This window comes from Calypte anna, chromosome 26, assembly GCF_003957555.1.
Source record: "Calypte anna isolate BGI_N300 chromosome 26, bCalAnn1_v1.p, whole genome shotgun sequence".
Taxonomy (NCBI): domain Eukaryota; kingdom Metazoa; phylum Chordata; class Aves; order Apodiformes; family Trochilidae; genus Calypte; species Calypte anna.
In genome coordinates, this window is record NC_044271.1 from 357,121 (window position 1) to 425,680 (window position 68,560).

Here is a 68,560-nt window from a genome sequence, read left to right on the forward strand (position 1 = left end):
CCAGGAGGGAGCTGGGCTGAAGTCATCCCGGCTGGAAACGGGAGGAAATGCAGCCCTGGGAATGCTGCCCAGGGGTTTTCCAGCCTGCCCAGACCCCTCCGGGTGCAGTGCGGGACGTGGCCATGGGGTGGCAAAACAGGGATGGGGATGGAGGGCAGGGGGCTGGGAGGGACCCCAGGGGATGCTCTGGGACCTCAGGGAGCTGAGAAAGGAAAAATCTTCCCCTGGAAAACCAACCCAACCCAACCCAAAGCAAAACCCCTCCAGAAAAGCCCATTTTGGCACTGAGCCCGTTAAAAAAAATTAAAAAAAAAATGAGATAAAGCCAAGAAAACCAGCCCAGAGTGAGGAGCCAGCAGCTGGGGGAGGGAACTGGTTTCAGAGGCTGCTGTTTGCTCCAGGGGACAGGGGATTTTTCTGCTCTTTTGTGATTTGTCATCAGGAAGTTGTTTGCTCCCCTGGGACACGACTCCTGCCTGCTGGGTTTCTGCCAGGAGATAGTGGGGAACCCAGGAGGAAACCTTGGCTTCTCTCCTACCTGAATGGCTGCTAAAAATAGGGCTTAACTCAGCTCCCAGCCAGCCAGGGTATAAAAAAGGCACCTCCCAGGAGAGGCTGAGATCCCTGAGTGCCCGTGGATGTGGAACTGGTCTTGACATCTGTCCAGAAGGGCAGAAATGGAAAGGTAAAGGTCCAAACAACAAATAAAGAATGATGGGGACAATCCGGGGTAGGATGGGGGGGTTGTAGTTTTGCTGTGATTCAACCTGATGGAGTGATGTGTTCTTGGGTGGGTTGTTGGCTTGGCTGAAGGAAATTTGCCTTCTCAATCCCCCCAAAAAGGCCGGGTTGGGCTGGGTGGGTGATGCTTGTACAGGGTGGGCAGATGTGCCAGGTTTGGGTGTTGGGTTCCCCTGTGCTGCTCAGGGGTGGAGAAAAATCTCCTTCACATCTGGTTCCCTGAAAGGGGAAATTGGTTTACAAAGTGGAGCCAGCAGCAGGCACAGCCATGGGGCTTGGGTTTTTCCATAGCAGCATCTTCTGCTTAATTTTAGGGTCCTTTTAGGGTCCTTTTAACCTAAGCCAGTCTGTGATTTTGCTTCTAAATGGGGTGGGAAAAGGGTGATGGAGAAGGCAGGGACCAGGTGCTCCAAGCTCCTGTCACAGCCCCACACTGGGCAGAGTTCATGGAGTGGCTGGGTGCTCAGCCCAAACTGGCACAAAGTGCTGGGTCCTGCACTTTGGCCACAACAACCCCATGGGGAGCTCCAGGCTGGGCACAGAGTGGCAGAAAGGGAGCTGGGAGTCTGGATTGCCAGGAAGCTGAAGAGGAGCCAGCAGTGTGCCCAGGTGGCCAAGAAGGCCAATGGCATCCTGGGCTGGCTCAGGAACAGCGTGGCCAGCAGGTCCAGGGAAGGGATTCTGCCCCTGTACTCAGCTCTGGGGAGGCCACAGCTTGAGTCCTGTGTCCAGTTCTGGGCCCCTCAGCTCAGGAAGGAGATTGAGGTGCTGGAGCAGGTCCAGAGAAGAGCAAGGAGGCTGTGAAGGGATCCAGCAGAATTGCTGTGAGGAAGGGCTGAGGGAGCTGGGGGTGTTGAGGCTGGAGAAGAGGAGGCTCAGGGGAGACCTCATCACTCTCTGCAACTCCCTGAAAGGAGGTTGGAGCCAGGGGGGGGTTGGGCTCTTTTCCCAGGCAACTCTCAGCAAGACAAGAGGGCAGGGTCTCAAGTTGTGCCAGGGGAGGTTTAGGTTGGAGATGAGAAAGAATTTCTTTCTGGAGAGGGTGATCAGGCATTGGAATGGGCTGCCCAGGGAAGTAGTGGATTCTCCGTGTCTGGAGATCTTTCCAAAGAGCCTGGATGTGGCACTGAGTGCCATGGGCTGGGAACCACGGGGGGAGTGGATCAAGGGTTGGACTTGATGAGCTCTGAGCTCCCTTCCAACCCAGCCAATTCTAGGATTCTATGATTCTATATTCCCAAGATCCCATATTTCCCTTGGTCTCTCCAAGGGCTGGAAGCACCTGGACTTGCTGAGAAATCTTTGGGTTTTTTTTTTAATATTTTTTTTTTTTTTTTGGAGGGGGATGGGGGTGTTTTGCTTTTTGTTGGTTTTTTTTTGGGGGGGGCTTTGAGGGATTTATTTCAGCAGCCAATATTTTAGGGATATGAACATTCTGGGCTGTGTGACTGATGGAGGGGATGGTGCCCTCAGCGGGTAGTTTTTCCCTGCAGTGTGGGACCATGTCACAACAGGACCCTGCTCCCTGGATGACAGCCTGGATTGAGCCCTCTGGATGACAGCCAAGCTCTCCAGCTCTCCCTCCCAGTTATTTCCCAGTTTCACTCCCTTTCCCAGCAGTGTCTCCTGCCCATCATAAACCCCTGGGTGAGGAGCACCCAGCTATAAAAGTAGTTACTCATTTACTGGGAACACAACCATTCCCAGACACCCAAACCAATCCTGGGTGCCAAAGTGATTTCCATCACACCCAACTCGACTGCACGGCCTCTTGGGGGAAGCAAAAAGCAGATAAAAACCCTTTTTTTTTGGTTTTCCTCTGCAGCAACGTGCGGGCTCTGCCCAGCGGGACGTCCCGGTGGGATGCGGGGATGCAGACATCAAGCAAGATCCTCTCCCTGGACAGGCAAGGAGCCAAGAAAGTCCTGGAAATCTATGTCAAACGTTCCCTGAGCTGCTGTGAGAGCTCTCTGGGGGCCAGGAGGAAGCATCAGGAAGGAGCCAGAAGGTCAGGGGGAAAGGCAGAGGGGCCACAACGCTCGAAAAGTGATTTCTACAAATATTCCTGTGCCAGAAGCAGCAGGAGGAAGGACAGGGAGGAAGAACCCAAAGCATTGGACCCAGATGAGGGTTTGGATGATGAGAGCAAAGCTCCCCGGAAGGTCCCTAAAGAGAAGAGGAAGCCCAAGAGGAAAAGCTCTAAAAATGATTCCCAACGCAGCTGGTTCAAAAGTTTCTTAAATTTCCTCTTCAAGAAGAGTCCCGAGGAGCAGAAGGAAAACCCAGGGCAAAAAGCAAAGGGAAAAGATGCCAAAGGTCCTCAGAGCTCGGAACCAGATGGGAATAAAAAACCTGGAGTGGACTCAAACACATGCCCAGCCCTGAGCAGAACCCCAAAGAGGAGACCCAGCCTCAAGAAGGTTTTCTCCTTCAAGAAGAATGCAGAGGAGGAGGGGGGAGACCCAACAGCTGGGACCAGGGCCAAGAGACCCAACTGCCTCCCCCTGCACCATGGGCTGGTACCATCCCATCCAGGTGGGACCCCAAACCCCCTAACCCATCCCTAACCCATCCCATTGCCCAACGGGGCCTCTGCTGGGTTTCTTTTAGGAAAGAACTGCTTGGTGGTGCTGGTTCCCAACCCTCAGCATCACTCTCTTGGTTTTTTTTTTCTGGGGTAGCTTTTGGGGACTCAGATCTCAACCTTCTGCCCCAGGAAAGGGTCTCTCAGCAGGTGACCCCAAGCACCATCCCAGGCACAGGTTCTGCCCTCTCTGGCAAGCAAGGGATGTGGTGGTTTAGTTTGAACAGAGATTAAATCTTAAGCTACTCTAGAGACAAGGTTAAGCTGCTTTTGATTTACTGTGGGGAGGGGTCAGGTGGCTGCCATGGCAATCAGAGCCTGGGGGACACCTCTGTCCCCACCCCAGTGGAAAAACTGGCCAGGGGAACTTCTGTGAAGCTTCAGCTCATTTGGGACAAGTTGTAGCCACTTGCTCACCATTCAGAGGGTGCAAACCCCAGTGGTGTGCACCCAGCCAGGGGGGGAATGAGCATCTCGTGGATGCAGCCCCCCCACTGCCTGGGAAAAATAAAATAAATAAAATAAAAAAAAATCCTCACTTCTGAATATGGTTTTTTTATGTTTGTTTCTTTATTTTTTCATTTTGTTTTGGTTTTTTTCCTCCCAGCAGATGAGGAGCAGCCCTACAGTTACTACACACAAGTCTCAGAAGAGATCGAGCTGATGGTGCAGGGCAGGGAGCACCAGGGGAGCAGAGGATTTGGGGAGCAGTCACAGCCACCCAGCCCCAACGGGGTCGGTGAGTGTTGCCCTTGCAAGTGTTCATCACCTGCACCTACAGAAAACACCAAAGTGAGAGATTTGTCCCCATCAGAGCCTGCACAGAACCCCAACTCCACTTCCATCCTGTCCCTGGGGCTTATTATGACCCAAACAGGGACCCCAACCCCATTCCAATCCATTCCCAGGGGTTTACATGACCCAAAGAGCCATGTGAAGGTTTTGAGGGAGATTTTCAGCATCAGGGGTTGATTCTGGGAGAGAGGAATTCAGACAGGAGGTTTTTTTTTTTTATTTCCTGGCTGAGGACACCAAAGGGGTTGGCAAGAGACTGAGTTGGGTTTTGCAGGGATGGAGGTGGATGCATGGTGATGCTCAGGGAATTATTCAGTGGGCTGCACAGTGCTGTCTCCTTAAGTTGTCCAGGTGTGGGGCTTGGAGAAAGGGCTGAGGATAATGTGAGATCTCTCTCTGCAGATGAAGCCATCAGGAGAATCGTTGCCCTGCTCCAGAGTGCAGGAGATGAGCTGGACAGGCAGGTGAGAAGGGAGCTGTGCTGGGTTCCAGGGGTTTTGGGCCCAGCTCTGTAGTGCTGTAAAAACCCCAAACCCCATCCCTGGGGCTGGGAAACAGTAAAATGAAGGCAACAGCACCTTTTAATTCCCTGGCTGGGTCTGCTGGTGGCTCTGTCCTCCCTCAACTCCAACTCTCCCATGAAAGCACCAAGGTGAGGAGGAGTTCCTCACCTGGAATGTGTGTTTTCCCACCCTTCTTCACCAGGTAAAGGAGGATGCACAGCTATGGAAGTTCTTCAGGGACATGTCCTACAGCTCCTTCAAGGACTTGGCTGATGCCTACGTCCAGAGGGAAGTGACAGCCAGCAGGACCAACGCTGACCCCCAGGAGATCCAGTTTGCCTACGCCGTGCATTTCACAGCCCTGGTAGCAGGAATCTGCAACCAGACACTCAACAGGATCATGGGCTTTGGCACCTGCTACCTGGAAGAGTCATTTGCACCCTTGTCCTACAGCAAAATCCTCCAGGTAGGGAGGAGGAGGCCGGGGTTGAGCTCTCAGCACTAAGTTAGAGCAAGTGGTGTAGTTTTAGGGTGATGGGGATGGGGGTGGGTGGGTGGCAGCTGTGCTGGATTGTACTGGGAGGGGGACTGGGTGCTGGGGTTTGCCCTGGGGTGTTTGGGATGCCTTTGCCTTCCTCCAGGGTGAGCAGAGCCCAGGCACAGGGAAGGAGCAGGAATTGCTTTGCTGGGAGATCTCCATCTCCATTTGTTCCCTGCATCTCCAGGGCTGGGAGATGCCCAGCAGTGCCCCACAACCTGGTGGAATTCCTGTTTTCCTCAGGGAGAATTCCCTCCTAGAGCCATCCAGAAGATCAATAGCTCCAGCTCAGTTTGGGATAAGGACCTCATGGATGTTTCCTTCTGTCTCAACAGAACAGAGAAGTGTTCAGCACAGACAACTCTGAGAGCCCAGACTGATGGTGGCTGTGCCCAAGGATGCAGATTTACTGATGGGGGGGACAACACCCCCAGACCTGGATTTGGGGTGATTTTCTGAGCTTGGAAATCTTCTCAGGAGATCCACAGGAGAATGAGATGCTTCACACCCAGCTGGCTGGGGCCAAAGAGCCTCTCAATTTAAACCAACCCCAGGTATCCCCCTGCCTTTCACATTGTGGAAAGGTAGAACCTGGAGGTTGGTTTGTGTTTGTGGATGTGTATTTATTTACCTGCTTTTCTACACCTGTCTCTGAATGTACATTAAATTATTTTGTCAGCCAAGTCTCCACTTCTGGGAAAGGAAAACCCTAAAACTCAACCAAGCAGCAGCCAGCCCTGCCTGATGGGTGATGTGGATGCCTTGTAGACAGAATAAAGTTCTGCTTTGCTACAGCTGCTGTCAGCTTCCAAGCCAGATGAAAAGTGGCCCAGACACAGGGTCCTGGAGGTTTTTACTCTTTATAGCCATTCCCTTTTCCAGCAGAAGGAGATTTATGAACCAAAGCAGCTTGGTCTGACACCAGGAACAGGGTAAAGCTCATCCTGAGTGGTGCAGGAGCTGCCTTGGGGTCTGAGGGGATTTACAGCTGCTGGGGTCTCACCTAAGAAGATGTGAAATGTCAAAGGGATTAAACTAATTACTGGGAATGTGCCCAGATAAGCTTTGCCCAGCTCCCTAAGTAGGGCCAGGGATTAAGGCAGCTCAGGAGCAGGGGATGTTGCCAGTGCTCAGCATGGTGGCACCAGCAGAAGCATCTCCCTTGCCAGGGTTGGACCCAGCCTGGGGTGAAGGGGACAAAGTTTTGGGGCTGGCAGTGTGCAAGAGAGGGGATGAGAGGGAGATCAAGATGCTGATGGTGGCAATAAACCTGTGGGTCCGTGCCAGGCGTGGGGTGACAGCCCCATGGGACACCAGTGACAGCCCGGGGCTGCCCAGCTCCTTCTGTTCTGGAGGTTCTGATCTCTTCAGTCCTGGTAAAAGCTGAAGGAAAAGAAATAGGGGAAGTAGAGCCCTGGAAGGAGGAAGCAGCCTCTTCCCCACACTGATCAACATCCCCTTTGGCTGCAGAGCCTTTAGGGAAATGTTTGACTGAGAGGCAGAGGTTGAATCCCCAGCAGCCCAAAGCCCCATCTAATTTATCCTGGGCTAATCAGGACCAGGACAAACATCCAATCCCACTCCTGGCTCCTGCCTGGCCATGCCAGCACCAAGCACAGCACCAGCACTGGGTTTGCAGGAACCAACCTTTGAGTGCAGCAGAAACCCAAAGTGCTTTCTCCTGTTTGCAAACTGCCAAGATGTTCCTGGCATCTCCCAGAAAACTGTGGGATCTCAATCCCAGGGCTGTGACCAGTGCAGGGCAAGCTGGGGACATGGTGGAGACTTGGGGAAGGATCCCACAATGTCCCTGTTTGCTCACACAGAGCCAGGTGTGGGTTGGGATTTCCATGGAGCAGAAGAAGGTTTTGTCTCCTCCTGACTTCCCATGGGACATCCCTGTCTTCCCTCAGGATGTGGGATACACCTGCCAGGCAAAACACTACTGAGAAAAACAACTTCCCCATCTCCTTCTCCTGAGGTTTTCCCAGTGCCATGGTTGAACTGAACTGAACATCCTCCTCCTGTGGTCTCTGGACCTTTCCCACCCATTGGGGCTGTGGAAACCAGGAGCCAAACCAGCAGGAGCCCAGAGAACCCAACCCCAAGCAGGGATGTGGATTCCTGAGGATGGGAGCAGCACCCCAGGGCTGTTGGCTCTCAGGCTCCTTCTTCTGAGCCTCTCTGGCATCTTGCCTTCAGCTCTTGGTTACAAAATTGACACCCTGAGCACCCGTGGCCATTGAGGACATTAAGAAGGTATTAAAGTGTGGCACATTATTGCTCCCAGGGTTTTGATCCCTTTCCAACTCTTGGTATTACCTTCCTCCATCCCCAGCTGCCCTGCTGGGCCTTCAAGCAGCTCAGGCAAACAATCTCCTTGTCTGAAAATCCCTGGGATCACAGACACCAACCATCTGGGCATCCAGAGCATCTAGCTTGGGGGGATGTTCTCCTCAAAGCATCTCAGGCTGCTCCTGGGACCTCCAAACCCACCAGTCCTCACTAATCCTCCTTTGCCCAGTGGCAATTAATGCAAAATTTGCTGCTGCTAAGAGGATGATGACAAGGTTTGATCTCATGGAAGTGTGGCACCAGGCCAGGGAGGATGCTGTCCCCTCCTCTGCTGTCCCCAAGCCCTGGTGTTAGCAGAGGGTCAGGGGACAGGGCAGATTCTTCATCCCTCTCCCCATCCCCTCATAATTCATTGCAAGAAGATTTGTAGGAAATGCTCTGATGTCCCTCTTCACCCTCCCAGCTGGTAGAACCCTAAGGTGGTGTCCAAAGCTCCTCTTTGGCTTTGAGGAGCCCAAAAGGAGCCCAGGGGGTCTTAGCATGACCCTCACAGGGCTGAGCTATCAGTTTTGGGGGGTAGGGACCTGCCCTGTGCCCTTCCCTCCAGGACTACTCATTTGTCTCCTTGCAGGCTTCTTCATGGCCACTGCATGGTCCAGGAAACATAAAATCCCATTTAATATGTTGCTTCATGGTAGCTACAAGGGAAGAAATTCTGAGAAGATGCCCAAAGGAGAGGCTGGGGGGCAACATCTGGCTCAGCTTGGTCTGGGTTTACAGTCCAGATGTGCTCCTGGATCACCCCATTTTTATCAAGCCCAGTTCTTGAGGATAAACCTGATCTCCTGCTGTGCTCTGGAGGGAGGAACATGTTCCCACAGGTCCCATGGGATCTCTGACACCTTTCCTAAAGATTAGCAGCTGGGGCTGGGCTCAGGTGAGGAGATGGAAGTGCTGAGTGAAGCAGGAGCATCCCACACCTCTTCCAAGCCTCTCACATCCCCTGGGGGCCTGATGCCTATGGAAGAAAACATGGACACCATTTCTTCCAGCAGGCAAAGACTCCTCTGCTTCCATCTCACTGGCACGTTTGCATCAGGATCAGTGAGAGATGAAACTTTTTGCCCTTCTCCTACCTGCAGCTCTTTGCCAGAGCAGGAGAAAAGGGCTTTAAAACCAGGAATTTGCTTCCTCAAGGGCTGGAGGAGATGGTGGCATCAATCCTGAAGATCCGAGCTCAGATACCAGCAGGAGGTTGGGAGGTGGGAGACTCCCCCAGAGAGGGGATAATGTAAAAACAACAGCAAATACTGGAAAAGCAAGGAAGGACACAACCCAGTCCTGCAAGGCTGTGCCTGCACATCAGGACCTGGTCACACAGAGATGTCCCCATCCAAGGAGCTGTGGAACATCCCCAAACTGAGAACTTGTTCCTCCTGGTCCTTCCTCCAGGCAGCAGCCACCAAGGGCAGCCCCAGCCCAAAGGGAATTTCTCTGCAAAAGCTTCACCCCAGGGACACTTTTGGAGGTTTGGGGTCTCTGAGCTCTGCTCTCACACAGGACACAGCTCCTGGGGTGGCTGGAGAACCACTGATAAATGGATGAAGGATGGGGGTGAAACAGCAGTGGTAAGGATGGATCAGGATGTTGGAAGCATCCTCTGGTCTCTTGTGCTGTCCTGCTCAGGCTGATGGGAACACAGGGACCAGGAGCTCTCTCCTTCCTTCAGCCTGTGCCCAGGTTATGTGTGTAAATACAACCCTGAGTGTAACATATGGAATCTTCATTGTATCCCCTCCATCTAGGAGTATTTGGACAACAGAAGCAACCCACTATTTAGTAATATTTAATAAATACATCTGTTTAAAATGGCAATCTCCATTCTGCGAGTTGGCAGCAGCATTAGGTGATTAAAGCTGAGAAGAGGACAGAAATCTACTGAATTCCTGCCTGTCTTTCAGCTCTCCCCAGCCAAAGAAGACAGCCCAAAGGCAGTTTGGTTTTTTTGTTCAGTAACCCCAGCTCTGAGGAACATGATGTTCCCTGCAGACATCCTTCTGAGAAAGAGAAAAGCAAACTCAGCTCCTTCTTTCCCCCCACGCAAAGGATATCCCAGATTCAGGCAAGGACAAAACCCTTCGAATCAGGAGCAAATAAAAAGGATTTCCAAACCTGCCCCAGTGTAACGCCCTGCATCCACCCCTTGTGTAACACCCTCTGACTTTAAGTGCCTTATACAAGTCTTTACTCACTCACTCCTCAGCTCTGCCTAAGCTGGGACTGATGGGGAATCCTACTTAGGAAAACACCCTGGATGAAGAAAACCCAAAGCAAAGAGGGAATTTTCCATGGATTTTTCCATGGATGGGCACAGCAAGGCAGGGAGCATCTCCTAAAGGGCTCCTGGAGGACTTGGTATAAAAGGGGGAACCTTGATTCAGCCCTGAGCGTCGGAGCTGGTGGAGGTTGAGGATTACCAGAGCTCTTTTGATCACAGGAAAAATTCTGTTTTTAGCACAGGCAGTAATTAAAATAGCTCGTGAATCTTTCTTTCCACCTCGGGGAGCTCTCATAAAAAAAAGGAGGGAGAAAATCCATCTTCTGGGCTCCTCGGCAGCCACGGATGATCCTGGAGGAAGCAGAAGAGCCCTTGAGGTTCAGCTGGTGACAAAGGACAAGAGGAGACATCGAGCCCAATCCACCTCTCGGATCCCGGGATGGCTGAGGAGGATCCCCGGGGTTCCAGCACCCGTTTCTCCCTCTCCTTTTCAGGCAGTGGCTTTCTTGCCCTCTACCAGGTCGGGGTGGTGCAGTCTCTCCTGGAGTTGGCTCCTGAGCTCCTCAAATCTGCCTGCAAGGTCTATGGCTCCTCCGCTGGTTCCCTCATCGCCGCCGCCGTGGTGTGTGGCATCAACATTGGTAAGGCAAAGACTGGCCAATATTCCATGGAATCACGGGTTGGGTTGGGTTGGGTTGGAAGGGACCTTAAAGCACCCCCAGTGCCACCCCTGACATGGGCAGGGACACCTCCCACCAGCTCAGGGTGCTCCAAGCCCCATCCAACCTTCAGCACTGGGATGGGGAATTTGTTTGCTGGAGATTTTTGGATTTCAACATAGAAATAGAGGAGTTGGTGCCTTCAGGAAGCAAAGTGGGGATGTGATGGGTTTCACTCGTATTGCTAACAAGGTATGAAATAAAATCTGCAGCTGTTGCCACCTTTGGCAGCCATTCTAGAAGAATTTTGGGTTGTGTAAGCTGAAGAATCTGGTTATTGCTGTCTGATTGTTGACTCAGATGGTCAGGCAGATAACTGGAGGGGTAAATCTGGTCATACCTGTATTTTACTGGCCCATTTTCCTGCTTCTGCTGTAAGAGCAGATCTTTTCTGCTATAAAACCTAAGGAGTGGGGAGATGTTTCCCAAAGAGTCTGTGTGGCTGCTGAGGGGGGATGTGCTCATGCCAAGCCCTGTGGAGCAGGTCCCTTGGCACCCTGAGCTATGGAAGAGACATGAATACCAGTTCTGGGTCCCTCAGCTCAGGAAGGAGATTGAGGTGCTGGAGCAGGTCCAGAGAAGAGCAAGGAGGCTGTGAAGGGATCCAGCAGAATTGCTGTGAGGAAGGGCTGAGGGAGCTGGGGGTGTTGAGGCTGGAGAAGAGGAGGCTCAGGGGAGACCTCATCACTCTCTCCAACTCCCTGAAAGGAGGTTGGAGCCGGGAGGGGTTGGGCTCTTTTCCCAGGCAACTCTCAGCAAGACAAGAGGGCAGGGTCTCAAGTTGTGCCAGGGGAGGTTTAGGTTGGAGATGAGAAAGAATTTCTTTCTGGAGAGGGTGATCAGGCATTGGAATGGGCTGCCCAGGGAAGGAGTGGATTCTCCGTGTCTGGAGATCTTTCCAAAGAGCCTGGATGTGGCACTGAGTGCCATGGGCTGGGAACCACGGGGGGAGTGGATCAAGGGTTGGACTTGATGAGCTCTGAGCTCCCTTCCAACCCAGCCAATTCCATGATTCTATGAATGGCAGTCACAAATACCTCCAGATTTTACCATGAACCTCTTTAGCCAATGTGGAAACAGGGAACACCAGGATCACAGCATGGTGGGGGGTGGAAGGGACCTCTGGAGCTCATCCTGTCCAACTCCTCTGCTGATGCAGGCTCAGGTTGCACAGCATCACATCCAGGAGGGGTTTGGGATGTCTTGAGAAAAGGAAACTCCACCACCTCTCTGGGCAGGCTGTACCAGTGCTCTGTCATCCTCCAAGTAATCATCTCCATGTAGAATTAATTTGGAGTGGTTAACCCACCTTTAATAATCACATCCTCCCATATTTCCAATTAGTCTCTACGTGTAAACAAGTGTACCCAAGGCTTAAGTCCTCCAAGGGTGATCTAAGCCCTGCTTTGAGCAATTGGGACATTTGGGAGGAGTGGCAGCTTTAGGGTCCAAAGGATGACAGAGGAAGCAGGGAGGAAAGACACAGCTCTGAAACCTCTGGTGGATGCTAAAACTGCTCTGCTGGAGCTCAAAAATCATCCAAAACTTTGTCAGATATATTTAGATACAGCAGAAAGGAAAGTATCTGCTCACATGGGGATGAACTCCTCTACAAGTCAATAAGGGCTCCCAAATTTTCCTTTCTGATTCCTTTTGCTGGTGTAACCAGATGGAGCTGGGGCTGCCCAGCAGGTATGGATCATCCTGGGCACCAGGTATGGATCACCCTGGGACCCAGGTATGGATCACTCTGGGGACCCAGGTATGGATCATCCTGGGACCAAGGTATGGATCACCCTGGGCACCAGGTATGGATCGCTCTGGGGACCATGTATGGATCACTCTGGGACCCAGGTGTGGATCACCCTGGGCACCAGGTATGGATCACCCTGGGACCCAGGTATGGATCACCCTGGGGACCCAGGTATGGATCACCCTGGGCACCAGGTATGGATCACCCTGGGGACCCAGGTATGGATCAACCTGGGCATCAGGTATGGATCACCTTGGGCACCAGGTATGAATCACCCTGCTTCCCCAGGTATGGATCACCCTGGGCACCAGGTATGGATCATCCTGGGCAGCAGGTATGGATCACCCTGGGAACCACTGCTGGCCAGGGGGGCTTCCCCCCTGCTTCCCCAGGGATGGGCTCAGCACCCACTCAGAGCTGCTGGGATGATCTGGTGCCCAAAAATATCTTTGCCAAAATATCTTTGCCAAGACCTTTTGGGTAGTGATGCCTCTGGTCATCACTGATAAAGAATGAATAAAGAATAAAGATAAAGAATGTGGCACAAAGCCTGACAAATTCACACTGGGGAAGAGGAGGCAAAATGAGGGTTAAATTGGGGTGTCCCATGGGGGGGTTGTGTTTGGTGTTCCCAGCCCCCTTCACAACCTCCCAGCCAGGTTGTCCCCTGCCACATGTCACCTCCTGAGCACATGCTTGTCACCAGCAGCCCTGGCATTGCATCCAGGGTCACCCCTCCCTCACCCTGAGCCCAAACCCAGCCCAGAGCCAAAGTCCTCAAAGCTTGGGGCAGCTCTCACCTCCTTGAGGACACTTTTCCCATGTTTTCCCCCATTTTCAGAGCACAGCCAATGCCTGGTGAATCCATTGCCTGCCTGGGGTGTCTCTGGTCCTCTGGCATCCCTGAGGTCCCTGTGTGACCCCACCTGAGCATTAACCACCCCAACACATGGCCTGATCATCCGCTCAATCATTTATAACCCCTCCTAATACCTGTCCTGCTCCAGTTGCCTTCAGGACACCCCATTTAATCCATCATCCTGTGCTTTTAAGGACAGTCCAGAAAACTTTGTGCCAACAAAACCAAGGCAACTCCATGGCCTGGGGCCAGTGCAAGATCCTGGGCAGCCCACTCAGGTTCAAGTTTAGCTCTTTGCAGCCTTTTGCTGCCAGATTTTAAGCACCCAAGGAAGGCTGTTCCCCCAGCTGAGTTCCCCATTTTAGCAAAGGCACCAAACCCCCTCCCTGGGCTCAGGCTGAGCACAGAGTTTGCTGCCCCCCTTTTGCCCCCCTCCTCATCACTCTTCAGCCTCTGAAACCTGCGTTCTCCTGAGCCCTTGGCCAAGGCTCTGCAGTTTTGCTCCTTTTATCCCAGTTTCTGGATGTGTAGTGAAAGTTCAGTGGCTGGGAGGTCACTGGGGGAGCTCCCATGGAAGGGGGGTCCCAGCATGGTGCACCCAAGGTGCTGGGCAGAGGAGGTGGGGGCTGCTCCTCATCCTCACCCTCACCCTCATCCTCATCATCCCAGCTCCCCCAGGAGGCTTGGGGCTGCCCAGCTGGGAATCAGAGCTGGAAGGCAGGGATGTGCTGGGCAAGTCCCATTGGCCCCAGTGTCTGCTCCTCTTCTGCCTCCCCAGAGCCTTTAGAATCATAGAATTGAATCATGGAATTGCTCAGGCTGGAAAAGGCCTTCAGGATCATCTGAGTCCAACGTCATCCTAACCCTATTACCCTATTCCTGATGTCCCACCACTAAACCATGTCCTCAGGCACCACATCCAGGGGATTTTTAAACACATTCAGGGATGGAGATTCAACCACCTCCCTGAGGAGCCTGTGCCAGTGCTTAACCACCCTTTCTGTAAAGAAGTTTCTCCTGAAACTTTCCTAATCCCTGGCCATGCACATTGGGACTTCACCACTGGGGTCACACTCTGAGGACACCCTGGGGTTCATCTCCCCCTGTCCAGCCCCAGCAAGCAGCATCCTGGGCTCATGAAGAGGCCTGGAAGAGTCTTTCTTTGTGAGGAACATTAAAAATGGGATTTAAAATATAACTCCTTGGGCAGCAGGGACATTGACTTTCTCTCTCTCTCTTTCTCCCCTCCCCTCTGTGCCAGATGACCTGAAGGAATTCTTCTTTGCTATTGCAACTGATGTCAAGAAAACCATCCTGGGCCCTCTGTCTCCCAAGTGCAGCTTGCTGGCCAGCATCAGGACTGTTCTGCAGAGGATGCTGCCAGAGGACTCCTACCAGCTGGCTTCAGGAAGGCTCCACATCTCACTGACACGGGTGGTGGATGGCCAGAATGTCATGGCCTCTGAGTTCAGCTCAAAAGAGGAACTCATTCAGGTAAAAGGAGCTTCCTCTGATCTTTACCACTTCCTTAGGGTGGAGGTTCCTAGGTGGATGACTTTAACTGTGCTGTTTTCAACACAGGATGGATGGGGACAGTGTCAGGAAGCTCTGCCAGAGCCATGGTACCTCCATGTGAGCTCCATGAGGCTCAGAGGGAGGAATTTGTTAGGTCTGCAGTCAGGCAGGAGCAAATCATCATTAAAAAGCTGAAAGTTTGTTGCCAGACAACCCTAAACAGAGAGAGGGTAAAACCCTAAACAGAGCTGCCCATGAGACCCTGGGCTTTACTGGGAGACAGTGAAGGATGGCAAAGTCCATGGAGACATTGGAGCTCACCCGAGGTCATCCAGGGAGCCTGGGATGCTCATTCCCAGCTGATGAGACTGGGAGAAAGTGGCTGCAATGGCTCAGTAGTGGTGAATGAATATGCCCAGAGAGGACGTCTGGGTTTTGCCCCTTGATGTTTTCCCCTTCTTGAAACCTTTCTGCTCCATACAGCTGAGTGCAAAGTCCAGGTGGTACCAACAGCCTGGCACAGATGATTTGTCAAGCCTGAATTTGCAAGCACTGAGTAAACAGGTTTTTCCCAGGAGAACTTTGACAGGAATTCTTACTTCTGCCATCCCTCTCCTCCCACAGGCTCTCCTCTGCAGCTGCTTTCTTCCTATCTACTGTGGCTTCATCCCTCCATCCTACAGAGGTGTGGTGAGTGATATTCCCAATAAAACACTTGCTCCCAGCAGTATCACCTGGGGTTTGAACTTCACATTCCCTTGAGCAGAGAGAAGTAAATCTGTCCAGGCTTTTTCTTGGGTTAAGGGAGGATGAGAAAGCTTTTAGTTTGTTCTTCATCCCATGGCCATCCAGAGCCCTCTCCTGCTGTGTCTCTGGGCAGGCTCTGCATGCCTGGGTGTTGCCTTGCAGGGCTTCAAAGGGGGATGAAAAGATCCCCACACTTGGGACCCTGAGACACAAACCCTGGGCAGGCTCTGTCTGCCTCCAACACCTCGGGTGCAGACCTGGATGGCCCAAGTATCAAAAGTTTTGGGAAGATCCTGACCCATGTGCATCCTTGTACTCTGTAAAATGCAGGGGTGAAGATAAAAATAAAACAAAAGGGTTGGTTTGTTGCTAAGCCTCAGGGAAGGAGGAGCAGAGCAGCATGGTGGTGGAGCCTGTGCAGATCATAGAATCCTAGAATTGGCTGGGTTGGAAGGGACCTCAGAGCTCATCAAGTCCAACCCTTGATCCACTCCCCCCGTGGTTCCCAGCCCATGGCACTCAGTGCCACATCCAGGCTCTTTGGAAAGATCTCCAGACACGGAGAATCCACTACTTCCCTGGGCAGCCCATTCCAATGCCTGATCACCCTCTCCAGAAAGAAATTCTTTCTCATCTCCAACCTAAACCTCCCCTGGCACAACTTGAGACCCTGCCCTCTTGTCTTGCTGAGAGTTGCCTGGGAAAAGAGCCCAACCCCCCCCTGGCTCCAACCTCCTTTCAGGGAGTTGCAGAGAGTGATGAGGTCTCCCCTGAGCCTCCTCTTCTTTAGGCTGAACACCCCCAGCTCCCTCAGCCTCTCCTCATAGGGTCTGTATGGATCATGGAGCAGCCTGGCCATGGCTGTGTCAAAGCCCACAAAGCCATGGAACCAGATTTGCAGCTGGGATAGAGGAAGGATCTGTCCTTGACTCCTGTTGCTCTGCTCTGGTTGAGCCTATTTAGTCCTCAGGTGTCTGTCCTGGGCTCTCAGGTTGGATCTCCAGGCTCCTTGGACTGCAGAGTTTGGCCACCAAGTGCATAAAGCTTGGAGGACACAGAGCCTGGCAGTGCTGCTGCACGAAGCTGCTCTGTGCTCTTATTTCCCAAACACTTCATCCCATCAGCTGCAGCCCTTGCAACCTCAAACCCCCCCGAGGCAGGTGGCAAATTCAGATTTCTTTTGGAATCCAGAAAACGACATTTTCCTTGCCCAGTGAGTAACCCTGATGGGATCTGCAGGCAGTAATTACACGTGGGAGCTCTGCTGCTGGAATCCAAGACCTGAGATTTATCCAGCCCTATAAATCCAGTGACGTTTGAATTGGCTGCCGGGTGCCCAGACTGCTTCACAAAGCGTCACAAATTAAAATAATTATATTCCTATTTTAATAACTGCTGCGGATGGCAGCACCTGGTGCAGGAGCTGGCTGGGTGCCACAAGCAGGGCAGCAGAAGGAGCTGCCAAGAGCCAGGATCCTGAGATCCTGAGGAAGGAGTGGGCAGAGGCTCTGTCGCAAGCGAGACGCGCGGGCGAGCCGGGACCGGCAGCAGACGGCACCTCCGAGGCTTTTGGCTTTGCTGGGGCTGCCACAGCCACCCCCAGAGCAAACCCTTCCTCTGTTCTTCCCCCCAGAGGTACGTGGATGGAGGATTCACTGGCCTGCAGCCCGTTTCCAGCTTGGAGGAAGCTGTGATCACCGTGTCCCCGTTCACCGGCGAGCTCGATATCTGCCCCAGGGATTGTCCCGCGATCTTCTTCTGTTTCCAGATCTTCAATGGCAGCATCCAGATCTCCATAGAGAACCTCTGCAGGATTAGCTATGCTCTCTTTCCACCCAGCACCATGGTAAGCCCAGCAGCTCTTCTTCCCAGCTTTGTTTTGCTTAAAACTTGCCTTCCAAGCTCTAAGGCTCAGCTCATCCTTCATCGTCCATTAACCAGATCTGAAGGGGAGTTGTGCAGTGTGGTTTTTTGGGTGGACACTACTGATGGGATCCACACTGGTTTGACAACCTGCAAAGCAGCAGCCTGTTGCTTGCTGCCTTCCCAAACCCATCCCAACCCTTCAAACAACCTCAGATAGATCCTGCCCGTGTCTTTAATGACCTCGAGCGCTTCTCCTTGCAGGTCCTGAACGACATTTTAAGCCAAGGCTACCAGGACACTGCCCTTTTCCTCTACAGGAACAGTAAGTGTCACCACAGGCCCTGATAAACAGCCAAGAAAGGTGACCCAGAGCCACCAGCCCTTTCCTCCATGTCTCACAGATGCTTTTGGCTTCAACTACTTTGATGGCAATTTCCGCTTCGCCAGCATGTGCGGGAAGAACGACTCCAGCCCGGGCAAGAGGACGTTCACTGGGCTGTACAAGAAGGTGCCACAGTGCCTGGCTCCTTGCTTCCTGCCAGGTAAAGGATTTGGGGTATTGATCTTGGGGTTTTGGGTCTTGCCGGGGCCACCAAAGGTTGCTGCAGCCTTTGAGAGGGGTAGGGTTATATTTAAGACATTTCTGAGTTATTTAATTATTATTATTAAATTTTATTAAATCTTGTTATAAAATATTATTTATTATTAAATATTAACTATATCTAGATTATTAAATGTTATTTCTTAATAAATAGGATTAAATAGTATTTTATTAAATTATTAAATTATTAAATTATTATTAAATATTTCTCGATCTGCAGCAACCGTTTGCAAAGAGGATTTGTTAGAGCAGGCTGGATTCTGGCTTCAGTACCTTCAGGCTGAGCTGCAGTAGGAGATGCTGGGCAAGAGGAACTATTGCATTTGTTGGGTTATTTCTAATTCCTGCTCTTTACTGACTTCTCTGTTGTCACCTCTGGGTGCAGGATTGGCTCTGTGGAGGAAGGAGCAGCTGGCTGGACTGCAAGATCCACTGTCAAGATTCCTGTTGCAACCCTACAGGCTGCCAGCTTTCCTCAGGAAGGGGTAAGAACATCCTGACAGAGGCATCAAACTGAGTCACAGAATCATTTGGGTTGGAAAAGAACTTTAAGACCATTAAGCCCAACCCTTCCCCCAGCACTGACCCCTGTCCCTCAGCCCCACATCTCCAAGGCTTTGAATTCCCTCCAGGAATGATGCTTCCCCCCTCCTTTGGGTAGCCTGGTCCAATGTTCGACAGCCTTAGGGGGACAAAATTGTTCCTCATATCCAATCCAGAGTACAAGACCAGCACGAGGCACTCAGACATCCCCCCCAAAACCCAGCCCTGGGGTGTCACAGGGCTGCAGCACCCTTCTGATGGTTCTGATTCCCATTTCTCCATGGATAACACATGGGACAGTGCCTGGGGCAGCCCGGGCTGATGGCAGCTCCCTCCTTTTCTATGGACCAGGACAAGCTGATGCACAACTACTGCATCTACTGGGTTAGGAACTGGCTGGAACGGGCCCAGAGAGTGGTGCTGAACGGGGCTGCATCGAAATGGCGGCTGTGGTGTCCAAAATGGCGGCTGTGGTGTCCCCCAGGGATCAGTGCTGGGCCCAGTGCTGTTCAAGATCTTTATTGATGATTTAGATGAGGGGATTGAGTCCATCATCAGCAAATTGCAGATGACACCAAGCTGGGGGGAGTGTGGATCAGCTGGAAGGCAGGAGGGCTCTGCAGAGGGACCTGGACAGACTGGAGAGTTGGGATGATCCCAAGGGGATGAGGTTCAACATTCCAAGTGCCGGGTCCTGCACTTTGGCCACAACAACCCCATGGGGAGCTCCAGGCTGGGCACAGAGTGGCAGAAAGGGAGCTGGGAGTCTGGATTGCCAGGAAGCTGAAGAGGAGCCAGCAGTGTGCCCAGGTGGCCAAGAAGGCCAATGGCATCCTGGGCTGGCTCAGGAACAGCGTGGCCAGCAGGTCCAGGGAAGGGATTCTGCCCCTGTGCTCAGCTCTGGGGAGGCCACAGCTTGAGTCCTGTGTCCAGTTCTGGGCCCCTCAGCCCCTCAGGAAGGAGCTTGAGGTGCTGGAGCAGGTCCAGAGAAGAGCAAGGAGGCTGTGAAGGGATCCAGCAGAATTGCTGTGAGGAAGGGCTGAGGGAGCTGGGGGTGTTGAGGCTGGAGAAGAGGAGGCTCAGGGGAGACCTCATCACTCTCTCCAACTCCCTGAAATGGTCATGAAAATGAATATTACAGTGTGCATTTACCCTACTAACACCTTCCCTGCTTTTCTGTCTTCACCAGTCATGAAAAAATCTGTCTATTTACTTCCTGCAGGCTGAAGAAGCTGTGGGGGCTGCTGGAAGACATCAGCTCCCTGGCAAAACAGTTCCAGAAAGGCCTCCAAACCATGGTGCCTGCTTTGCTGAAGAGAGCCATGGCCAGGAGGTGAAGAGCTCAGGGGATGCAACCAGGGTGCAGAGCAGGGAAACCTCACCCACGGGTCTCTGATGCTGAGTGTGACTAAAAAGTCCAAATCTGGGATTCCCCACAATAAAAAGTAGTCATTTCTGTCCCTGTAATTTATTTAGAGCCACCTAAAGGAAGCTTTGAACTGGCTTAATGCTGCTTCACTATGGCAACAAGCTCTTTCCAAAGGGCTGGGCTCTGTCCCAGGCGATCAGGCACATCCCCCAAACCCTGAGAAGTGTTTTGGCATTAAACTGCCAAGGATTCAAGGTATTTACCATCCCACAGCTGGCTTTTCAGCCATACCTCCCCCTAAAGCCTGTTTGCAAGTTACTTCACATGCAGCTGGTGAAGACTTGCACAGAATGAGTTCCTGCTGCAGGAGCTCCTCAGTTCCTCAGCCAAGAAAACATCCTTCAGGATTTATGTCCCTGGAGCCACTTGTCCCTGTGGGGTCATCAACCCTGACTCAACTCCCAGCTTCTCTCCTTTAATGCAGATTACAGGGCAGGCATTTTCCAGGAAATGTCCTATTTCAATTCTATGATTCTATGATCCATCAAAACCTGCTCCTCTCTCCCCATCCATCCTGGATAAATTTCCATCTCTCAACCCCTGCACCCAAAGCTGGGCCACTCAAACCCAGCTCAGCCACTGGGACTGTGTTCCTGCTGCAGATCCCAGGGGAGAGGGTGTGGGGACACCCCAGCTCCCCACACACAACCACAGCCCTTCAGCCCACCCTTTCCTTTAGCTCATGCTTTGATTCCCAGGCAGTCATCCCCATTTCAGCCCTCTACCAGGGCCCTGGTCCCTCTAGCAAGCACCACCACCTCCTGGCAGGACAGAGCCATTTCAGACATCCTCAGGCACTCCCATCAGTCCTCCTCAACCAGAATTAAAATCCCTCAAAGAAAATCCTCATATAGGAATTGGATCACCCAAATGCACTGAACTTACCTGCAAAACTCAGCCACAGACAGAAGCACAGTTTGAACATGGAGCTTAGAATTAAAAAAGTTAGTAAAACTTTAAGAACCTTAACCAAAACCAGCCTCCAAGGAACACCAACAATAAAAGAGTCACAACACAGAGCACTCCTGCTCCAAACTTGCAGAGATGTGCCAAGATGTAAGTATTTAATTACTCATCATTCAAATCACCTGCTTTGGGCTTTATTAATCCCCCACCTCTTCAAACAAGCACACCTGATGCTTCTGGAGCTAATGACAAAATGAGGCTCTGCCAGAGACAAAGGGTAGAGGCAAACTTTGGCACCTCCTGGCTCCCTAGGGAGGGGCAAGCTGGGAAGCCCAGCTGCACCCAGTCTAAACCAGTGGCAACAGATCCTGTCTTGAGCCTGAAATGCCTCAGTTAGAGCTGGGTTATGGGAATCACCTGGGGGCTGTGGGGGATAGGAAGGGGGGTTGTGGCCCTGCTTCTGCTGGTGGTGAGATCTTCACTGCATCTTGGTGTCTGTCTGCAGGATGGGTTGCAAGCTGCTTTTTCTCTCTTTAAAACTGGGGCCAAAGCCAGCAGCAGGGTCAGAAATGCTTTTCTGTGGCTGGAATGGACCTAGAGGGAGGAAAACCACATTGGTCAATCTGACAGACACTTCTGGCAGCTCTTGTCAGACAAGCTGGATTCAAAGACCCCATGGGTACTGTCTCCCTCCTTCCTGTGGTCTCCAGGGTAATGGGATAAGGTTTGGAAATCCTTAAAACATTGCCCCCCTCAGACTACTGACCTGTCCTGCCCTGGTCTGCATCAAACCCAGCAGGGACATGAAGCCTGAGTTGGATGGGGTGAGAGCTTGGAGAAATCCCAAGTCAGGAAGAACTCTCTAAAGCCAGATCCCACTGCAGCTCCTGCTACTTCTCCACAGATCCCTTCTGACCTGGCCACAGCCTAAGTCCTCAAATCCTCACCCCAAACAAGTTCAGTGTGAGGCTTCACTCATAACCACTGACACAAGAGGGAACTCTCTCCCCTTGTTGATGTCCTCACCTACTGGAGCCTGCAAGAACCCAACCAACCTCTTCTGGCAGCCAGAGCCCCAGGCAAGAGCCACTTAGCTAATGAAAACTGGTAGGGAAAAGGAAGTGCTTGTCCTCTACCTCTTTGATGGTGGAGAAGGTGGTGTGGGTCTTCAGTTTGCTGCCTGGACATTCACTGGCTTTTCTTCGGTAGCATCCTCAGAGTCTGAGGCTCTGGATTGAAGCTGTCTGGTTTCTGGCTTCCAGTTCAAGCTCCTTTCATCTTTTGGACATGATATATTGGCCACTGAAAGCATAATGTCCTCATCGAAGTGATTGATCCCAAGTTTATCTGGGGGGAAGAGAATCCAGCCCTTTTCAGTTCAGCTCCCAGGTCTCCAGCACTGGGAGGCATGGCCAGGGCTGACTGGGGAACAGGGGGACTGATAACCACAGTTCATGGCTGGGGATTGGGTTTCTGAGTTGGGTTTTGGGGTCAGGGATCACCAAACATTGCTGTTTTGTGCATCAGTGGGTTATTACTCTAGGGCTTGAGGATCTGCAGTCCCTGGAAAGCTCTGCTTGGTGTGGCAGAGAGAAGGGAACCATCTTAAGAGAGGAAGGGCTGAACAGGGAGCTCCAGGGGAGTCCAGAGAGAGGATGGACTCAGGTGATGCCAGGGGTCCAGAGATGTCCCTGCCCTGATCATTTGGGGTGCTCTGGCAGCATCTCTTCCCTTCTGTCAGCAAACCACCTGTGTAAGGAGGAGAACCCAACCTGCCTGCTCCTCGCTCCCCAGCACTTACTCAGACTTTTTAAGTAGGAGATGGTGTCCTGGTAGCCACGGATATAAAACTGGTCCATAACCTGCAGGGGAAAGGTGGCAATCAGGGCTGGGGACCCTGCTGTAGTGGCCTCATGGCTCTGGGTACCTAGAGGAGCAGCTTACCTGGCTTGGGGGAAACTGCAGAAGGCACATAATGCGGCTGAGGTTCCTTTTGGAGATCAGCAAAATGCAGTCAGAGATTTGGAAGTTGAGGAAGGCAGCTGGGCCCTCCTTGGGACAGATGTCATATTCACCAGCAAAGGCAGAGATGGTGATTGTGTTCTGGGACACAAAGTCAGCCTGCCACATGGCCAGCTCCCCATCAACATAACGCTGGGAGAGAAGAGAAGGAACCCCCAGTCAGGCTCTTCTCAGGGAGGAGAGTTCTGCATCACCCCCCCCATGCAACTGGGGTTTCCTCCCTACCCAGTCCCAAACCAGACTGAGGTACTGGGGCTACAGAAATCCCTGTCCAAGGAACAACCCTGACCACTGCTCCAGGTCTACACCCATTCCCTTCTACTTTCCAGTTGAAAAATTACCCTGGAATGAGTTTGGAGGAAAGTGAGGTTGAGAGAACCCCCTGGGCAGGCTGAGGATGCTTTGGGAAAGGGTCAGTTCTGTGAGGTCAGTTTATGGGGCACTGGGGTTCAGTTCTTCCCTGTGTTGGGAAGAACCAAGCAACTTCAGTGGTCAGTATGGGTATAAATATGCTTAATGCCACCACTGGAGAAAGGAAAAAGGGTAAATGGGCCCCTGGCCTGCTGGGGGAGAGGTTCTGCAGACCACAAGGCTACTCACCACCCCACGGTACAGAGGAGGCATCAACCCAAAATACAAAGGGATGAAGCAGCTGCAGATCACTGCCTGTGGATGAGATGGAGAGCATGGAGGTGAGCAAAGAGCCACAAAAAACTGTTCCCTTTGGGAATCCCATCTGTGATTGGCAACATAGGGACCCCCAGCTGGGTTACTGGGCACCAGTGGCTATTGCAGACCAGCCCATGTCTGATATCCACAGCCAGGGCTGGAGAAGTGGGGAGGGAACCTGTGAAATGCCCCATTTTGCTCTGTACATCATTCCACCAGCAATTAAAAAGGCTGAGTGCTTTCCATTCCCACCACCTCATCACCCTGTCTGGCTTCAGAGGGTGGTGGCAAGGACAGAAGTGGCAGTGGGGACAGCTGAGTGGCTTCCCTGGGGCACAGACAGGCAGGAGAGGTCAGGCAGCTCCTTGCTCTCACCTGGATCAGATCCTCCTTGGAGGAAAACTCTGAAACCACTGTGCACCTCCAGTCCCACAGTCGGGTGAGGATGATGTGGAGCTTCCCAGACACCAGCTCATGGGCGTTTGGAGGCAGTTTTTTGTTTAAGATATTCTTTAATAATTTCAGCATTCTTCCACCAGGTACAAACCCCCAGAAACTAGTGGTTACCTTGCTGAAGAAGTACTGTTTCAACTCATCTGAAACAAAGCAGAGCAAAGCAATCATTCCACACCCTGTATATTTTTATTTAGATATTTTCTGGGCTGCACTTTCACCTGAGGCACCTTCCCATGCTGGTAAATGCTCAGAAAGAGCCAATATTTTTGCTGAGATTGAAGCTCTCATGAGTGGGCCCTGCTTTTCCAAAATCTGTAGTCAGGAGTGCAGGAAGCAGAAGCATTTTGCTTTCTTTTCCCTTTTCTCTCCATTTCCTCCACGAAACCTTTAAAAACTTTTTGGAGATGAGGTCAAAAACTGACAGGAAGCTTTTGGGGAACATTTCCTCCCATTGGCTCTGCAGCTCTGCTCCCCAAGATACTTCTCAGCTCTGTGACTAAAACTTTTCATGTCATGCAATAGCAATCCTAATCCTCTCCAAATTCAATATTTTCTTTCCCCTCTGCTCTGGGGATCTACCAACAACCCCAAATGCCTTATTGCAGAGTGAGCTCCTCTTTATTAGATGTGCTTACCATTAATACAAATTAATTAACATGCTATGACATTGAATAACAATATCTCATCAGTTTCCTCTGTGCTTATTAATTTCCCCATATTTTCCACTTCCAAAGAAGGAAAATTCTGAGGAATTAGACACAGATAAAACCACTAAAAAAAAAAAAAATCAATCCTCTGCAACTCCAAAATGTCCACACATTGTCTCTTTGGCTGCAGAATAAATGGAAGTGCAGAGCCCTTACCTGCATCACAGCCACACAGTGTTAATGTAGCTATAATTGATCCTGAAGATGCTCCATAAACCTTGGATGCAGACTGCAGGATGGCAGGTGTCAGTTCCTTCAAAGCAGCAAACACTCCTGCTTCATACATGATCAAGAAACTGCAGCCTCTAACCAGGATAGAGAAAGGTTTTTTCTCATTTATCTTCATCACCCCTGCTAACACCAAGCACTCAAGCCACAAAAAAGCAGCCCCCCAGGACAGGTTTGGAGGTTTTTTCCCCCACTTCCAACACCTCACTGTGGCTCTTCCCAACCTGCTTGCGCTTCTGACCACGTTCTTGCTGTCTTATAGCTCTCCAAGCCATACATCCAGTGGGCAGAAGTAGATGAGGTGATGTCTTAATACCTAAGGCCACACATTGAAATAAAATTATTGCTCTGCAATGTGATCCTAAGGTGTGCACTTACCTGCTGGGCAAAAGCCCCAGGTGATGTGGAGGGCCACAGGTCCCACTGGTTTGGTAGGGAAGCAGCCAAGGGGCTCAGGAGTGAAACCTTCAGAGAAAAAAACCTCTTTTCCCAAGCTGGGAAAGTGCTTGAGTGGTACCCTGGGGTCCTACCTAAGTTTCCAGCCTCTTGGTAGGTAGAAATCAAATATTCCTTGGCATTTGTCTTGTAAGATGCTGCTCAAAACTCTTGCCCCATTTATTAGAGGTTACCAAACCCCAGGGAGTGGAGAAGCTGAAGAAAGTGATTGGATTATTGAAGAAGATCCAATCCAAACTGTTTTCCTTTCACAATTTCAGGGTTTGGGTTTGCTTACAAAAGGGTAGAAATAGAGAGTGCAGGTAACAATTTGTGGCTTAATCTGTCTCCTAAGTGGCTGAGGTTTCAGGAGAGTGACAGATCAATAAAGAGGGGGGGATGTCTGACACATGCAGTGATATATTGATTATCCACCCAGAAATCCAAAGCCTTCTTAGCCCTGCAGCTAGGTGAGGCATTGGGAAAATGCTTTGGGAAAAGCAATGCTGAAAGCTGGGCAGAAGCAACTGTCCAACACAAACAACAAGAGCTTGGATGTTTTTCTGGGAGACTGAAGGAAATCTGCCCCACATTTTCAGGTTAAAAAGGCTCCAAACTCACCTAGGAGATGCTCTCTCCCTTTTGCTGGGTGTTGAGGCACTGCTGGGGGAGTTTTGGGGCTGGATTCAGCTCTGAGCTTTGCAAGGGGCTGCAAAGCCAACCTGATGATCTTGTGATGGTGCTAACAGAGCCTCCCACCAAACCCCAGCCTCTGGTTGTCCAAGCCCCATCAGCAGAGGGTTCAGTCCATCCTGTGTCACCACCCAGGTGCCAAGCCACTAAGCTCCTTGTGCACACACATTGCACAAGTGTTGCAGATCCCACTGGGAAGGGAAGAGAGAAAAGACAAGCTGAAAACTCCAGGAGAGAGGAATAAAAACATCCCAAGTCTATGCAAGAGAATGAGTGCACTGGAAATACATTTCCATCTAATGTTTAGAGCAAGGAACCCCTAAGAAGTAACTGCAATGGGAAAAGCTGCTGGGAGAGTTTTTGGAAGAAAATCCTGACTATTTAGCTTTAGCCAGAGTGAGCTAAGGGCCTTGAGGCCCAGCTGCAAGGTTATTAAAGATCAGCTATGGGCAAAAGACAAGGGAGCTGGCAGAAAAGAAGAATAACAGGATGGGAAAGCATCACATAGCACATAAACAGCTGTATTTAACCAGTGAGATAATGCCCTGTGGCATATGAAGAATGTGTTGTACCAATCAGCAATGTGCTCATATGATGTTATCAGCCTGACTGTGTATAAAAGGGCTCCTGCTGCTCTCAATAAACAGCAATACTTTGATTAAATTGATCTGTGTGTTGTCCATTGAGCTCTTCCTGACAAAAAGCCAACTCCAGAAAGTGCTCTGTGCCATTTATCAAGTACAAGAGGGATGTGTTGAAACCCACTGGTGTGCTAAGCTAATGAAGCTGTTTAATTAACCAAAACTTTGCCACTCAGCTCCAGGACAAGGGAAAAAAAAAACCAAACCAGAGCCAGCCTTGCAGAAGCCACAGTCCCAGTGCCTCGAGCCCTTGGCACCAACCCTGCTCCCCTAAACCAACAGCATGGGCAGGGACCCAGAAATGGGACCCATGATTGCACTGCTCCCCAAACACAGCTGGCTGGTTGGGTTACTCAAATAATAAACCCAAGCCACCCATCAGGCCAGGTTTTAATCTCATCTCTGTGCTGGATAGTCTGTAAATCCAACTCTTCTCAGTTCTCCCCCAGTCTTGCAGCACCAAGAAGTACAAGGAAGTCAAGTCTCCACCTGCTTGCTCCATCACCATGAAGGTGAAGCCATCCCTCCCTGCCTGTGGAAGCCTCAGACTGTCCCTTGGGGTCTTTCAAAAGCAGCAAGAAGTGAGGAAAAAAAAATAATAATAAAAAAAGAAAATGGTAAACCTGCTTCCATAGCCCTGGGTGGGCTTTGTGGCAGGCTGAGAGGTACCCAGACCTCCCTAGGAAGGCTTGGGATGTAGAAAGCGACTCAGTTAGCATGAACAGTGAAAAGCCCTGCTATGGCAAAGAGGTGATGTCCAGGTCCCTCAAAAAGGGGCACCCCAAACCCAGCCCCGGGGCTCAGGGAACCTCAGGGCGCTGAAGCGGTTCCCGCCTTCACCCCTCGCGGTTTTAAAGGGTCCCGCCGGGCGCATGCGCAGTGCCGGTGGGCGCCGTGGCCGCCATGTTGGAGAAGGGCAGAGTTGAGGGCAGGAGGCCCCGCCCCCCCAGGCGGGTATAAAAGGCCGTGCGGGCGGCGCTGCCCCCCTCAGTGAGCGCTGAGGTTGAGAGAGGTGCGGGATGGGTTGTGGAGCCTTCGTGTTGTGCTGTTTCTTTCTGTGAATGTAATATTTTGTTCTTGCGTTTATCGGAGGCGTGGTGAAAAAGGAGGCCTCGAGTACCTTGTAGCAGGAGCTGGGGGGTTCACCTGCTTCTGGAGGGTCCCAGAGGCACCAGGGAGGTGAAGGAAGATTCTCCTGAGTCTTCACTGTATTAAGCTGTGGCTTCCATGTTACAGCTGCTTTCCCTGAAAGCAAATGAGCCTTAAAATAGCCTCTTAATAATTTTCCTGTTTGCAGATATAAATAACAGAGGGGGAAATGGAAGGATGTCATAGGGAGGTCATGGAGTCCAGCTCTGCTCCTCAAAGCTGTGTGAGCCAGGAGTTCAGACAGGGCACTCAAGACCCAGCTTAGGTGTGTAGGGCTGCTGGGTTTAAAACAAAACAAAACCAACCTCAGGTTTTATTTGCAGGAGAAATGAATAAGTTTGAGTAGAGGGCTTTATGTTTCTAGGGTCTCTCCTAAACACTTAAAAGAGTTTTAGTCTCCTGAAACACAGCTGCTTGCCATGCAAGGCCCCAGCATGGAGAAAGAAGCTGTAGGGAGAATTCAAAGTATTTTGGCAATAAGGACTTCAGAAAGCTAAATGGGAAAAAAAAGATGTGATGTTTATCTGATGTTTTTATGCAGTGGGGTATTGTGGCATGATGTTTCAGGGAATGAACAACAGCTTGAAGAAAACCATTGTCCTGTGCTCCTTGCAGGTCCTGGGTGCTTCCCTGTTTCTGCTCTGCCTGCTCAGCTTTGGCACCCAAAATGATTGCAAGCTCCTGGAGACTCGGTAGAACCAAACCAGAAGCAATTATAGGTAAGTCTAAGATCAGCTTTCCAGCCTTTAAATGCTTTGTCCTTAAAGGTGACACTGAGCTCTTGGCAGACAGATGGCTTGGCCTTCCTCTTGTCTCCCTTCTCGGGGTGGGTCGGGCTGTGAGTGTCTGGGTGTTTATCCCGGAGCAGCTTGGGGTGGCCGTGCCATCTGGTGTGTGGCTCTGGATGCTCAGGATCCTGCTGATCATTGCCAGCTCCTGGGATGGGTCTGGTGTCCACACAAGCAGCTCCCTGGCAGCACCCGTGGGGTTTAGAGCCCAAGAGATAAAAAGCAGCTCTGGGAAGGGAAAAGGCAGAGTGAGGTTGTGCTGTCAGACACAGTCAAACCCCTGTGTTTAAGGAACAATCCTGTGATGGTCATGAGAAATGACTGGAGGGATCCAGCAGGATTCCTGTGAGGAAGGGCTGAGGGAGCTGGGGGTGTTGAGGCTGGAGAAGAGGAGGCTCAGGGGAGACCTCATCACTCTCTGCAACTCCCTGAAAGGAGGTTGGAGCCAGGGGGGGGTTGGGCTCTTTTCCCAGGCAACTCTCAGCAAGACAAGAGGGCAGGGTCTCAAGTTGTGCCAGGGGAGGTTTAGGTTGGAGATTGGAAAGAATTTCTTTCTGGAGAGGGTGATCAGGCATTGGAATGGGCTGCCCAGGGAAGTAGTGGATTCTCCGTGTCTGGAGATCTTTCCAAAGAGCCTGGATGTGGCACTGAGTGCCATGGGCTGGGAACCACGGGGGGAGTGGATCAAGGGTTGGACTTGATCCCAGAGGTTCTTTCCAACCCAAATGTTTCTGTGCTTCTGAAGTGACCAAATGGAGTCTCTTCTCCTGTCCATGGCATTTCAAAGCCAGGCAGCAGGTGCTTTGCTTTGTCAGTGATGGGACAGGTAACAAGCTCCTGTCAGAGCATTAAATGCCTTGGGAAGATGAAAGGGACCCCAGGGAGCCTTTGGCATCTGTCACTGACACGTTTGGGAAGGAGGAGAATACTGATTGCTGGGTGGGGTTTGATGGGGTGGCTTCTGTAGCCAGGGTGTGTGGGTGAGTGTTCTGGTCTCTAACAGGGTATTTTTGAGTCATGGCCCTTCTGTGCCTCAGTTTCACTGGTGGAGAGCACTGCAGGGTGTGGGCACAAGGGGAGCTGGCAGCTATGGATTGATGTGCTTGAGCTACACCATTTTCTCTGAAAATGAAATGATTTGTTGCTCAGCTGGCAGGGCAGTGGAGTCTCAGGTGGAGGGGAGGGCAGTGTGCACAGCAAGGCAGCTGAGCTCCCCTTCTGTCCCTGCTCTGTCTTGGGTTCTGGATGAGTGACATCCCTTCTGTCCCTACATGCAGCCAATGGGAAAGATATGGGATTGAAGTGGAAATCTGGTGTGTGCTGGTGTGCCCCAGTCTGGCACCAAATGTGGTTTAGAGCCCAAGGCTCCTTCTGGACAGATGACTTTCATCTTCAGCAGATAGGAACACACCAAGACCCATCCCTGCCCTTTCCCAGCCATATTCCCTAGGATAAACCACCAAATGTTGGCCTCCCACAGAGGCAATACCCAAAAAAAGGTTCTGAAAAGGGGAGAGATGAACCCTGCAACACGCTGGCTGGTGCACCTGGGGAGCTGTTGGTAGGCAGAGCAGGCAGACCTGCTCAGGCTTTCTGTAATCAATAGACTGATCAGCACCTAATCCTGTGGGATCCAGGGAAGCCCTGGGCTAGGCTGGATAGAGAGCAAAAGCTTTGTCTCAGCCAAGGGGAAATCTCCTGGCTCAGGGCTTTAAAAAGTGATCAGTCCCAGGCTAAATGAAGTAGGTTTGAGCCCAGTGCAGGTTGTACCCAAACTGGTACAAATGGAGAGGTGATAATCCCTTCATTCCTGCTCAGGAAATCTTTAGCATCATCTGCTGCTTCATTCCTCTCTTTGCCTGGAAAACAGGGATGGGATTGCAGAGCTCTTGTCCTGGACTTCTGCAGAGCTTCACAAGAGGGCAGAAAACGGCTGTGGAAATGTGTGTGGCTCTGGGAGCCTGACAGGGACTTCCAGCTGGAAAATTCTTAGGGATGCTCTGCTCTGCTGGGAGGCAAGAGCATCTTGTGGGTTTGCCAGGAGAGCTGCCATAAATCTAGTAGAGAGCAAACCCAAGAGAAGAATCCCTGCTGTGAGCAGCTGTGTGTTTTGTATGAGTGGGGTCACAGCTCTCCTCAACTTCCTTTCTCCTGGGAAGGGCACCAAGATCCATCCCCAGTCCCAAAGAGGGATTTATTCCAGATGCAAGTGTGGGGAAAGAGAAATGAAGCTATGACAGGGTGTTTAGTCAGGGTTGTGGGAGGTTGGAGGAGGGATGGATGGAGGTGGTTGTGTGGCTAGCTGCTCCCTTGCTTGGCTAAAGTTGAGCACTTCTTATCCCAAGTGTGGTTCTGCTGTTTTGAGCAGTTCCCAGAAATAAATTGTGGTTTATGCCAATTCCCTGGCCTGGAAATTGGTGGGAGGAAGAGAGAAGATGCATGTTCTCCCTGGGACATACCAACCTTCCCCAGATGCACATGGTGGAGTGTCCAGGAAGAGCCATGTCCTGGAGCTTGCAGTGCTCTTGGCTTTGGTCTGGCCTAGGAAAAACCCTGCCAGCCTTGGCCCTCGGGTGCTCCACACCAAAGCAGTCCCAAGGGGAATATGGATGTGTAGAACTGAAGCCATCACCCCTGTGAGTGGTACCTAGCCCCTGCAGCTCCTGTCAGATGGGGTATCTGGGTTGTTTTGTCAGTTCCACAAGCCTCACTGTGGGGAAACTGAGGCACTGAGCAATGCTGTGGCCTGAGGCTGGAGTAGAGGGAAAAGCAGCAGCAGTCCCAGCTTGTCCTTTCCTCCAGGCCCTGACTGAGTCCTCAACAACTCTTCTACCAGTGCTGGGGTCAAATGACTTTGATTCTTGACAAGGAGAAGGAAGCTGGGATTGGTGACTTTCCACTCCTCTTTTTTCCAAGAAGTCCCTCAGGCTCTCACTACTCACTAATGGGCTTCCCCAGGGCTGGGATGGGTGTTTTGTGTTTTCCTTTTTTCCTCACTTCAGAAGCAGACAGGATGACCCCAGGTGCTGGATATTGTTGCTCCCTTCCATTGCTTTCCTAGGAACAGAGCTCGGGGGTCCTGACTCTCACCCTCCCTCTCACCCCTAACCCCTGGACAACCCCTCTGTGCCAGGAGATGGTGACTGGTGTGGAGCAGACCCAAACCAGTTTATGGTGTAACCCTGCAGGGATGGGAGTGCTCCAGGGTGTAAACCAGGGTACAAGGAGGGATCCAGTGTCCTAAGGATTAATCTTGCCCTGCTGAAGTGCAGCAAGACCTGCATGAGTTGGGTGTGGGGATGGTGTTGGCAGGATGGTTGTAGTGCCACAGCCTGGGTTGTGGGAAAAAGGAGTCTGGGGTGGCCCTGTGGGAGGCAGAATAAGGTTTTTTTTTAGGACCAGACAGTGATGGGGACTTGGATAATCTGCATGGGGCATTTTTGATTTCTTGTGTGATAATTAAATTCAAAAGTGGCAGTGTAACCATCACGTTCTTCATCCTGCAGGGAAGAACCTGGGGAAACACAGCAGGGCTACCAAGTGAAGTCTTATCCCTTAAACCCTCATCTTTTGGGGTATTTGCCTGGGATATCCTGGCAGTCAGGCTGACTCCCAGGGAAGTGCAGAGGCAGATCCAGAGCTGGTGACACCTGGCTCACCAGTTTTCCCCAGTGATGCCTCTGACTTGGAGGTGGGACTTGGTTACACAGCTCTGCATTGGGTAATCAGTGCTGTATATTAAATATACAGTAATTATATATTATTAAAACAATATAGATATTATTAAAATAATACACAAGCCAGTTTTAATATATTTTTAAGGAACTAAAATTAAATCTTCAGTTGTAAAGCAAAATAAAAACACTGCCATCTTTCATTTCAGTTATTGTACAGGAGCTGGCATTCTTTAGACAAAGCTTAAAATAACCATGAACATACCAGTGAAAATAAAGGGGTGAGTCATGTTTGTTAATGCAGGATTAGAAGCTTTGCTCTTGGCTCTCCTCCTCTGTAACAATCGTGTGCTCTCTCAAGCAGATGCAAGGTTTTGGCCAGACTGGTGGAAGAAAACTTGGGATTCCTCAATTCCAGTTCCTCCTGAGTGGGTCCCTGTGTCAGGAGGTTTTAAACAAGGGGCTATTTTTGGTTTATTTGGCCAGGCTCTGGCACTGTGGTGTGGTAAGCACTGTGTGGTGTGAACAGGAGCACTGAGGCTTGTGCCTCACTTGTTGGCCCTGCAAGTCTGATTTTGAGGGGTTAAACTGGGAAACTCATCCAAATATTCACCTGCAAAGCTCCTGTGAGCTGATCTGCCTCCTGCACACTTCTCTGCTCCTTGCTTTCCTCCCAGGGACTGGAGCTGGGAGAGGAGGAGGATGGTACCAGCTTGGCAGTTTCAGAAGTTGCTCATGGGGTCCATCATCTGCTCTTTGGCTACACAGACCCCAAAATTTCCCTGTAGATGAACTCCTAGTGCTGGCACTTGGCTCTTGGCTTCCTGCTTGCAGTTGGACACAGGGCAGGGCCCCTCTCTCTGTTGGTTTTAGGGGTTCTGGAGAGGATGGAGAGAGGAACTGTGGACCTGTGGAGAGCATTGAGCCTTGGGGATGTGCTGGTGAGCATTGGCCCAGCAGCTTGGTGTCTCTCCAAGTCAACTCACTGTGACCCAAGCAGTTGGAATTTGTGTTCTCCCTCTCAGTTGTGCTCATGGAGGTTTCAGGGTGGCTTAGGAGACATCAGTCTGGGGTCCCCAGGGCTTGTGAAGGTTTTGATGATCCAGCTCTGCTGAATCTTGCTGGAAGGAGCTGCCTCTGTCTGCCTGGAGCTGAGTGGCCCTGCAGGAGGGACAGCTTAGTGCTGCCAGCTCTGCATCCTGCTGCCTGTCCCCTTCACACAGCCACAAGTGACAGCAGGGAGGTTCTGGGGACAGAGCTGCCAGTGCAGTGGGAAAGGAGAGATTTGGGCAAGCAGAGAGGACTCCAGGAGGGACAGTCACTAATGTGGATAATGCAGAGCAAGAAGTCAAGCAAGGAACGGGTCAAGAAGCTTTTGGGAAGGACCAGCAGTGAGATGTGAGGCAGAGTCATAGATAAACCAATCCAAATAATCCATCTGCATTCAGGTACAGGCCCTCAACTGTCCCAGACCCATCCCAAAACCACCTCTGTGGGGATCTGGAGTGGTGCAGGGGAGCTGAGCTCTGCCTTAAGGTGTTTTACACTCTGCACTAGGGTGGATTTCAGCATCCTCTAATCACCCACTTGTTGTTTGGCTAAATGAGAAATACAAAGTACATGTTGCCCCCCTTCATCTTTCCTGATATCAGCCTCCTCCCACAAGAGGGTTTCCATCTCTTCCTCTTTTCACATCTTTAAATATCCAAGTCCAAATCTAGACCAGCAAGAGGGATTGCTTGTACTTCTAGTTAAGGGAAAAAACTCAGCAGGGATGGGTAGCACTGCCTGGCACTGCTGATTGCCCCTGTGCTTTTAGTGTGATGCTTTTTCTTAGCTATTGTGGCTACAGGTCCTTAGCTTGTGCTGCTCAGGACACACACAGCTGAGAACTTTCTCCTTGAGAGGAAAATCAGGAAAAAAAAACCCTGAAAAATGAATCTGAGTGCTGCTGCATGTTGCTGACAGAAAGCATTAGTGTTCAGTTCCTGGGACAGAGCTTGACTTCATTAGAGAAGTTAGTAGTGATGCATATTAATTGGGAGGAACACATTTTGGTTATTTATGAAGGCCAGTAATGCTTTTTTCATATGAATATTTAATCAAACATTCCCCCCCTCCCTCCCCTTGATTTTTTTCCTCCTTGTTTCACCAAGCTTTAGTGCTTTCCTGGGCAGAAGGAGCAGATTCAGTGCTGTGCCAGCTGAAGAGCCAGCTCTGGGTTGTCACCTCTCCTGTCTCAGGGGTTTAACACTTCCCTCTGTGGCTCTCTAATGCTTTGGGTTTCACTATTGCTGATGTGCAAAGTGCCTGAGTACCCAGTTTAGGTTCAGCTTTCCCCTCAGCCTGCTGTTCCCTGGGAATGGTGCTCAGGCCCTGCCAGGTTGTCCAGAACCTCTTTATTCCTGTGGAGACTGAAAATCAGAGTTTGGAATGCCATCCCAATCCTGGGTGGATCAGCTGGAGCAGGATCATGGCATTTAAAGCCAGCAAGTGAGTGGGATAAGATGCCTTCCCCAGTAAGGCTCTGGGAGTCTCCCAGAAGAACCAGTCTGCTGGCTGCTCCTCCTTGGTGCCAGAAGAGATTTGAGACAAGAACTCCTGAAGTCACTTTCAGTAGAAATGCCTTGAGGAATGACTCTTCTCTTCCTACCTCCAGACTTTTTTTTTTTTTTAATCCCTTTGCAGTTCTGGGGGTGGGTGGAGGAAGCTGCAAGAAATGGTCAGGGCAAACCCCACTTGGCTGGAGGCACCACTGAACAGTTTGGGATGACCAAGTGGCTTTTTCTCATGTCCCCTGGCAGAGGATTGCTCCTCACCATGCCCTAGCCCCTGGCCACAACCACTTTACCTGCATTTCAGCTTGGCCAGGGTGTCAAATTGGAGCTTTGGCTAAAAGTGAGAGACTCCTTCCTCTGCCTTTGGCTTCAGAAGAGCAGGGAAGGAGCTGGAAGCTGCTGGGGGTTGGAGTCCTTGGGGCTCTTCTGCTGCTTCCTTGACAAATGTGTTAATTGCTTGCCTGGCTGCTGGGCTGCAGGGGCTTTTTTTGGTCCTTTTAAAGAGGAGAAATAAACATCTGCAAGGAGCCTTGTGCTCTTCCCCAGCCCTCCTGGCTTCAGGGATGAATGGGCTGTACTGGAGTTATGCTCCAGCAGCCCAGAGAGCAGGAGAACCTCTGAATCCTCATTGCTTCCTGTCCGTGCACAACTTTGGGGAGCAGAGGAGGCAGATTTTCTCTTTGCCAGAACAGAAGGAACACTTCTCCCTTCCAGACTGGAGCAGTTTGGATCCCTGTGCAAGTTCCCCCTTTTTTAACCCCCTGCAAAGCAAACAGGAGCTGGCACCTTGCCACCAGCAACATCTTGCAGCAGAGCAGTTCCAACCCTCCCCAGCAGCCCTGTCACTGCAATAAACTCCTGGGATTGCATCCCCTCTGCTGATGCAATGGCCCAGAAGTCATCTGAGCTGTCTTGCTCCTCAGCCCTGTGTCTGCCAGCCCTGCACACTCCTCCCTGCCTTGGGTGGCTGTCAGCACACAGCAGGCAGGGTTATTACGGGTGACAGCCTTGTCACCTCTGGGGTAAATCACACCCCAGCACTGTATTGATTGTGCTGAAATTCACTGAAGACAATAAATGACCCCTCTCTCTGCTTAGGGCTTTTTTTTTGTTAATGGAGAGAGTGGTCTTGCTGTTAAAAATCCTGCTTTGGGGCCATCTGGAGCTGAGTGTGTTTGGGGGCAGGTTTTGCTCACCTCATCCAGCAGTGGATTTGCCTCCTGCCCTGGAGCTCTGGTTGGGTGGCTCTGTGCAATGCTGCATGGAGGTAGCAGAGCTCAGCTTTGCCTGCAGGCAGCTCTGATGAGGTTTGGCAGCCCAGAAGAGCAGCCTCTGACTCCTTGCCAAACGTTTTAATTCCTGCTTCATAGAGTTTGGTTTGGTTTGGTAACCCCCAGAGGTGGGGGCAGACTGAGAAGACTTCCAGAGACTGGAGCGTGTGGACTGGGAGAGTGGGACTGTGGACTGGGAGGCTCTGGGTGTCTCTTTACTCTTGTTTCTCTTTCAGGGCTGCACCTAGGGTTTAATTTTTCCCCTGGAGGTGAATTTCTTTCTCCTGACCCCCTTCCCAGAAGGTGCAGGTGCTTGCCATTTACTCATGACATGGGGACTGGGTTTTCCATTCCCATAAAGCATGGAAGACCTTGAAACCTAGGAGAAATTGTGGAGCTGACTTGGCTGGTCTGAGCTGAGAGCTTCTCTGTTGCTTTGACCTCTGTGGAGTTTGCACTGCATGATGAAATCTCAGGAGGCCCATGAGGTAGAAGGCTGAGAGCACAACCAAATCCCACAAAAACCACCAGCACCTTTCCTGCAGGCTCTGCACGGCAGGCTATGAAATTCTGTCCCATTTATAGCAGGGTTGAGCAGTGAAAACACTGTGGCAGGAAGCAGACGTTGGACCCCAGCCCAAGGGTGGTGAAATTCATCTCTACCAAGAAGGGAGAAACTTGCTGGAAGGACCTCATCTAACAGCACCCTCTCCAAGCAGCTGATAGGGTTTCCTGGTGGCTCTTTCAGGTGTAGCTTGTAGAGTTGCTCCTAAAAAGGCTGATGTTTGGGAGCATATGAAAGGCTGGAGGTCTCCTGCTCCTGGATTTGGATGAGTCTGGATATTGGGCTATGAGCTTGAGGATGGATCCTCTGTGCTCTTTGCACCAGGGCTTCCAGCAGCCCCTGGAGCTGGCCATGGGGAGAGGTTGGCTGTACAGAGGCTCCATTCCATGCCCTCCTGGAGTGATGCATTCCTGTGGCTCACGGTGAGGTGACATCAAAGTCACAGAATCCCAGAATCATTTGGGTTGGAAAGAACCTCTGGGATCATCAACTCCACCCCTTGATCCACTCCCCCCGTGGTTCCCAGCCCATGGCACTCAGTGCCACATCCAGGCTCTTTGGAAAGATCTCCAGACACGGAGAATCCACTACTTCCTGGGCAGCCCATTCCAATGCCTGATCACCCTCTCTGGGAAGGATTTTTTCCTAATATATTAGGAAAAAAATTCTTAAGCCCATGGCCTCTTGTCTTACTGGTATCTGTTTAGGAGCAGAGCCCAACCCCCCCCTGGCTCCAACCTCCTTTCAGGGAGTTGGAGAGAGTGATGAGGTCTCCCCTGAGCCTCCTCTTCTCCAGCCTCAACACCCCCAGCTCCCTCAGCCCTTCCTCACAGGAATTCTGCTGGATCCCTTCACAGCCTCCTTGCTCTTCTCTGGACCTGCTCCAGCACCTCCACATCCTTCCCTCAGCACCAGGAGATGCTTTCTGGTCTCATAGCTCCATCACCAGCCTGCTTGGTGCTCCTTGAGTGGTCTGGTTGCCACCAGCTGGGGGGACACAGAACCTCCTCCTCCTTCTGCACCCCTGTGAGTGTGCACTGGGAAGGGTTTTCATGTAGGAAATAGAGCAGAAAGAATTGGGTGTAGCATGTGTTCCTTCTAAAGATAGCAGGCTGGGGCCTGCACCAAGGATCCTGCCAGGCTCAGCATCCCCAGCAGCTCCAGTGCCCTCCTCCCTTCACCATGGCTCTCCTGGTGTGCTGGAAGGATGCCAGGGCCTGGAGTCCCTGGGACTTTTCTGCCCTGCTGCAGTGGACTAGAAAACATCCCTTCAGAGCAGGGGTGGGGATGGGGGTGGGGGTGGGTGCTACCAGTTGCAGCAGGTGTGGTTGGGTGGGGGTGTGGGTGTGTGTGTGCTGCCAGATGCTGCAGGTGTGGGTGGGTGGGTGCTGCAGGTGTGGGGGTGTGGGTGGGTGCTGCCAGGTGCTGCAGGTGTGGTTGGGTGGATGCTGCAGGTGTGGTTGGGTGGGGCCACAGGGTTATTTTAACCCTTTTTGGGCCACCCACCTGCCAGCACAGAGCCACAGCCTCTGCCAGAGCAGCCCAGTCCTGTTTTACAGCCTGGCTGCTGGCCCCACGTGTCACTTCAGGTCACCTCCAAGTCTGTCCCCAAGGTGCTTTGATGGGAATACTTTGGTTTCCCCTCCTGAGCTCTGTTTTCTCTCACTCCCTGGGCTCTGGGTGTCATGCTGGGATTCCCTGTGCACGGGGAACCCCACTGAGCCCTGCTGCAGGGCTGCCAGAGCAGATGTAGGATCTGGGCCCAGGATTTCTCCAGGATTGTTCAGCACATTAAACCCAACCGTGCTTGCTGGCCTGAAGCTCCTCCATCTGGCAGGCAGGGCTGGAGCTGTTGCTGCTGAGAAAGGGAGGTGGCAAAGGGGATGGGAGCTGGGAGAGGTGTTGCTTGTCCAAAGGGAATCTCAAGCCATGCAGATCAGGAGTCTGGGGTTGGGGTGTGTAACCCTGCAGCCCTACAGCTGCAGGTGGGGTCTCTCCAGCTATTCAGCCTCCTACATCTGTAGGGTCTGGCTTTCTGAGGGAACATAGCTGTGGTTTGTGGTGTTCCTGGGCGTGCTGCTGTGGAAATACATAGTCCCTGTGAAGAGCTGACCCTGTAGGAGAGAAGGCAGCAAGGACTGGCACCCCCCCTCTTGCAGGTAAAGGGTAAACCAGCATCTTGTAGCTGTGGAAAACCCCCTGTGTAGCTGATGCTGCAGAGTGCTGCCCTCTCCAAGCAGCTGGCCCAGCCCTTCTGCAGAGCAAGATGAGGCTGACAGCTCTGCAGGGATCAAGAAACCAGAGAGAGAGAAGAAAAGACAGCCAGTGCACCTGGAAAAAAAGTAATATATATATAATCCAATAAGGTAACAGGAAGAGACTCAGTTGCTGAAGGCCTGAAAGGAAAGCACTGTCTGGGCTGAGGTCTCAGGGAGGAGTTGAAATGCTTCCAGCTGTGCCTGCAGAAGGGATTGGGATTCTGCAAGGGCCCTGGGTTCATGGATGGCATCGTGTTCTCTGCCTTCTGAGCTGGGGAGGGAACGTTCCCTCCCTTGGGGTGTGGCAGAGAGCAGGAGGTGTTGGAGCAGGGAAAGGGGACTGGAAAGATCCCTGGGGGGTCTGGTTATTCATATTAATAACCTGGTCCAGGTTACTAATTCATCCTCCCCAGCAGCACTGCTGCCCTGAGGGTACAAAACATTTCTTGCTTTCCCCACCAAAGTTTGCCAGGAAGAGGTGGGGAAGCATTTTGTGTGCAGCAGCCCCATCTGAATGGATTTCTGATGGGCTTTGGGTCCAATCTGAGTTAAAAGGAAGCCCTCAGATCTGTTTCTCTTGCTCTATGAGGGGATCACAGGGTTGGCCATGAAATGCAGAGCCAAGAGTTAAGGCAGCAAGGCTGAAACCATCTCTCAGCTGCCTTTGTCTCTCATCAGTTCTTCCCCAGGCTCAGTTTTTAGTTGATTGTTGGATTTTAGTGTTTACCATCACTTGCCCTCCCAGTCTCTCTCTGTGGGGATCCATATATCCCCACCTCTGCTTTTGGTCCTGGGTTTTGTGCTCTATTGTTTTCTGAATTCAAATGCAGTGCAAGAAAACTGCATTTCCCAGGGATTAGCTGAAGTAATCCCATAAATGGGGTTTCACTTGGTTATCAGAGGCAGGTCAGCAGAGAAGGCTTTCTCCTCTGCTGCACCAGCTCTGCCAAAGGGTTTGTAGGTCCCCCCACAAATGAAAGGATGGGCCACAGGGGAGACAAACAAAGCTTTCCCTTGTTTTTAGGATTATTTTGATAAGGAAAACAGCAGAAGTCCCTGCTTGGGCTCCAAGGTTCAATGTCCCCTTTTCTTACCTTCATGTCTTCACAACCCCTGATCACTGCAGATTTAATGGAAGAATTATTATTAAAAATAAACACAGCTGTGCTTACCAGGGTAATCACTGCTGGGCTGAAGTCCCTGTTGACAGAATTCTTAAAGTTTTCTGAAACAGCCTGTCCTGCTGCTCTAGCACTGTGACTTTATTGTCTGCTGAGTTTTGCTTCTGGATTAATAACCTTCCCAAATGCCAGGAGACAAATTACTGGAGGCCAGGAGGGAGCTGAGCACACTGGGGCTCCTCATGGCTGGGCTGCTGGGGCACAAACCTTTCCCTTCTCTGAGTTCAGCTGCGTGCCCAGGGTGTGTAAACTGGGAGTGGGCAGGAAGGAAAAAGGAGCAGCTGGAGTAGGGATGGGAGCATCTGAGCTGGGCACTGAGATCTCCTCCTGCCCACTGAGTGGGTCTGGGGGGTGGTCTCCAGGTGTCACCCTAGAAACCAAGGGGTGCTGGAGGTTTGTGTGTTACTGGGCACTTGAGTTTTTTCCAACTCAATCTCCTCCCTGTGCTGAGCTGGGCAAGGTGATTTCTGTGTCTGGTTGTGGTGACTCAAGTTGTAAATGTGAGCCTGGTTCCTGTTGCACAGCTAAAGAGATGACTGCTGTCTGGGGAGGGCATCTCCACCTTCTCCCTGATGCAGTGTTCAAGGTGCTGAAGCTTTGAAAAACTCCTCTCCAGCAGTCACACAGCAGCACCTTAAAACAGAGGAGTGCTGGGGTGTCCCCTGGCACCTCTCACCTGGAGGGGTGATGCTGAGCAGGTGCTTGGGTTGGGAACAGATCCTGCTGTAGCCTGGGTGATGGAAATGGGGAGAATTCAAGCACCTTTGTGCACAGGGACCCCAAATGAGCTGCTGCTGAGTGTGTACCCTGCTGAGCTGAGAGGTGCCTCTGGTTTAGTGGCAGGGATGCTGAGGGCAGAGGTGAGAAACCTGCTGGTGGTTCCTGAAATGAGGCTGCTGGTGGAAACCTTGTGCTGCCTCAGTTTCCTATCTCTGCAGCAAGGTCAGCACTTCCAGCTGGAGCTTTTTGGAACAAAAGTGGCCTTTCAGGAGGTGTTTAGGCAAGACCTGACAGAGTGGGCAGTAAAACCTGGCAGGAAGCTGGGAGTATTAAGGTTGGGTACACTCTGCTCTGACTGTTCCACTGAAGAAGAGATTTTCCCACTGTGTGCAGGGTTCTGTAAGGCCCAGAGATGGCTCCTTGGAGTTGTGTTGGCTGCTGGTGCTGCTGCAGTGCTTCCAAGCTCTCCAAGAAAGCTCTTCAGCAGTTATGGGTACATCTTCTGGTCAGGCAAGACCTGGGGTGAGGAGGAACAACATGGGGTCCATGGCAAGAGCTTGGGGCCTCCACTGCAGCCAGTTTGTGCCATTCAGTGTCCCCTCTGCAGCCCAGTGCCAGGCTCACTCCTGAGGTTTGGATGCCCTTTGAACACTGACCTTTGGGAGTCAGGGACCTCCAGCTCTTGCTGGAGATGTTTTATTCATCTGGGAATAGGTTTAGGGGGAGGTCAGGCTTCACCATCATCTTGTGGCTGTGGGGGCCTGGCCCTGGGTCTCTGTGTTGGGGCTGTCCAGCTGGGTGGCTGAGCTTTGCAGAAAGGTGGTTTTTTTTTTTTCCTCAAAGCTGGTGCCTGGATTTCTCAGGCTTTTGGGAGTGTCAGTTCAGGGCAAGCAGGGCTGGCAATCAGTTGTGCCAGCTTTGGTTCATCTTGACTTGCTTAATGGAATTTATAATCAATTTTCTTAACAGCCTTGGGTCTGAATAGGCTCCTAAGGACTTGGATTCTGGGAGTGCCAATTCTCTGAGCACCCTAGGAGGAATAAAAGCTTGTCATTCTCCTAGCAGCTTCCTTTGCAAAGTGAAAAACAAACCTCCTCCTCCCAGCTGTGACTAGTTAAAATGAACAAAAAAAACCCAAAAAACCCAAACCACAACAAACCAAGGTGCAAAACATTGTGTCCCAAATCTTGTTAATGATGTTGGTAGAAATGACAGGCTTTGAACAGATAGAAAAGTGGGTTGTTAGGACCTGGAAGGATGCAGCTGGTGCCTTGTACAATGGGAAATAAAGCTGGCTGGCAGCAGGCTTGCTGTGGGGTTACTGATGAGAAATGAGAGATGCTATCAGCTTCCTTCAGTGTTTCCCTATCAGCTGCTGCAGCTGGACATATGGAGTTTAACCACCTCTAGATAATGTGGAGGTTAAATAAATGTTCATCTGTGAGGAGAGTGCTCCTCTGACTGCAATTATGCCTGGGAAGGAACAAAGGCTCCCATCAGTCAGAGATTTCTGCAGCAGGGAGATTTACATCTAATTTTCATGCATGCAGCTCTCTTAAGAGGGGCTGGTTGGGAGCTGAAGGTGTCTGGGGAAATCTGTCAGGTTTTCTGCTTTCTGGAAAATGGTTTTTCCCCACCCCTCAGGCAGATGCTGAGAGGTGTTGGGGGTCTGTGTGTTACCTTGGAGAAGGAGAGAGCTGGCTGAATATGAAGGCAAAGTGACTAAACTGGGTGTCTTGTGTGTCATCACAGCCTCCCCAAGGACAGATTTCCCAACAGCTGAGGCAGAGGTGAGTCCTGAAGCATCTCTGTTAAAGCAGAACTAATAACCAAGAGCAGCAAGGTTTCTGGATGAGCTCTGCTTGGCTGAGCTTCACTTGCTGGACCCCCAAAGGTCAGTGTTCAACCTTCCCATCTACCCAGCCAGGACTGAAAATAGCTTTTATTTATTTTTTTCTTTCCCTCTCATTGTCTCCCAATATATTTCTGGTTGGGTCAGTGAGAGATGAGGAACAAAAAGGTCACCCTGGGGATCCTCAGTGCTTCATCCCCAGCATCACTCCTGGCTGCCCACCTTTGCAGATGGGGCTGGCAGCTGCTGGGACACTTTGTTCCCCAAATCCCACACCTCACACAAGTTTTCACTGTCACAGAGAGAGGGAAAAAAAACCAAAACCAACCAAAAAAACCCCCAACATGAGATTATGAATCTGAAGCCAGATTTTTTAACACATCACCTGGGTGTGTGCCTACATGGCCAAAAAATTCACAAGCCTAATCCCTGGCTTTCCTAAACAGGGAGAGCAGAGCAGTATAAATAGAACACCCCAGAGATTATTAGGTAAAATGGAGAGAGTGGGGATTTAATGCAAGAAGCAGAAAGGCTTTGGTCAGTGCTGAGCTTGGGGAATGCACAGAAACAGCTCCTGTGAAGAGCAGAGCAGCTTCTTCATGGGATGAATCAAAAGTAATAGGTTCAGCAGCAGCCAAAATTGAAGGAGACAAATAGAAATTAAATGAAGGGCTTTGGCCAACTGCATTTGTTTTGTCCTTCTGCCACCTGGACCCAGCTGAAATAGGATAAGAAACAAACTCTTCGACCTCAGCTGTCTGGGATCGATTGCTGGGTTTGCTCACAGATGGTGCTGAGGGCCATGGTAAAGTCTCTCCCTTGGCTGGTGCATGGAGATTAAGTTTTCTTCTTAAACAAAATTGCATTTTTCATTCAAACTCTGCCTCTCAAAAGGAATTAATGTGAAGTTGGGCTAAGCCCTGTGTCTGATCCAGTAGACTCAAGTGCTAAATACTTGGCAGGGTGCTGCTCCTCCTCTCCTCTCCTCTCCTCTCCTCTCCTCTCCTCTCCTCTCCTCTCCTCTCCTCTCCTCTCCTCTCCTCTCCTCTCCTCTCCTCTCCTCTCCTCTCCTCTCCTCTCCTCTCCTCTCCTCTCCTCTCCTCTCCTCTCCTCTCCTCTCCTCTCCTCTCCTCTCCTCTCCTCTCCTCTCCTCTCCTCTCCTCTCCTCTCCTCTCCTCTCCTCTCCTCTCCTCTCCTCTCCTCTCCTCTCCTCTCCTCTCCTCTCCTCTCCTCTCCTCTCCTCTCCTCTCCTCTCCTCTCCTCTCCTCTCCTCTCCTCTCCTCTCCTCTCCTCTCCTCTCCTCTCCTCTCCTCTCCTCTCCTCTCCTCTCCTCTCCTCTCCTCTCCTCTCCTCTCCTCTCCTCTCCTCTCCTCTCCTCTCCTCTCCTCTCCTCTCCTCTCCTCTCCTCTCCTCTCCTCTCCTCTCCTCTCCTCTCCTCTCCTCTCCTCTCCTCTTTTAAATAATGGTTTCATTTCTATCATGGTTTGATCTGGAGCCTGAGGATTAGCAGTTCAAAGATGATCTTCCCCAGCAGCAAAGGGGCTGCTGATGGGAGTGTCTATAGGATGGAGCTAAGAAACCTCAGCTGTGGAATAAAGAGGGAAAGTAGTAGGAATTTTGCCCTGAGATAAGGTGTGATGTTCAGTATCTCCTTCAGCTCAGCTGCAAACCAGGCTTGAGGTGGGAACTGCAGTGCAAGAAGTTTTATATTTTAAACAGAGAGAAAGACACAAAAAAAAGCTTTCCTGCTGGCCTTTAAATCTGTGTTTTGGACTCAAGGTGAAGCCAGGATTGGGAAGCCCAGATAATTTCCTTACACTCTTTGTCAAACCAGAATGGTTTCAGTGTGTGCTTTGGGGATGCATTTGCAGGATATTTCCCAAGAAATGGCTGAACTTTGGCTGTAGGTATTTTGGAGCTGTCCTTAACCAGGGACAAGCATTTTTACTCCTGGGAATGTCTTTTTGGGAGCTCATAGCAGGAGGCAATGGGTGCCAAAGATGTCCCCCCCTTGCAGTTCAGCATGACTTGCAGGATGCTCTAATGAAGCCCAAGGCACCTGCTGGGGACCTGTGTGCCACAACTGGGGCTGCAAACTCTGTCACCTTCTCATGGCTCTGGAGGAGGCACAGCTGGAAATAAGGTCAGGTCCTTCTCCCAGCAAGGAGGACAGAGGACATCGATTTGTGCAGGTGGGGAGGGATAAGGGGGGAGGTTCTCCTCAGAAGAGGATTTATAATTATTTCTACTTTCAGGCTGAACACATGCAGCTGCTTCTCTTGAGGTCTGGGGAGGAGTCAGGGTAAATGCTCAGTACAACAGACCTGAAATCTGGCTTGATCACCCCATCCTTTAGGTTAAAACAGCCCCCAAATCCACATGCTGGGGAGCTGCTGAGCTGCCATCCCTCTTATCCTTCTGCCTTTCCCAGTGCCTGGCAGGGGGGAAGTGCTGCTTGGCACCCTGAGAGGGATGTCCCTGCCGTGGGTGGCTGTGTCCCCCCCCCTCTTCTACCATCCTTGTGCCTTGCTCTGTGGCCCTGTGCTGGGACAGCTTGCTGGGGACACGAGGGACACGTGGGAGGCTGTTCCAGTGGCTGCTCACAGACCCCAGGGTGACACTGCCTGTGTTGCTTGGTTTAATGAAGTCATCGGGAGATGTGTGGGGTATCCCCGGGTGCAGGATTTGGCCCTGGGTTCCATCTGCCAGGGAGAGCACAAACCTCAATAAATCAGGAATGCTACATCAGCACTGGAGCCTCCCTGGAGGCTACGTGTCCTACATAGCCCCAAAATGGCAGGGAGGGAGGGGGGGAGGTTACGTGACAACCTATAAACCTGTCCTCATTCTGGGTGACATGTGGCAACGTGTGGAACCACAGAAGTTGCACACATCCAGGCTTCTGCACTGTGACCCTGAAACCAGCCCAGCACATCCATGGAGGAGCCATCCTTGGGGCATGGGGAAAGCAGTTCCAGGCTGTTCCTTTGGGTTCTTTTTCTAGGATCAGTCACTGAAGGGTTTGGGTTGGAAGGGACCTTAAAGATGAGTTCCTCAGGGACACATCCCACTCCAAGCCCTGTCCAGTTTGGCTTTGAATACTTTCACTGGTTGTAAATTTACTCAGGTGGGCTTTTTTTTTTTTTTTTTTCCCCCAAGTAACCCTAAATTCAGAGTTTGCAGCCCTCCCAGCTGTGCACAGGACACCCACTTGGCTCTGGGGGGGCATTTGGGACCTGTTCAAAGGAACAGGAGGAAACGGGTGGTCTCAGCCCAGCAAGCTCCCCACAAACTCATCCTTTACCCATGAAATTAGAGCAAACAGCCTGTGTGGACACTCAGAAAAAAAAGAGAGGCTGTAAACTTGAAGCAGCAGGATCCCAGGAACCCCAAATGACCTGGGGATGGAGTAGGATTCCTTTACCTGCATCCTTGCAAGAATTTTTTCTGCACTTCCTTCCAGCACACTCCATTAGTCAGCCCTAATTATTCAGCTCTAGTTGAACAAAGCCTTGTCTTTTGATTTTTATTGTTGTTGTTGTTAGCCTGAAGACCTATATTTAAATATGAAGAGGTGGGAAGCATCTTTTAATCCCAGCTGGATAATTCCTAAAATGCACAGAGATAAAGCCTGAGCAGACATCTGCTCTCAGTGCTGGTTGGTTCCTCTGCTGCCTTGGGTGCTTAAAGCTGGACTTGAGCAGAGCTTGTGCCAGGCTCTGCCTTGCTCCATGACTCTGGGATGGTAGCTGGGTCCTTTTTCCTGACTTCTCCATCATGTGCTGGATTTGGGGATGTTTGTGAAGCCTTTGTGGATTTATGGACTTGGTTTCCACCCAACTCTGTGTGTACCCAGCCTTGCTCACCCTGATGCTGCTTCTGTCTCTTTGAAACCCCTTGAACTGGGTGGTATTTGGGAGGTGGGGAAGTGATGTGGCTCAGCAGAGAGGGATTCCAGAGCTTCAGAAACCTCCTACAGCATGGTGGTAAAAAGGCTTTTCTGGGGGGCAAGGAGAGGAACTTCAGGAGCAGACACTAGTGAAATTTGGGGCTGTTTCTGGAACAGCAAGAGAGGAGAAAGTGTGATACAGGCAGGGACACCCAACAGCAATCACAGAGCATCTCATCTCTGAAAGGAGCCAAACATGAAACAGAAACATCCCAACAGACCCATTTTGCTCTGAGGCTTCAGTTCTTCACCCAAGGCCACCCAGGAGGTGGTGGCAGAGCCTTGGAGCCTTCCTCCAGCCTCCTCCTCACCCTCAACCTCATCTTCCTCCCACAGCTGCTTCTCCATCCCATTAATTTGAGCCTGGGAGGTTTTGTCTTGCCTTGTAATCTTGATTTGGAGTTTCATTATGAATTAGTTGAGTCTCCTGTGCCTTTTTTTAAATGGGTTTGTTATGCTAAGTACTTGCCAAATGCATAATGAGGGGCTAAATCGGTCTGTATGTAACAAGGCAGTGATTTAATTATTCCTAACACTCAGGCTCTGACAAAAGCCTCGATTCTTGCTGTCACTTGCATTTTGGGACCTTCCTGCACACACACACACACACAAACCCCCATTGCAGGCACTTCATGGTTTCCAGCACCCACCCTCTTATTTATTATTCTTCTAAACGTTGCTATTTCCAGCTTCCTCACACCCAAAAATGGGGCTGGGAGTTCATTTGGATTAATGAGAATTGGAGCAGCTTTGGGGAGGGGGTTTGGGGGGAGGTGTTGCTGCTCCATCTCTTCTAAACCATTCACAAACTCTGGGTGGCAGCTCTTAAAAACCCAACAGCAGAAAGGAAAATGAATCAAATGAAGGGGCTGTAAAGCCACAACACATCAAAGGGAGCCTGGAAGTCTTCAGACCAGTGGAAAAAAAAAGCTTTTCTCTCTTTGTAACCAAGGTAGGAATCCAGCAGCAACCCTGCTGGGCTCTAAAATGCAATTGGGGTGGTGTAAATAATTCTAATCACCACCCTAATGGGGTCTTCCCTAAATTTCAGGGCACTTTTCAGGAAAGTTGGCTACCTGCAACCTGTCTGACAGCTGAGGAGGCTGAGGCACTGTTCCCCAAGGACATTACAGGCACGAGGGGTCATGGGGTTTAGTCCTTTTTCCACCAGATTATGTGCCTCACCTTAGGAAATGGTCCCTGGATCATCAGTTTAATGGCCTAATGAGTGATGGGCTAAACCAGACCCAGATCTGGGCACTGGATTGAGCCTCCCAGCTCTTCCCTGACCTTGGGAGCAGAGCCCGAGCTGTTGAGATGGCTTTAAAGGGTGAAGCAGCCTCCTGAGTACCAGTCTGGGACCTCTTCCTCTCCCTGCTCTGTGGCTTTGTCCTTCTCCTTTAGTCAGGCTGGTGAAGGAGGTGACTGCAGTAGCATTCCTACAAACTTTGGAGCTCCAAAAGACCCCTTTTACCTCTTTGCTTTGGAGATTTAGATGAGCAGAAAAGAGCCTAAGGTCCAAACTTCAGTCTCTCCTCCACACTGCAAAAAAACCCCCAACAAACCAACAACCAAACAGGAGCTGCTGGTGGCCTGAAGCTGTTCCTCCAAGCTTTCTGGTGAGGAAATGTGAGTGCAAGGCAGTGCCAGGGCTGACAGGGGGGTTGGGAGCTCCCGTGATTCATCCTCAGGAAGGAGCATTTCCAATCCTGCCTCGTGCTGACTTTGCTCCTGGGATGGATTTATGGAAAGCTTCCATCTAAGGCTGGTGGCAGACAACAAACACAGGCAGGTACAGCCTCCTGGAACCCCATTGCAGAGGGCAGGGGGTGAAAAACCACATTTTCTCACCAGTTTTCCATGTTGGGAGCAGGAGGAGGCCGGACCTGCTGGCAACATCCCCCTGGCATGGAGGCTGGCTGGCTGGGCACAGGGGGATCTGGCTTTGGGGCACAGAGGGGTCTAGGGGAGGCAACTCTCACCTGAATGGGGTTGAACTGGGAAACAAGGGGTGGGTAAGGTGTGTGTGGGGTCCCACATACCCCCAGCCCCCACATCATCCCCTTTGCCCTGGGGTTCTGGCACTGTTGAGTTCCAGCAGTGCCAAGCACAGCTGGAGGTCCAAGGGTTGGACTTGATGATCTCAGAGGTCTCTTCCAACCCAGATGATTCTGTGATTCTATGAATAGGAGGATTTAGCATTTAGCAGCTCCCTGTTAAATTCTGAGCAAGGAGGCATCTTTGGGGTTGATTTTTCTCTTACCAGGCTCTGCCACCCTCGTGCATTTCCCAGCTGTGAGTCACATCTCACCCTCTGCTCTTCCCCCTCCTTGAAGTTGTCAGGCACCTCAGGAGGCTTCTTCAGGATGGGAACAGTGATAACACCTTGGGCAGGGGTTGATGGCTCTGCAGGAAGGCTGGAAATTCACTCTGAACAAAAGGTGAAGGTTTTCCACCACTGCTGGGTGGCTGGAGCTTGAGGTTGGGGGAAGAAGAAATCCAGGCCAGACATCACCACACCTCACAAGATAATCCAGGCAGCTTCCAGGGTCACAAGGAGGGGGACCTCAAGCTTGTGATGGACCCAAAGAGATGAATCAAAAGCAGAAATAAATCCTGGCAAGTGAAAGACATCCCCAAATTCACTCTTCATTAGGATGGGGGTCCCAGAGCTTTGCTTCCAAGGGGGCAGCTGCAGAATTGGGTCCTGGTGGGGACCCCTGTGGTGTTTTGGCTCCCTCCCCATTTCTTCCTTCCCTGGAATGCTGGAAGCTGCCTTTGGGTCCTGCTCTTACCAGGATCTCTGTGCCTGCTTGCACTTGATTTCCATTTCTCTCCAGCCAAAATGAGTTTATGAGGAAGAAAAGCTGTGAGAAAAAAAGTCTTAAGTCATTCCCCCTCTCTTGGCTGTTCTGGGTCTCATTTTGTGCTTCCCCAGGACAAGAAGGGGAACAAAGTAGAGGAGAAAACACAAGATACTCATTTAAAAATAAAGCAAGAAGCAGAGAAATAGGATTAAAGGCAGGGAGAAAAGAGACTTTCAGTCAGATTGGGGAGAATTCTTCTTGTAAGAAAGTCTTTTTAAATTTCATCTCCATTCTTGCCATCTCCAAGCTGTTAATTTATTCTTCCAGGGACTTTTATTTGCAGCTAAACCTTCCATCTTGGGAGTCATGTCTGTCTGTCTGTAATGACCTCAGCCAGTTATGGTGGGCACTGCCTTTGGAATCCAGATGAGTTCTTTTGTGGTATTAAAACTTTTCCTTCCCATTCCCTGATTCTTTTTTTTTTTTTTTTTCCTGTGTGTTTGTTTAGAACAGAGCATTCTTAACGATTTTTTTTTTTTATTTTAAGGGGAAGGTTAGAGGAAAGGAATATCCTGCCTCTTCCAGCAGTGTTTGTTATGAAGGGTGAGCAGCAAAAATGAAGCAGGCAGTGAGTCAGCATCCTCCTTGTCTCTGCTGCTGGCAGCTGAGCTGTTGCTGGGGTTACTGTCACAGGTGACAGAGTGGATCAGCCTTTCTGATGGCCCTAAGCTGAGTGAGAAGCTGTTTTTCCCCAAAAAACAAACAAACAAACAACAAAAAGCCAGGCTACAGGAACCCCCCATCCAAAGAACCCCCCTCCCAATTGGTTATATTGTCAGCTGGGGCTTAGAGAAAAGGAAAAGAGGAACATGGGGGGTTTTACTTTTGCTTTGGAGGTTGTGTAAGAAAAGTCACTTGAGAGGCTCTGGTGTTCAGTGTTAGCAGATCTTGTTGGCTCTCACCAGCCCTTGACAGAAACCATCAATGGTCAGCAAAAACAGGACCCCTGGGGCACCCATTGGTGACGTGGCAGGACTCTGTCTCACCCAGCAGCAGACTTGTGGTCCCAACAAAGGGGCTTAAGACATCTCTTCCCCAGCCCTTTTTTGGTGTTTTTATGATTCTATGAAAAGAGGAACATGGGGGGTTTTACTTTTGCTTTGGAGGTTGTGTAAGAAAAATCACTTGAGAGGCTCTGGTGTTAGCAGATCTTGTTGGCTCTCACCAGCCCTTGACAGAAACCATCAATAGTCAGCAAAAACAGGACCCCTGGGGCACCCATGGGTGACGTGGCAGGACTCTGTCTCACCCAGCAGCAGACTTGTGGTCCAACAAAGGGGCTTAAGACATCTCTTCCCCCTCAGCCCTTTTATGGTGTTTCTCCTTGTAAAGTCTGGGCCATGAGGGGATTTCTGAGAGGGTTCTTCGGGTTCCTCTGAAACTCTCTGTGCAAGGAAGAGGATCCCAGAGGGGAAAGTAGCTGAAAACCAGGAAATCTTGCTTAAAACCAAAGCAGAGGGGTTTGCTGCAGAGCTTGGGTCTTCCACCTCTCCTGCTGAGTCCCTGAGATGTTGTGCAAATTCCTCTGCTCTGAGTTTTTGCTGGTTTGGGTTTCCCAGCTGCAGAGGAAGCCTTTTCCTAACAGCTGGGAAGTGTTAAGGAGCTCCAGCTTTACCTGCAGGCTTTGGAGGTTGATCACCCAGATGTGTCACCTGAATAACAAACACCCAGATGTGACACCTGAATACAGCTCACCAACACCCAGATGACACTGACAGACACACCATACACAATACCAACCAACACCCAGATGTTACACCTGAATACAGCATCACCAACACCCAGTTGACACCTGAATGCAGCTCCACCAACACCCAGATGTGACACCTGAATACAGCATTACCAACCCCAGTTGTGACACCTGAATACTCTACCAACACCCAGATGTGACACCTGAATACAAACAACCCAGATGTTACACCTGAATAGCATCACCAACACCCAGTTGTGACACCTGAATACAGCTCACCAACACCCAGTGTGACACCTGAATACAGCATTACCAACCCCAGATGTTACACCTGAATGCAGCATCACCAACACCCAGATGTGACACCTGAATACAGCATTACCAACCCTCAGATGTTACACCTGAATGCAGCTCTACCAACACCCAGATGTTACACCTGAATAACACCAACACCCAGATGTTACACCTGAATAACAACACCCAGTTTGACACCTGAATACAGCTCACCAACACCCAGTTGACACCTGAATACAGCTCTACCAACACCCAGATGTGACACCTGAATACAACATCACCAACACCCAGTTGTGACACCTGAATACAGCTCTACCAACACCCACATGTGACACCTGAATACAGCATTACCAACCCCCAGATGTTACACCTGAATGCAGCTCTACCAACAAACACCCAGAGTGTTACACCTGAATAACAAACACTGTGTGACACCTGAATGCAGCTCCACCAACACCCAGATGTTACACCTGAATACAGCTCACCAACACCCAGATGTTACACCTGAATGCAGCTCTACCAACACCCAGCTTAGCAGCCAACCCCAGCAAATTCTGCTGTCTCTGAAACCTGTGAGCCCTGCTACTGCCTCTCCCTTCAGAAAATCACCTCCCACATAAATATTACAGCTGAGTGGGGGCTTCCCATAACAAACCAGTTGGAACACCAGTGAGCAAGGGTTAAAATCCCTGGGAAGATGGAGAGGAGGTACAGAAGGGCCTTCAGTCCCTGGATTGCCAGCTAGAAGGGAATGATGACAATATTAGCACTTAATGCAAGGACTGTTTAGGTTTTTTTTTTCTTCTTCAAAGCCCTGTGCAAACAGGAGCTAATTAACTGAGCCAGGAAGCCAGGGCTGCACTAATGTGTTTTGCCTGGTGACCTGGGCAAGTCTGAATTTTCTATTTAGCTGTTTCCTTTGAGACTGAAAGCCCAAGGACTGTGGCACTGGGGATCCATCCTGCTGGAGCATCCCTGGCTCCCATTGAACTCATCACCCTCTCCTTTCCATGGCTTTGTCAAACTGATGGATGTTTGATGGCTTCAGAGTAACTACAGTGAGTTTGCTCCTCTGTTAGAAAGCATAAAGTGATAAGCAAAAAATGCTTTTTCTGTTCCTCCCTGGCTCTTCCCCACCCTCTGTGTTCCCCTTTTCACCCACCAGCAGTTTCAGATCAGACAAATCCTGTCGTGGGATTTTGGGGGAAACCAGAGATCTCCCTCCATCTGGTTTCTTTTGTTTTTTTCCATAGTCTCAGGGGGGCTGTGGCTCCTCAGAGCTGGCTTGGGCTCCCCTAACCCTGCTGGCCCTTAGGGGACTGGGATGCTCTGGAGGATAAGTGTCTCTCCAGGAGCTGGTTTGTCCCCATGCTGAGGGCACTGATGCTGGCATTAAGCTGCATTTCTCCTGCTTGCTCCTTACTGACCCCAAATTTGCTCCCTGCTGGCTCTTGCCCAGTGCTGGCAAAGCTGTGGTTGATGGAAGTCGTGTCCCACTTGAACACAAGGGGATGGCAATGCCTCATCCCTCATTATTTGCTCCAGGGCTGTGTCAATCAAACTCGTGGCAGCTCAGATTTCCTCTCTCTCATCTCTAAGGTGATGTTCACTGAGCTGGCAACTGAAAAGGCAGGAACAAAATTGAGAGGATTGGGGAAAGGCAGAGAAACCCAAGAGAGACAAAACACAGTTTGAAAGTCCTGCTGCCTGCTTTCCAGGCTGCTGTCATGGGATCTGTGCTGAGGTGAGACAGCTCAGTGCCTCAGGAAATCTCCTCCTTGCTCAGCTCCCACTGATATAATTGCTGGGCAGCCCCAGAGCCTGGTGCCAGGGCAGAGGTTCTGTCCCAACCCCCCCCCACGGGAAAATCACTTTATTTCTGTGATGCAATTTATTTTCCTGAAGGTACTTGGCTGCAGAGTAAGGAAAAAGGTGAGGACCCCCCCTATAGGGAAAATCACTTTATTTCTGTGATGCAGTTTATTTTCCTGAAGGTACTTGGCTCCAGAGTGAGGAAAAAGGTGAGGAACTGCATTAGGGTTGCTTTGTGGCATCGTGGTGACTTATAGGTTCTCCACTTTTAAACTGCAAAGCAATATCCTATTCCCAACTTGTGCATCCCAAAGGATTTAGGTACCAGTTCACCCTGGATATCTTGAGCATCCTCTGAAAATTCAACCTAAAATACTGTTGGGAAGAGCCCCATCCTGTGTTTTGGGGCAGACTGCTCCATCCACATCATTTAGACTAAAATCAGTTGTTGGGTTTTGGTTGTAGGGACTGATATCCAGAGTTCTCCCTGCTGGGGGTGGCTCAGTCTGCAGAGCCTGCACCTTGCCTCCTGCTGCCTCACTGTGACTGTCCCCAACCCCAAACAGAAGTGACATCCACATCATAAATGACTGAGTGAGCGAGCAGTTGCTCCTCACCCACACAACCCTTTTTGCTGCCAGAAATGGGGATTTTCACCTCTTTGTGCTGAGGCTGTGTCTGATGCACTCCTGACATCTCCTCAGTCACAGAATCCCAGCAGGAGGGGGGTTGGAAGGGACCTCTGGAGATCACAGACTCATATCCATAACTCTCCTAAGCAGCAAAGGATGTAATTCTAAAGATTTAGGGAAAAATTCTGGCCTTCAGTCCTAAACACTTGATTTGCTCTGTTTCAGGTTTGGAAAACAGTTTAATTTCCTTTAGAAGTCAGTCCTGGCCTGGATGTCCCATCCTGACCACAGAATGAGGACACAGTGACACAGAGGAGATGAGGCACCACGGACACCTGCCCAGGGGTTTGATCCCATCCAAGATCACCCAGTCCAACCCCTGCCAGAGCAAGTTTTCCCAGAGCAGGTTGCACAGGATACATCCAGGTGGGTTTTGAGTGTTTGTAGAGAAGGAGACTCCAGCAGCTCCCTGGGCAGCTTGTGCCAGGGCTCTGTCACCCCAAAGAAGTTCCTCCTGATGTTTTCATGGAACTTCTTGTGCTCAAATGTTTGCCCTCTTGTCCTGTCACTGAGAAAAGACTGATCCCCTCCTCCTGACACCCACCCTTGAAGTATTTACAGGTGGTAACAAGGTCCCTTTCAGTCTTCCCTAAGGACCCAAGTCCCTCAACCACTCCTCCTAAGAGTCCCTTGGATCTCCTTCTCCTCCTTGCTGAAACCAGGTCATCTGCCCCTCCTGGGGACATTTGGACCTTTGGAATGAAAACACAATGCTGTGGCCCTGTTGTCTCCCTGGATTTGTGGCAAAATTGCTTTGTCAGTGTAATCTTAGCTCTTAATGATGGAATAATGGGGTGCAACAGGAGCTGCACAAGAACTCACTGGGTATCATTTTGCTGTCCCTGTGAAGGCCTTGGAACACGATCCCTGTTGCAGTGGGATTGACATTCACATTGTTTGGCCACCATAATCCCACCTAGATAATCACATTTTGAGGTTATTAAAAGAGGTCTGACTGTATCCTGAGTTATAACCCCTGGATCCCCAGAGGCTTGGGTAGGGCTGAGCTCAGGCAGCTCTGTTACCCTGGGAAGTAACCAAGTGATGCAGAGTAACTTGGCTGCTCTCTTCTAGCCACCAAGTTCTGTTCTTGCTAAATCCACAGCATGGCAGGGGAAAAAAAAAAGAAAAAAAAATGGAAAAAAAGAAAAAAAAGAAAGAAAGAAAAAAAAAGATATGAAAAATAGCTCCTGTCCATGCTCAGTTATTTTGGGTTAGCTGTTCAATTTTCACTTCCTCCATCTATTAAGAGTAATGACTGTTCTCCAAGGATGTGCTGCTTTCCAGAGCTGGGCTGCAGCTCTCAGGGAAGATTCCGGGGTGTTTGGGGTCCTGTTATGCTAAATAAAATCAGATAAATAAAGCAGTTCTCCCTCCAGAGCTTGCAGCAATGCTCTTCACCTGTGCTGAGGGCTGAGCAAACTGCAGTATTCAGGCAGCATTGGATTTTCCTCCCCTTTCCAGATTTCAGCATCTTTCTCATTTGCTGAGGGCAGAGGGAGGCTTCTGGTGTAGGATTGAAATAGACCCCAGGTGGGAGGCAAGAAATATCCTCCTAGTGTACAGATGGGAAACTGAGGCACAGAGAAAGTGAAGGATTCCCTCTGTGACTGAGTTACACCTTGAACTCCAAGACAAGAACAGGAGCTGTGTGCTCCAGGATCAGGGCTCTAAATTAATTAATCCTGGGCAGCCAAGAGGCATGACCCACCTCTCCTGCTGCCTCCTGGGGTGGCATTAACCAAGGATTTGTCTCACCCCAGAGCTGGTTTTATCTTCATCTGCTGCTTTTGTGGCTTGGTGAGGGGGTGGGATGGGATGGGATGCCCAATTTCTGGAATGGTGTCAGTGAGCCCAGCTCAGCAAGTCAGTGAACTCACTGGGATAAGAGCACAGCTTTCCTGGAAAGTCCTGAAAAGCCCCTGGGCACCTCAGGGACTGCAGAGATGCTCCCACCTTTTGTCTCCACTAGGGAGAAGGTGAGGATGGTGGGACTGGTCAGTCTGGAGCCAGAGGTTGTGTTGTGCAACTTACTCCCCAGTTGCCAGGGAAATAATCACAATTAATTCAAGGATAATCTGGGGGGGAGGAACCAGAATTTGCAGAATTTGGCTACTGCAAGCCGAGCAGAGCAGGGTTAGAGCATCTGTCCATCTGTTTTAGCTGTCTAATGTATGTTTTAGCTGTACAATGTATGGATTAGGGAGCTGGTTTAGCAGTCAGCCTGGCAGTGTTCTTGTTAAGGGTTGGATCTGAGGATTGTGAAGGTGTTGTCCAACCAAAATGGTTCTGGGATTCTCTGTCTGCTTCAAGTTAACCTTGATGCTCTGTCTGAATCCAGTGCTTCTCTGCAGTGCTGTCTGCAAAGGTTTCAGGCAGTGTTTTATCACTTTATCTGCAACACTTGTCCCTGGTTTGAGTGGCAGAGGCTGAGCTGATGTTCCTGAGATGACACGAGAACCCCCACGAGTGAGTTAATCCTGCACTGCCTTGATGTCACAGTTGGGGCTTGGAGCTTTCCCCGACGTGGAAAGAGAGACAAAACCTTTTCAGTGCATTAAGGTATTATTGTAACAGCCTTTGTGCTGAAAGGGTTCTGATCCTCTGAAATAAAGAACAGCAGATTTGTCCCAGATTTATCAATGGAGGCAGAGTTCCCATTCAGCTGTGAGGGAAGGAAGAGCCCGAGGGAGGGGAAGGGGGGTGGGATCCCTCTCTCTCTAGCAGCTGGCTGGATGCTGTGCTGCTCTGCCTGGTGCTCATGGGGGATGAGGAAGGCTTTGGTGGGAGAAGGAGAACCCCAAAAAGCTGCTTGAGAGGTGATGAGGGTCAGCAAGAAGAAGGGAAGGTTTCCAGGTAGAAACAGGGTGCTCAGGCAGCCCCATACCTGGGAAGAGCTGAGGGTTGGGGTGAAGGTCCTGAGCCTGTGACCCCCTGCCCACCCTGGGTTGTTGGAGGGGTCCCTCTCATAGTCTGGATCTGGCTGTGAGAGGGGGAAAGCTCTGTGTCCCCTCTGCTTGGAAATCCACCCAGCAAAAGCCCTGAAAGGAGGAAAAGGGTAATGCTTGCTCTGCTTCTTTGTAGGAGCTGCAGCTGCTGTTGCCTGCCAGCCCATGGATCATTGCACAAGGGGATTTCTTAAATGGCCTCTGGAAATGAAATCAAATTTGTTGAGACCGGATGCAGCAGAAGAGCTGGAAGGTAAAAGCAGAGAGAAACTTGCAGAGGGAGGATGAGGACATCTTGCACGGGACAGAGAAGCCACAGGAGTGGGTTTGATGCTGCAGCTCACACAGTGCTGCCCAGTGGGGTGTCACAGAGCTGTCCCTTCCCTTGGGTTTTATCAGTGCTGGTTCTCCTGGACCCAAACTGCTCCCCTTGTGCAGAAGCAGTTCTCTGCAAGACCTGGGAGGCAAAATCTCCCAGTTTGGGGACGTGACCCAGGCCACCTCTGTTGCTGCTTGACAAAGTTGGGGCTGGGTGCAGTGTCTGTAGGCAAACCCCTCTGGGGTCACACGTGGGGCTGGCGTGGGCTGTGCCAAGCAGGAGGTGATGCTCATGCTGTATCCCTGATGCTGAACCAAACCTTGGCTGGTTCAGCAGGAGAGGGAAAGAGCTGAGGAGACTTTGAGGAGGAGGAGGAGGGGATCTGCCCTGTGGCTGCTCTCTGCCTGCAGCGATGCTGCTGGTCTGGCAGAGCTTAATTGGCTTTGATAGGATTATGGGGAAGCAGCAGAGGAGTAAACAGGGCCAGGAGGCCATGAATTGTGGGGGCTGTAGGGCTGGAGCCCTTGGTGAAATCCTCTGAGCCAGCCTGAAGCCAGACTAATGCTGCCTGGAGCTCAGGGGTTAATGTCTGCTGCAGTCTTGCAGCTGGTGTAGGGGGAAACAGCTTAATCCTTCTCCTGGTCTTAAGCAAAGGGTTTTTCCTAGCAGCATCCCAAAGGGCTGTGGCTCCCTCAATAATTTCTGAAGAGATTCCCCCTACCTAAGATTCCAAGTCAACTCTTGCAGTTATGGAAGTTACCCCTCATTGCCTCAAGCCTTTTGTCATCAGTAAATGTTTTGGGTTGAAAGCAGCCTTGTTTGTTTGCCTTAGCTGGGATGGCAGGGATTTATTGGCAGAAATCCTAGCTGAGGAATGAGATGAGCCAAACAAGTCTTGAAGTGCTCTACACAGGGATGTAGTGAGGAGATGATGGTTATTTCATGACCATGACATTGGTTGGAAATAGAGCCTTGGTGGTGAACTATTGTGTCCAAGAGGGCAGCTCAAGGGCTGATGATGTTCCAGGTTTTCCTGGTTAAGCTGGGCTCTGGGCTGGCTGGGAGATGCTGTGTTGGGTTAAGTCCCACAGCCAGGTCCAGTTTTCCTCTCCAGAACCTTGCCAAGGCTCAATCCCCCTTGGTTTCTGGTAGCAGAGGGGTTTTTCCCCTCTGTCAGTGAAGATGAAGCTGGGTTCAGCTCACTCAGCCCTCAGCTGGGCTGTTAATAATCTGCTGCTCACAGTCTGGACTCCACTCTTACACCCAATATTTATTTTTGATCCACCCCCCTGGGTTCATCTATTTTGTACAGTTTGTTCCTACTCCAAAACATAATTTTTTTCATCTGTTTTTCTCTCTACCTTCTGGAGGCTGTGCTGGTACAAAATAACAGCAGAGATGAGTTAAAGTGGAGGGGTTTAACCCCTGTGGCAGTCTGAGCACCCATCCAGCATGGGAACCACAGTGTGGTCTCTCCTTCCTTCCCTCTCCCCAACCCTGATGGTTGTAGTTGGGCTTTTTCCCAAGCTGGGAGCTCCCTGAATTCCCTAAGTCCCACATGGCTGGGTATTAAAACTGTTCTGCTGGGCTTGAATTTGGGAAAATGGGGACCCAAGGTGGAGCTGGAAGGGCACAGCTGGGTGCAGAGAGACCTGAGGTTGTCCCTGGTGCACATCTTCCAGTGCTGGGCTCCTGCAGAGGAGGTTTTCACCTTTAAAAAAAATCCTTTTTGACCAAAATTGCACTATTTACATGAGAAAATCAATTGAAGCTGGAAGGAAAAAAAAAAAATCGAAGCCTTTTTGCCTTTCTTGCAGGTAAGTCTGAGATGCAGCTTTGGGTTGGGGCTGAAGCTGCCTTGGTCTAGGGCTGGCTCAGCTTCGCTTCGCTGTTTATTTTGCTTGGGGGGGGGTCACACACAGACACAAGTGTGCAAACACACACACACGCGTGCAAACCCGTGCACACGTGTGTGCAGACGCATACACAGGCTCTTTCTTCTAGCCAGGAAAAAAAAAAATAAATAAAATCCCCAGCACTTCAGCCCAGACACTGATTCAAAACAACTGTTGGCAGCTCTGGCCGCCGCTGTCTGCTTCTCATTCCCCACAGCCCCGGCTCGAACGGGTGACTCGAAACAAACAGACAAACCTCAAAATTAATCATAAAAATTACATTTCACCTTCCCAGGGGAAAGGGCAGAAAAAAACCCCAAACAACAATAACCTCTTTCGAGGCAGACAAGGGAAAAAAAACCCAACAAACTCTCCCTGCTTGCAACCCGCTGAGCACTGAAGGATGCTCCTGGAGCCCCTCACCATGCGGGGGTCCGGATCTGTCCCCCCCCAACCCCATACCCGAGATGCCCGCAGCTTGCCGGGGGGCTGCGGGGCAGGGCCGGGGGGGTCGGTGGGTGTCTCCGGGAGCGGTGACTGAGCGAGGCGGTGCCAGGGCTGGGGGCGGATTTTTTGAGAAGAGGCTCAGCTCTTCAGAGCAGCGGCAGCCGCTGGAGGAGTTGGACGGCTGTTTTCTGCCTCTCCGCCCGGAGGAGGAGGAAGAAGAGGAAAAAGAGGCTTCGGCTGCCGCCTCTCCCATCCTCCCCTCCCTTCCCCTTTCCCCTCCCGCCCCACACCTTTATGGACGAGCGCCGGAGCTTGCTTTACTCTCCCGCCTCCTCCTCCGCCGGCCGACACCCCCGGGGGGGCGGCTCGACCAGCAGCCACCACAACCTGGGCTACACCGAGCAGCTGCCTCCCGCCACCCCCCAGCCCGGCCCCGAGCAAGAGGAGGAAGAGGGTGACGAAGGGGAGGAAGGCAGCATGACAGTGGTGGGAGGAGGAGGCGGCGGAGACCCTTTGCTGGAAGAACCTCAGCATCCTCAACCTTTGCTCGGGGGGGAGCGCTACGACCAACCCCCGACTCCGGCCGCCGTCCCCGCCGGTCAACCCACGGGTGCCGGGGAACACGAGTGCTGTGAGAGGGTGGTGATCAACATCTCGGGCTTGAGGTTTGAGACTCAGCTGAAGACCCTGGCGCAGTTCCCCGAGACCCTGCTGGGAGACCCCCGGAAGAGGATGCGTTACTTCGATCCCCTCCGCAACGAGTATTTCTTCGACCGGAACCGTCCCAGTTTCGACGCCATCCTCTACTACTACCAGTCGGGTGGGCGCATCCGCCGGCCCGTCAATGTCCCCATTGATATCTTCTCTGAGGAGATCAGATTCTATCAGCTGGGGGAGGAGGCCATGGAGAAGTTTCGGGAGGATGAGGGTTTCATTCGGGAGGAGCAGCGACCGCTTCCCGACAAGGAGTTTCAGCGCCAAGTGTGGCTCCTCTTCGAGTATCCCGAGAGCTCTGGACCGGCCCGAGGCATTGCCATAGTGTCTGTCCTGGTCATCCTTATCTCTATTGTCATCTTCTGCCTGGAGACCCTGCCGGAATTCAGGGATGACCATGACTATGAGCAAACTGGAGGGACCTTCGGGATGGGTGGTGGCCCTGTCCCACCTGATGTCTTCACCAATTCCTCATCCTCGGCCACTTCCATGGTGTCTTCCTTCACCGACCCTTTTTTTTGTAGTGGAGACTTTGTGCATCATCTGGTTCTCCTTCGAGCTGCTGGTCCGTTTCTTTGCCTGCCCCAGCAAGGCCACCTTCTCCAAGAACATCATGAACATCATTGACATCGTGGCCATCATCCCCTACTTCATCACGCTGGGCACCGAGCTGGCTGAGAGGCAGGGCAACGGCCAGCAAGCCATGTCCTTGGCCATCCTCAGAGTCATCCGCCTCGTCAGGGTCTTCCGGATTTTCAAGCTCTCCCGGCACTCCAAGGGGCTGCAGATCCTGGGCCAGACCCTCAAGGCCAGCATGCGGGAGCTGGGGCTGCTCATCTTCTTCCTCTTCATCGGCGTCATCCTCTTCTCCAGCGCCGTCTACTTCGCCGAAGCCGACGACCCCAGTTCAGGTTTCAGCAGCATCCCCGACGCCTTCTGGTGGGCAGTGGTGACCATGACCACCGTGGGCTACGGGGACATGGCCCCCGTCACCATTGGGGGCAAGATCGTGGGCTCTCTCTGTGCCATCGCGGGGGTGCTGACCATCGCCCTCCCCGTCCCCGTCATCGTCTCCAATTTCAACTATTTCTACCACCGGGAGACAGAAGGTGAGGAGCAAGCCCAGTACATGCACGTTGGGAGCTGCCAGCACCTTTCCTCCAGCGAGGAGATGAGGAAAGCTCGGAGCAATTCCACCCTCAGCAAGTCTGAGTACATGGTGATCGAGGAAGGGGGGATCAACCACAGTGCATTCAAACAGGCTGCCTTTAAAACAGGCAACTGCACAACCACAAACAATCCAACTGTGTGAACATCAAAAAGATCTTTACCGATGTTTAAAACGAAACCAAACCAAACCAACAAGCAGCAAACCAAACCCAACCAAACAGCGACAAAAGCTGAGGACGTGGTAAAGAAATAACAATAATAATCCCAAGTGACTGTGTGCTCGGTGTTGTGTGGAACATGCACCATCATCGGTCTGTGTGTGCCCTTGGTTTTTCTACCTTTTATTTTTTTAAACCCTTCCTTTCTAAAGATCTGCAGAAAAACCAAACAAAAACAAACAAGGGATTTACAATTCTTCAAAGAAGAGGATGGCTAAAGGGTAAAGAGAAGGAAGATGAAGACAAACCACACCGTGTAAACAGGTGTTTGTTCTGCGGGGCTGCTTTTGTTTTCTTGGCTGTGGGGTCCTCTCTCTTTGCTCCGGAATTTTTCCCCCTCCCTTTCCCCAAAGGCAGTGTGGAGCTGATGTCCCTTCCATCACATAAACTCACTTGTTGGATTAACAACCCCAGATGGGGTCGGGTGAGGAGGAGAACGTGTTGCAGAGCGTGTTGGAAGGGGGTTGGGAGGAAAAAAAAAAACAAAAAAAAGGATGTAATTTTGCAGAGATTCTCTGGTACCACGTTGTTAAATGATGCTGAATATTGGAATGTGTGGCATGCCAGGACAGGCACCCCACTGATTCCCTTTACTCCCTTATTAGCTCATTTATTAAATTCCAATCTGGCCGGGGACTGAGTGCAATCAGTGCTGATTTAAACAGGAAAAAAACCCCAAACCAAACCACCACCACCAAGAAAACCCTAATTTTCTATTCTTAATCCCCTTCTCCTGGAACCCTACAGCATTATTTCAGCGAGCAGGTGTGGGGAGGAGGAAGGGGAGAGGCACAATGGATCCGAGGCAGGAACCGCAGCAATCGGTGCCAGCAGGGAGCTGCAGGATCCCTGACGGGCTCCTCGCCGTGGCTGTGCAGCCTCCAACCCACCCAGCTGGGGACAAAGGGAGCTTTCCTCCTTTTTTTTTTCCTCTCTTTCTTTTTTTTTTCCCCTCACTGCGGTGGGGAGGGATGCAGCCGCTTCTCGCCAGGAGGTGGTGAGCACGCCTTCCAGAGGAAGTGGCTAATTCGGAGCGGAGTGAGTGATGCAGTTGCCATGGCAACCGCGGTTTCCTGGGAAACCCCCCCAAAGGTTGTCATGGCATCCCTTCTCCCATCCCCCTTGGTCCTCCCTCTTCCTGAAAACAAACAAGCAAACAAACAAAAAAAAACCCACCCCAAACCAAACCACAACAAACCACCTTTCCAGATGGTTCCAGCCCTGTCATCCCAGAGGACACCACAGCTCTGTGACACCCCAACCTGGCACCCCCAGCCTGGACCACGTCCCCCTGTGCTGAATAAAGCTCCCCTAGGCAATAAGCACATCACAAATCCACCTCACCCTCCTGGAGCAGCTCACACCTTGGCACTGAAATCTGGGGATGGAGCCCCTCAGCCTGCAAACAATGGGAATGGCCCCGTGCTTCCCCCTGCACCCCAAGAAACCCAACTCCAGCCCCCCTGTGAAATGGCACTGAGCAGCTCCAAAACCCTCTGACAGTTTCTGGAAACAAGGGGGAGACATCTGTAAAGAGCAGGATTGAAAAGTAACCAAAACCCCAGCAGGGAAATGGCACCAGCTTCATCTTGACGTGTGCACCAGGGGCCACGGGACATCTGATGGGATCAGGTGAGCTCTGCACGGGGGAGGCTTTGCTGCATCATAAGATAATGTGGTTTTTTGGGGGGGACAATGCTCATGTTTTCCACTCCTTAATCTTATTTTTCAGCTTAGCCTGCTGTGGTTTGGTGCACATTAGGTAAGGTGGGGTGACATCTTATTGCTCCTCTGCTTCTGGTTGCTTTCCCACTGCTAGGCACAAGAGGGAAACCCTGCTGTTTTTTCTGCAGTTGGGTGCTATAAAGTGGTGTTTGAGGGGGTTTAATGCTTCCATCCCAGCTCTACCAGCAACACAGGCTGAGGGCAGGGCCTGGCTGCTCAGTCAGCAGTGCTTCAGCTTCAGCTCTGCTCAATTCTGCTGGCTTTTGGGTTAAATAAAAGCAGATTCCTTCAAGGCAGCGAGCTGCCTGGGGATGCTGTTAAATACCTCTGACAACAAAAGGGGATTGGACCCCAAGCTGTGGGAGTTACACCTTTCCCAAGTGTGTAGAAAGGGGGATTTGTCCTGAGAGATGCTGGATGTGCCAAAATCAGAGTTTAGCTGGGTTTTTACCCAGACTTAAAAGGTTCAGGCCAGTTTACAACCCTCGGCCCCAGCCTTGCCACAGCCCCAGTAAATAAAACCCTTATAACCAGGAAAAACCATCAGAGCAGCCTCTCAGCTAATGGTAGGTGTCAGCTTTATTGCTTTCACCAGCTGAGGATCTAAGGAATGATCCTGATTAGGGAAATGCTCCAGAGGTGACAAACTTGGGATCTTCTGTCTGGAAGAACTGGGATCCCTTGCCTGGGACAACTGGGAATTCCCCAGTGTGCCTTTTCCTTAGGCTGAAATATCATTTCTGCCCACGAGCTCTCAGTTTTTATTGTTATTAAAGCTTTTCTTACCCACTCAGAGGAAGATTTGAGTTGGAAAGCAGGGGAAATCATCCACTCAGGGGAGTTTTTTGCAGCTGAGTTTTGTTTCTGCATTTTCCCCGGGGCAGCTGCAGGGAAACCACATGTTCTCCTGGAAATGCCCCAGTAGAGTTTTCAGTTTCTCTGCCATCTAAACCAAGCAGAAACCTTGCAGCTCATCACTCTGCTTTATTTTGTAATGGCAGAATCATTTCAAATAAATTTTCATGCCACTAAAAGATGGCTGCATGGGACAGATGGCAAGGAAAGCTCTTCATCCACTGGGGTAAAAACCAGTTCTGCTCCAGCATCAAGTGATATCACTTAAAAAATCCAAAACCACTGCTTATATCTTTTAAGTTCCATGGAAAAAATGGACATGTCTTTCCTATTCTCAGCCCCATTTCTGTCCACCTTGTCCCTCTGGGCTGTTTGCTTGGCTACCTCAGTGAGATAAATGCTTGTAGTCACTGCAGGGTCTGATGGTTGCTCTTCCTCTGCCAGGAATCTTAGAGATTCCCCCCCATGCAGATTGCTGGCTTTGCTTAACTTACTTTTTTCCTCTTGCAATGCTCAGAAGTTAGGACTTGTGACTGTTTTAGCAGTCACTTGGGAGTGGAAGCTGAGCCTCAGCCTTGGCTCTGCCTGGTCCTAATGTGCTGGGAAGGGCAGCGTGGGGAGATGAGTGCTGGCAGAGCTGCCTGCCTGCTGTCTGGCAGCCTGCTGAGCCTTCCCAAAGCAAGGCAAAGGGTTTGCCTGGGCTCAGCTTCTTGCATTAAATGGAGGGAAGTGCATTAGGGAAAGCTGCTGGCTGACATTTCAGGTGGGACAGAAAACAAGCAGGGCAAAGGCTGCCACCCGAGGTTGTCCCCGGGATGGACTCCCTGGCTGCATGTGTGGTGTGGCAGGGATGCTCTCCAAAATGTCCTTCTCCTTCCCTGTCCTTCCTGGCTGTCATCTGAGAGACAAAGGGACACTGCTGGCACTGAAGGGTGGGAGCTGGCAATTCCCACCCTAGGGATGCAGCCTTGGGAGAATGCAGCTGCCTCCTTGGATGCTTCATCCATTCAGTTTGTACAGTGGCTCTGGGGGAGATGAAACCTTGTCCAGTTTTTCTCCCTCCTTTTCCAGGCTTCTTTCCCTTTCCCTTTCCCTTTCCCTTTCCCTTTCCCTTTCCCTTTCCCTTTCCCTTTCCCTTTCCCTTTCCTTTCCCTTTCCCTTTCCCTTTCCCTTTCCCTTTCCCTTTCCCTTCCCCTTCCCTTCCCTTCCCCTTCCCCTTCCCCTTTCCCTTCCCCTTCCCCTTCCCCTTCCCCTTCCCCTTCCCCTTCCCCTTCCCCTTCCCTTCCCTTCCCTTCCCCTTCCCCTTCCCCTTCCCCTTCCCCTTCCCTTCCCCTTTCCTTCCCCTTCCCTTCCCCTTCCCTTCCCTTCCCCTTCCCTTCCCCTTCCCCTTCCCCTTCCCCTTCCCCTTCCCCTTTCCCTTCCCTTCCCCTTCCCCTTCCCTTCCCCTTCCCCTTCCCCTTCCCCTTCCTTCCCCTTCCTTTTTCCCAGGACCTTCCCCTGTTTCAGCCCTGGCTGCCATCTCAAAACAGCCACATCCTTGGTGCAAGAGGTCACAGGGGGGACATGCACCAACACCAACCCTGTCCCCTCTCTTTGCTCCTTTGACACCCTCACCTTTTCCTCCTGCTTATTTGCCCTTCTCTGGTATATTTTTAGGCCTGAACTCTTCTCACAAGGTTCTTTTGTTCTCTGGCACAATAGATGCCCTCCAGGTGCTTGGGGGCAGCAGTATCCATCCCACCCCATGTGTGGCCACAAACAAGGGCTGGGGATATCTCTTTCCTCCAGGAGGGTTAAATTTCATCCCAGCCAATTATTCCTACTCCAGCACTTAACAAAAGAAGCCCATTTCTGGTTTTAATCCCCAGTTTATGGCCTGTTAAGCAGAGGCAAAGGCTGAATGAGGGAAGGAGGCACCCTGAGCTCCTGGGCTGGGAAAGGGGCTGTGTGTACAGAGAGCATTCTGCAGGAAACCTCTTTCATTGTGTAGTTTGGAGCCCTCTTCCTGCCAAGCTTTTAAAATATGCATATCCTGGAGAGAGCCCATGGAGGAGGCTCCCATCACAACCTGATGGAAGGCAGAGCCTGTTGTTTGTTGTGGGGTTTTTTGTTTGGGTTTTTTTTTTTTTTTTTTTTTTTTTTTTACCTTTCCTTTTTTTAAAAAAAAAAAAAGCTTTTAGAAGGGAGCTCTGGGCAGGCTGCAAACCTGGGGGTGCAAAGAGAGAAATAGAATTTAAATGTGACTCATTTTGTCCTTCAGTTGCTGCGTGTGCCGGGAAGGGGAGCTCAGCTCACAGCCAGCCCCGTGCTGAAGCAGTCATATGGGAGATGGCTGCAGGGAAATAGGGACTTGCTGGATATTTTAGGATGCTGTGGGCAGTGCAATATCCTCTAAGTTGTTTCCCTTGCTGCTACTGAGCTGGTACTGGTTTTCTGCACCCTTCTCAGCTTTGAATCTGCACCCATGGGTGCTCGGCTTGGCTCTGGGGGTGTTGGATAAGTGGGGGATGTGCTTAGGACTGGGTGCTGCTGCCTTTCCCTGTTGCCCTAAATGCTGTTTATATGGCAGAGGGTGCACTAAGCCAGCACCTGCTGGGTCCAGAAGAGCCTGATGGGTGCTGGGTGGTGGGAGCTGTGGTGGGAGTCAGGGCTGAGCACAGAGCCAGAGGGATGTACCCCTCCTCTGGGAAGGTTTCTTTGGAGGCAGCTGCAGGATTGTGACCAGCACCCCTCTGATGGGGACATTTTGACCATGGGGGTGCCCTGAGATGCAGCATCCCAACCAGGAGCTGCTTCTCTCGTTGTGGGAGGGTTTGGTTTGGTTTTGGGGGAGCCCTGCAGAGCAGCTCCAGCCCCATCTCCTCAGCATTTGGCTCTTGCCCCAGCTGAGACTCTCCAGGCTCTGCTGTGGTTGAACCCAGGATACAATCAAGACCTTTTACTCCCATCCTTGGCTTCCCAAACAGGAAAATGAGTAATGTTGTCTCTGTCAAAGCAATATTCATCCCACCAGACAGGATAAATGTTTACTGCTTGCTGCTGGGAAGGCATCAGGGCTCATTCTCTTTGTCACCAGCAAAACCAAATCCCATTTATTGCTCATGAGAACCCTGTGGCAGCGAGCAGGATGTCTGCGGGGACCAAAACCCCCCCTTTTATCCCTGCTGCTGGCAAAACTCAGCCACAAATGCTCTGAGAAAATACCCTGAGTGTTTCCCTTCCACCAACAAAGTGTTGCTTTATGAGACCCCCAAGTTTCAGGCTCTGTCTCATCTTCACCCAGACCCTGAATCCCAGACGCTGCTCGGGGAAACCTTCACTGCCTGTGGGCTCTGTCACTTTGCTCCTTCTTATGAAGCAGGACATTAAAACCTGTCTCCTATCTTGTCCAGCTTATCACTTGGGTTATGAATAGATAAGATAGTCCCTGATGGCTGGATTTCCCCTGCTCATCACAGGAACATTCTTCACCCAGCCATGCTGCACACTGCTATTGCCCCTCTGGCTGGCTGATGCAGCAGGCACTGCTGCCTTTGCTTGGGAATGATTCATTTCCTTACAGTGTCGAGTTCTCAGGGGTTTCAGAGGGTGTTGCAGCTTTTCAGCTTTCCTGTCTGTTGCTTTCCTGCAAGTTGCTGCACTTGGGGTTTAGCATCTTTAATGCACAGTGGGTGGGAAGCCTGGGTTGGCTGGATGATTTGCATGGCTGGTTTACCCAGTGGGCATCTCTGCTTGTGCTGGCAAGGATGCAGAGTGCAGGCAGTTTCATTTTGATGCTGACCAGCACCAGCTGCTTTGCTTTGCTTCCTCTGAAGCCCCAGCACAGTTAGATACAGAAAATCCTTTGGGTTTGTGTCCTGGTTTGGTTGGTGGTGGAAGCACCAGAGGCTCAGCCCCTGCAGAGGCCGTGGGGCTGCAGGCTTTGTGCTTGAGCTCTGCTTCTCAGGGGAAGTTCAAGATTGCAGCAGGGCAGGGTGAGCAGAGATTTCCAAGTTTACCTTTGCAGAAAGGTGTGTTTGCTGTGGGGTTTGTGGGCTGCAGTGCAGGAGCTGAAGGGTGAGTGATGCTGTGCTGCTCAGGGGGCTTGACCCTGGAGTTGGTCCATGAGAAGGAGCAACCTGGAGGGTGGGAACCCTGTGGGGTTTGCTGTCGGTGGCTTTGGGTGGGTCAGCTCCTCTGGGCCTCAGTTTCCCCAGCTGTAAATGACCCTGAGCAGCTTCATGAAAGTGTTTGCAATGAAACACACTGTGGAAGGAAGAGGAGGTTTGAAACACAGAGCAAGCACTGAAGAATCTTCCAAATGCTTTATGGAATTCAACTTGCTTGAAGCTTGCAGAGCCTTCCCTGATCCTGGAGTTGTTTTTTCCCCAGCTCTCCATCTCCCCATAACTATCACCCCCTCCTCTGATTTATCCCCTTCTTTCTT

At 51.1% G+C, this 68,560-nt stretch overlaps 4 protein-coding genes across 5 annotated transcripts; 3 read left to right on the top strand and 1 right to left on the bottom strand.

Annotated features, from left to right (window-relative positions):
• Positions 1 to 619: 619 nt before the first annotated feature.
• Positions 620 to 5,668, top strand: LOC103533682 (apoptosis facilitator Bcl-2-like protein 14). 2 transcript variants are annotated; one of them, XM_030465570.1, is made up of 6 exons: positions 620 to 685; positions 2,567 to 3,276; positions 3,933 to 4,064; positions 4,523 to 4,584; positions 4,826 to 5,089; positions 5,497 to 5,668. In XM_030465570.1, exons 1-6 carry the CDS (start codon positions 678 to 680, stop codon positions 5,539 to 5,541), a joined length of 1,221 nt encoding a protein of 406 aa, XP_030321430.1. In that variant the 5' UTR covers positions 620 to 677; the 3' UTR covers positions 5,542 to 5,668. The 2 variants fall into 2 exon arrangements, with proteins under 2 accessions (XP_030321430.1, XP_030321431.1); XM_030465571.1 differs by having other exon boundaries at positions 3,936 to 4,064.
• Positions 5,669 to 9,903: 4,235 nt separating this feature from the next.
• Positions 9,904 to 19,778, top strand: PNPLA1 (patatin like phospholipase domain containing 1). The gene is made up of 8 exons (XM_008499574.2): positions 9,904 to 10,375; positions 14,327 to 14,559; positions 15,205 to 15,270; positions 16,961 to 17,173; positions 17,455 to 17,515; positions 17,595 to 17,735; positions 18,180 to 18,279; positions 19,560 to 19,778. The coding sequence occupies exons 1-8, from the start codon at positions 10,174 to 10,176 to the stop codon at positions 19,672 to 19,674; spliced, it is 1,131 nt and encodes a 376-aa protein (XP_008497796.1). The 5' UTR covers positions 9,904 to 10,173; the 3' UTR covers positions 19,675 to 19,778.
• A 2,805-nt stretch (positions 19,779 to 22,583) lies between these two features.
• Positions 22,584 to 24,812, bottom strand: LOC103533684 (patatin-like phospholipase domain-containing protein 1). The gene is made up of 4 exons (XM_030465313.1): positions 24,683 to 24,812; positions 23,739 to 23,959; positions 23,295 to 23,360; positions 22,584 to 22,826 (listed from the first exon to the last, which is right to left on the bottom strand). The coding sequence occupies exons 1-4, from the start codon at positions 24,810 to 24,812 to the stop codon at positions 22,584 to 22,586; spliced, it is 660 nt and encodes a 219-aa protein (XP_030321173.1).
• A 34,934-nt stretch (positions 24,813 to 59,746) lies between these two features.
• Positions 59,747 to 61,507, top strand: LOC103533587 (potassium voltage-gated channel subfamily A member 3). Its single transcript, XM_008499471.2, is given in 3 exon segments — positions 59,747 to 60,679; positions 60,681 to 61,467; positions 61,470 to 61,507. Coding segments are annotated over 3 exon segments (1,758 nt in total).
• The last annotated feature ends 7,053 nt before the right edge of the window (positions 61,508 to 68,560 follow it).

Excerpts from the sequence above, each read along its gene's own strand:
- LOC103533682 (XM_030465570.1), top strand. Across the intron at positions 4,585-4,825 it reads GAGATGAGCTGGACAGGCAG|GTAAAGGAGGATGCACAGCT; the intron begins GTGAGAAGGGAG and ends CTTCTTCACCAG. Across the intron at positions 5,090-5,496 it reads CCTACAGCAAAATCCTCCAG|AACAGAGAAGTGTTCAGCAC; the intron begins GTAGGGAGGAGG and ends CTGTCTCAACAG.
- PNPLA1 (XM_008499574.2), top strand. The coding sequence starts at position 10,174 with ATGGCTGAGGAGGATCCCCGGGGTTCCAGCACCCGTTTCTCCCTCTCC. Across the intron at positions 17,174-17,454 it reads TCTTTCCACCCAGCACCATG|GTCCTGAACGACATTTTAAG; the intron begins GTAAGCCCAGCA and ends TTCTCCTTGCAG. Across the intron at positions 17,516-17,594 it reads CCTTTTCCTCTACAGGAACA|ATGCTTTTGGCTTCAACTAC; the intron begins GTAAGTGTCACC and ends CATGTCTCACAG.
- LOC103533684 (XM_030465313.1), bottom strand. The coding sequence starts at position 24,812 with ATGTATGAAGCAGGAGTGTTTGCTGCTTTGAAGGAACTGACACCTGCC. Across the intron at positions 23,960-24,682 it reads ACTGTGTGGCTGTGATGCAG|ATGAGTTGAAACAGTACTTC; the intron begins GTAAGGGCTCTG and ends GCTTTGTTTCAG. Across the intron at positions 22,827-23,294 it reads CTCCTCTGTACCGTGGGGTG|CGTTATGTTGATGGGGAGCT; the intron begins GTGAGTAGCCTT and ends CTTCTCTCCCAG.